Source organism: Rattus norvegicus, chromosome 14 (genome assembly GCF_036323735.1).
Source record: "Rattus norvegicus strain BN/NHsdMcwi chromosome 14, GRCr8, whole genome shotgun sequence".
Taxonomy (NCBI): domain Eukaryota; kingdom Metazoa; phylum Chordata; class Mammalia; order Rodentia; family Muridae; genus Rattus; species Rattus norvegicus.
The window spans coordinates 98,714,429-98,785,682 of record NC_086032.1 but is presented as its reverse complement, the minus strand read 5'-3'; the positions used below and the strand labels follow the sequence as shown (position 1 = coordinate 98,785,682).

Below are 71,254 nucleotides of genomic sequence, written 5' to 3'. Positions count from 1 at the left end.
TTGAACTCCGATTTAGCTTGGGTTTTGCTTCTGTTTTCTTAATAATGTTTTACTTTTATTATTTTATGTGGATTGGGTGTTTTGCCTGCATGTATGTCTGTGCACTACGTGCTTCCAGAAACCAAATGGGGGTGTTGGGTCCTCTAGAACCGGGGTTAAAGGCACTTATGAGACTCAATGTGGGAGCCAGGAATTGAACCCATGGCCTCTGAAAGTGCTTTTAACCACTGAGACATCTCTCCAGCCCTACTTGGGGTTTTTAGAAGCCCAGTCATCACAGTCAAAGCCAGTCTACGGCATGCGGTAGGGAGGGGCAGTAAGTATACAGAGAACTTTGAAGCTAGACTCAACAGGTGTCTGAGAAAGTGCAGAGGGGTCCTGAGTGCCTGGAGCCTGGGTCTGCTCTCAGCCAGGCAAATGATTTGCCTTACACAGTAGTGATATCGGAGGCTCTCTAACTAGAACACAGGGCATTCCCAAAGGTGAGCTGGGGCTGAGGCCAGAGTTACATGCTTGGCCTCTCAGACTAGCCTTCCAGATGCCAGAGGGAGGCTGGGGGTAGGGGAAGAGGGGAGGGCGGGCAGGTGAGGCTTTCACCTGAAACCTGAGGACAAGAACAATTGTGCCCTGTAACAGAGCCCATCTCTTTGTTCTGTCATTGAGTTAGATTTCTCTACAAACTGTAGAAGGGATGGCAAACAAACTGTAGAAGGAAGAGGATGTGACTCTTCCTTCTGAAAGCAGAGTTCTTCCAGAACTACCGCTAGCTTACAGAAGGAAGCTTCAGCCCAAGAAGTGACACAGGTGACCCAGGAATTAATAAATCCCGTGACAACACTAAATCATTTTGTTTCTTCCTGGCCTTCCTCCCTCCTTCCCTCCCTCTGCCTTGTGTGTGTGTGTGTAGGAGAGAGACAGAGACAGAGACAGAGACAGAGACAGAGACAGAGACAGGAAAGAGAGACAGAGAGAAGGGGGAGGGAGCGCAGAGAGGCATAGCTTTGGTCTCACTATTTGGACTAAGCTGTGGTCTGGAGCCTGTGATGTTGCTACTGTGCAGAATAAATAATTTTTCTTAGCAGGACCTCGGATCAGCCAACATCCAACTCAGAGATGCATGAAAATAACAGTCTATCATTACTTTTGTTCTCAGTCGGGGCTTGCCTGGGCTCAGCCTGCAGCTCGCCCTTGGCATGTCCTCACCCTGGCTCTGGCACTGGGTAGGTGGACTCTGGCAACTAAAGCAGGGCTCCCGGGCAGCCCCCTCCACCTGTGTGTGCTCACTCTACCTGGCCCTCCTGACGCACGTACGTCTTTGCCAGAGCTCAGGGATCCCTAGGTGCACATTGTGATGAGGGCAGAGACAGCCAGTTTTCACCTTCCTTTTGCCGGAGTCTCAAATTTCACAGCATTGTTCATTCTGTCCTCTCGGAACAGAAACTTCACCTCTTAATGATACAGTGGAAAGACTGGGAAGAGCATATGGAACTGGTGATAGTGATTTGGGGCCACCCCCTGCCACCTTCTTATTATAGTATAAGGTCTTTAACATGAGCGAAGAGTGGTGGCACACACCTGCAATCCCAGCACTTGAAATGCCAGAGGACTGCTGTGAGTCGAAGGCCAGCGTAGCAAGTGATACATAGGGAGACCTTGTTTCAAAGGAGCAAAAATCTCTCAGGAATGCGCCTGGATTTTCTAGAGTTGGCTTTTTGTTAAGATTAGGTTTTCAGGCATGAGTTTTTCAGGCGAGAAACCACTAATAAACCCGTAATAAAGTGCTTTTAGCAGGTGAGTCACTGGTGAGCAAGTGTTTGGTGCTGTGAATGATCTTCATGTAAACACAGAGAATCTGTTTCTCTCTTGGGGAATAGATGGCGGTCTTGGGGTTTTCAGCTCAAGGTCCACGTAAGGAACTTGGAAGTTTGGGGGACAGCCCTCATAGCAGCCACAGGAAACAGCATCCAAAGGCTGATCCCGGGACGGACTGGGGTGTAAATCCAATTAGCCACAGTAAAGTGCATCTTTTGTTCAAGTTTGAGTTCTGGTCCAGGAGTGGGGCCCGAGAACGGGATGAGAATATATCGGCAAGATTTCAGTAAAGCAGGGGGGCTGTAAACCCACAACTCTGGGGCACCCTGCCAATAGACTCTGCCCTCCACCATCTCAAAAGTCAGTCTTCCGACTGTCTGGAGATCACATAATGATCTTCTAAAGCCCTGCCCTACCACCTCTCCTTCCAAGCTCTGTAACTCAACCCAAGCCCCACGAGGCACAATCACCCAAGATATTGCACACACCAAGTTACAATTTGCCTAGTCATGCCTGCCCATTTTTGCCAAGTCATTGTATACAGTCTTTGGAGGAGTGGCTCATGGCCACCAGGGTAAGTAGCCGGGCAGTGGGAAGGGCCTGAGGGTGGGGCCTTGTCGACATTATTCAGCTCCAGAAACATCCAGATTCCTGCCTCTCATACAACCTGGCCTATCGCCAAAGGCCTTTAATTCCTCAGACTGGAGGAAACTTGCTGAGTCACCAACTCCCTGGATTTTAAGTCTCAGGGCTCAGGAACTGCCAACAGTCAAGTTTGCAATGCATCTGTGCTAATCAACGCATCTGTGCTAATCAGCAAACGCCAGAGGGCATCAGGAGGGGTAGCTAATGGCTATCCAGGCATCTGAGAGAGGAGGACCAGGGGGCAGAGGGATGTAATGCAAGCCAGCTGCATCTGTTTCCCACTGGATGGTGGGAAGGCCAGCCACATCCTATGTCGAAGTTTACTGGCATCCATGAACTAGCTCCAGGCTGGTTCTGATGCTGGCCGACTGCTGTTTGCAACCACAGTCACACGGCTGCACTGTCTGACGGGGAGAAATTAGTGAACTTCTTCAAAGCCCCATTTTCCTCACTCACAAAACTGTTTTATCTTTTAAACTGTATGTACATATGTTTGTATATATGTATGTGTGTATGTATGTTTGTATGCATGTGTGAGTATACTTGTTCATGTGCCTGCGCACATGTGTGAAAGCCAGAATTTGACACTGGTGTCTTCCCTGATGGCTTCCTGCTGTATGTACTGAAGCAGAGTCCTGTCCAGAACACGGAGCTTACTGAATCAGCCAGTCCATGCAGATAGCTTGTCCGATGCTCTTCTGTCTCCACCATCCACACCCTGGGATCATGAGCTGCCACCTGACCTGGCTTTTATGTGGGCTCTGGGAATCTGAACTCCCTCGTGCATACATATCTCCCTGACCCTGCAAAATTATCAGGTTTTCAATATTGTTTTAGATTTATCTTTAATTATTTTTATTATATATAATAAAATAATGTGTATATATATATAATAAAATTATATATATATATTGGATATTTTGCCAGTATATATAAATCTCTATGCCATATACGGTGTCTGCCGAATCCAGATAAGCACATGAGATCCCCTAGAACTTGAGTTATAGATAGTTGTGAGGTGCCATGTGGGAGCTGGGAATCGAACCCCAGTCTTCTGGAAGCCCCCTAAACCACTGAGCCATCTCTTCAGGCCCCAGCAAAAATATCTTAAAAGGTATGTACTATCTAACATTTCTGGGGAAGCTAAGCCATGTAGAAATTGCCTTCCACACTGTGAAGTCCTATATAAAAGCTAATCATGATTGGCTTTGATGAGTGAGCCCTACTAGAAGTTCCGTAGGGGTTTGCTCTCCCAGGGAACTCTTTTTAAGTGTCAACAGAAAATGACGGATGCGATCAGGTAAGAAAATAGCAGAGAAACACGGCTCAGCAGGTCCTCATTCAAATCCTCTAAATTCTAATGGACAGTCACAGGATAACAGTTGAATAGGTTTAAGAGATGGTTTGGTAGAGAGACTCCTTAGAGGGGCTGAGAACCAAAATATCAACAGTGAAACACAGAAACTTAATCGGAAAAAAAGCTCATTGGTGTAGTGTGCAGTTTCTACTATTCCTCTTTAAGTTCTGGGCAGACCTCGCTACCAGCCCTGCCCATATTCCCTTGGATCCGCAGATGAAGCACACGCACATTAACTTATTTTGGTATGCTTTAGCTAAATGGCTGGGCTCTCCTAAGCCTTCCTCCGCTAGTGCGTCCTTTTTTTCAGCTCAGCACCCCTAAATCTTCGCTCAGTTGCTCAGTCACCTTTAGTCCTAGCTCAGCACCCTAAGTCTGCCCTCAGCTTAGTCGAGCTTTTAATCTCCCACCTGCTACTCCAGGTCCAGTTAGGGAAGTGGCCAATGGCCACTCCACTGGAGATCTCACATGGTTGGGCTGGTGGCTCTCCCTCTGAAGCATGGTGAATCTCTTTCCTCCTCCTGTGTCTGCTAGCCTGCCTGTGGGAACCTGGAAGTTCTGTTTCTTCCTCCAAGCCGTTGCCTGATAGCATCTTTATTGATCAATCAAGAACCAATTGGGGAACAGGACCTTCAGAATTCAAGCACAGATTCCGGATAAAAACATCCTCTCCCTACACATTGGCATCCTGGAATTGCTAAGTGAAAATACAAGGTCTATTTAACCTCACACTAGGAATCACATACAATTACCAAAGAAGTGTGCTATTATTATTACTATTAATGTGCCTCACTGCTGTAGGATAGGATCTCACTAGGTGGCCCAGGTGGGCTTTGAACTTGAAATATTCATGTTTTAGCCTCCCGAGTGTGGGAATTATAGGTAATACCACCATGCCAAGCATTATTGACATTAATGGTACATTTTGTATCAAAGCACCAAAATAAGATTTCCTTTTTTTTCTTTTGTATTTCTGCAAAAAGTCCCTACCACCACACAGGCCTTTGTCTACCTGGGTCAGCAGCCAGTGTTTGGAAAAGTCTCCAGAGCACTGAGACTAAAACAAAGTGGGGACCAAACCTGGGCTTTGAGCCAGACTGAACCAGTTTCAGTGAGGTTCTCTAGAGGTATAGAACCAAGGGATGAATATATACGTGTGTGTGTGTGTGTGTGTGTGTGTGTGTGTGTGTGTGTGTGTGTGTGTGAAATTTAAAATAGCAGAACAGCAGAATCTCATCCAAGAGCTGAGAACCTGGTAGTTATTTGATCCTCGAGGTTGTCCCACAATAGCTGTCTCTCCCTGGGAAACAGTAATCTATAGTTATTCAGTCTACAAGGTGGGATGCTTCAGTAGAACCAATCTGGACCTGAGGTATGGGAGGTTCTTGAAGTGCTACTTTTATCTGGTGCGTGATGAAAATTTGGAAAGGGTGGTTCTGCTAGCATTGAAGTCATCATCATCATCATCATCATCATCATCATCATCATCATCATTGTCGGTGGCAGTGGCAGCGAGCAGGAAGACGAGTAGAAATGGGGCAAATCAACTTAGCGAACAGAGGGGGATATGAATTTCTTTCTGCCATATCCTTTGACATATGAAGGGCCCCCCACAATTGGGGCGGTCCTTGCCACATCAATCAAGTCAATTCAGGATCTTTAATTGGCATTCCCTACTCATGTGTTCTAATTTGTGGCCACTTGACATTAAAACCAACCATACTAATCACTGATATCCAGAGGTACAAACTCCCAACACTGCTGTGCCTCATTTCTTTCTCATTTGGGAAGCAGACGTGATATGAAATATAAAACAAGCAAACAAAATCAGTAAAATATTTATTCTTCTTAGAGACCTAAAAATAGCCAAGTGTGGTGGGGAACATCCATAATCCCAACACTTGGGAAGAAGGGGCAAAAGAATCAGGAATTCAAGACCAGCCCCAGCTACATAGGGAGTTCAAGACCAGCTTGGAATACATACGATCCTGTCTCAAAACAACATTTTTTAAATTAAAAAAAACAAACAAACCACCACATCTTAACATAAATATGAATTATTTACAAGTGTTTTGCCAATTTTCTTGTCATCTGAAATTTGTACTTTTACTGATACTAGCTACTTTTCTGTTGCTGTGCTAAAACTCTCTGGGGGCTGGAGAGACGGCTCAGTAGTTAAAGGAACTGGCTATATTCCCAGAAGACCTAGGTTCAACTCCCAGCACCCACATGAGAGCTCACAACCATCTATAACTCCAGTTCCAAGATACGTAGTGCTGTCTTCTTGTATCCACAGGCATTGCTTGTATGTGGCATATATTCAGGAAGGCAAAACACCCAAACAGAAGAAATAAACATAAATCAAATCTGGGAGTGGAGGCACATACCTTTAATCCCAGCGCTCAAGAGGCAAAAAGGCTGGTCTATCTCTGCAAGTTTGAGCCAGCCTGGTCTACAGAGCGAGTTCCAGGACAGCCAGGGCTACAAGAGAAACCTCGTCTTGACTATCCAAACCAACCAAACAAATAAATCCAAAACAAAAAATTTAAATTAAAAAACAAAACACTCTGACCAAAAGCAACTTAAGAAAGGCAAGACCTTTGCCACCCTCTGGTTTTTGTTTTTGTTTTTGTTTTGTTTTTTGTTTTTTTGTTTTTGTTTTTGTTTTTGTTTTTGTTTTTGTTTTGCCAACAGGAGGAAGAGAGAGCCAACGTCCTCAAGAGCCACCACATCTTTAGGAATAAGGGCCCAGAGAGGGAGGCACAGGAGCCCGCAGATGCAAACTGGACAGCCGATGGCAGCTTCCGGCTAGAGAGAATGATTCTTATGGGTTGGCAGGCCGCAGTGAGTGGGCAGTACGGAGCTCATTGCATGGAAAACTCATGCAAGCAGTGGTGAAGATGTGCTTGGATTTGATGCTGGTAAAGAGAATTGAAGGATCTGTTCTTGCTCAACACAATTGAAGCCCAAGACGCATCCCAGATCTCCACTTCTTACTCCTTCCCATGTCTCTCATTACAGATGTAGTCTCAGGACCACGGCCTTCTGGGCTCAACGTTAGTCCCATAAAATCTCTGCTAAACCATTTGAGCTCCGCGATATCTGCTTTCTGTTTGGCAAAGTGAGATGTGTCAGTGCACCTGGGACTCCTAAATGCCATTTTTGCTTGGACCGAAATCACATTCTTTTCCTGTTCTGTGACTGTTATTGCAAATCACCACTAACTTGGTGGCTACAACAGTCCTGGATGCCAGATATCTAAAATGAGCCTGACTGGTTGAAATTCAAGGTGTGGACAAAGATTGCACTTCCTCTGGAAGCCATGGGAGAGAATGGTTTCCCACCTTTGGTGGCATCCAATGGTGCTGGTTTCCGGTGGTGCTGTCATTTCTTGGTGTGTGGACCTTTTCCAGCTATGAATTCAGAAGCAACCACTGTGGCCTTTAAGTTGCAGAAAAAGGACCAAAGCCTCAGGGGTCACAAGGACGTGCTGTACTGAAGACTCCACTCTGGTGAGTACATATTCTCTGCAGGTTAAAGCAAGCTAACCAGTGATCTGAATCCATCGCCAATCTCTAGTCTACTTTGCAATAGAAGGGCTTGGGAGTCAAACATATTTGGGGGACTCTTATCTAGCCCATAATAGTTACACTTTAAGTGTAACACTTCTGAGCATGATTTATTACTTGTTTGTTTGTTTATTTATTTATTTTTGAGGCTTGGTTTCTCCGTGTAGTTCAGGCTGTCCTAGAACTCGCTCTGTAGACCAGGTTGGCCTTGAACTCAGAGATCTGCCTGCCTCTGCCTCCTGAGATTAAAAGCGTATACTTCCACCTCCTGGCCATCTTTTAGTTTTAAGACACAGCCAAACATGATGGTGTGTATCTTTAATTATAGCATTCGGGAACTGAGGCAGGAGAACCAAGAGTTCAAGGTCCTGCCTGATCCCCAGTTTATAAATTTTGGAAAGGAGAGCACAGGCCTCTTGTTTGGGAGGCCGAGGCAGTAGGATTGCGGGTCCTAAAGCAGCCTGGACTGCATTAAGAGTATAGTGATACAAAGCAGGGGGTCATGCCACTGAACCCTCATCAGACCAAGGATGCACTTGTTCCTTCAGATGTCTGTGGAATGGCTTGGATGCCCCCTGAACTGTGCTTGCCTGCCAACTTTCTGAGATGTTGGCTGGCCACTTGGACACTTTCTGGCTTGATATTTTCATCTAATTTTGTACTCAAATGTTAGGAAACCAGAGGACTTATCTTGGAATTTCATCCAAACTTAGAATGACAAATATTTACACAGTGCTCACTAAGTGCCAGGCACTGCTCCAAGCCCACTCCACATCACTCCAGGCCTTCCAAGAACCGTCCTTGGAGGGCTGCGTGGCTTCTCCGAGAGTGACATAAAAAAACACATTTGCTACCAAGCACGCAGGGCCATAACGTGTTGTCTTAGTTTCCGTCAGAAGGAAATGATGAAATAGAAATTGCTATTTAAAAAAAAAAAAAAAGTGGGCTTACTTATAGTTTGGCCCGAGTGTGGAAAGAAAACCCATTTTTCTCTTCCCTGGGTCTATGGTGGTCTTAGAGTTTATAGAAGGCTGTGAGATCAAGCAGACGATCTGCAGTTAGGTGTGAGATAGTTTAGAAAGTCCTTTCCTGGGCACAGGGCCTCGGGCTCTTTCACTGCTTTCCCTCTTAGCATCAGAGTCTCTTTAGAGTATCTCCTCTGTCCTCCACTCACTGTGGGATCTCTGCTTGTGCTGTTTCTGGCTGACAGCTCTGTGGAGCAATAAGTTTATGGGGGAGGGGGGTGTTTACTTACAAATGCATGAGTGTTGGGCAGCTGTGTTACAAAATCTTGCAAGAAAAAAGAAAAAAGAAATGGGATGCTAGTGTTTGTAAAAATTCTTCTTTTAAAACCAATGGAGAATGGGCTGGAGAGATGGCTCAGTGGCTAAGAGCACCGGCTGCTCTTCCAGAGGTCCTGAGTTCAATTCCCAGCACCATGTGGTGACTGACAAGCATCCATAAAGGGATCTGATTCCCTCTTCTGGTGTGCATGAAAACAGAACAATCCCTTACATAAAATAATCTTTAAAAAATGGTGTCTTAGTTAGGGTCTTACTGCTGTGAACAGACGCCATGACCAATGTGAGTTTTATAAAGGACATTTAACTGGGGCTGGCTTATAGGTTCAGAGGTTCAGTCAATTATCATCAAGGCAGGAGCATGGCAGCATCCAGGCAGGCATGGTGCAGGAGGAGCTGAGAGTTCTACATCTTCACCCAAAGGAAGCCAGGAACAGACTGAGCATCCTCAGACAACTAGGAGGAGGGTCTCCAAGCCCACCCCACAGTGACACACTTCCTCCAACAAGGCCACACCTTCTAACAGTGCCACTCCCTGGGCTAAGCATATGCAAACCATTGAAAATGGAAAACAACGTAACTGTCAGAAAGAATAGACTAGGTTACTTAAGTGTATAACAGAGAGTGCCAGTGAGGTGGCTCTGTGGGTGAAGGTATTTGCTGCCTATTACTGGTGAACCAACTCCACAAGTTGTCCTCTGCCCTGCCCGTGGGCACCATGACATTTGCACCCACACGCCCACACATCATGCACACTTGTGTTGTGCCTTGAAACCGCAAGATCACCATGGAGCTGATTCCGATGTAATCCACTCCTGGCCAATCCATCCATCTCTGTGCAGGGCCCTAGTCTACCTGCCGGGTCTCCAGGGTCTCTTTATTCAAGCTCAAGCTTGGGCTCCTCGCCAAACCTGACACAGCAGGAAGGTGGAGCTCTCAGCCTACTATAGAGGCAAGATGGGGGTATTTAACCTGCTAGTTCTGATTGGGGGGGCCATTATGGCCTTTAATAGAATTGGCTGGTATTGGGAGCCAAATCATAAACTTAACTTCTGTTTTTCTCCTGGTTGGTGGTTGCTAGGAAGTGAAGTGCCAGGAGCAGGCTTGTAACCTGCGGGTGCAGACTTGTTGGGGAATAACCTGGAAACTGGTGCTAGGTAATGGCCTGTTAGTTAACTTGAGTGTAACCTTAGGTCAGGTTCTCTAAGACGGAGTCTAAACCCAAAGATTTGGTCTCTCTCTTGCGTACACACATACTAGTAAGAGAAAAAATTTAAATGTGCACTAGTGAGATGACTCATCCAGAGGAATCATTATTGCAAACCAGCAAATATAAGTAAGCCCTTGTTTATTAATATAGGAAGATGTGGAAGATATATTACATGACAGGAATTGCAGAAGACCTGTGAGGGGCTGTCTGTCTAGGCATGGAAGAGTTACACAACTGTCCCAATAGGAGAAAAGATATTTTAAACAAGACACTTGTGCTAGCAGACTTTTGAAATAGTGGTTCCCAAATAATTAAAATTTCCCTAGGAATCTCATTTTGGGGGAAGGGAAAGGCAGAAGCCTGGTGCCAGAGAAAGAAGGAAAGAGAAGGAACAAGTCTTTCTGGGAGAGATTTCTGACAGTTCTAACAATTTATCAGACCACCTCGCTGGAGAGACTAGTCCTGAGACAGCTAAAGGTCCGTGACAGACAGGACCACACTTGGCCCGAACTACTTAGCAATGCACGCCTCTCACCCTCTCTTAACAGGATGCAGTTTAACTATCTTACGACCCTTATCCTCCCTCCCTCATTCATTCATTCATTCACTAACTCATTATTATGTGTCCTGTGTGTACAGGTATAATAATTGTGTGGCTGTGGATGGGTGTGTGACACATGTGTTTGTGAGTACCTGCCCACCACGACAAACGTTTAAAGGTCAGAGCACAACTTTGAGGAGTCTGCTCTCCTGCCACAGTGGGTTCTGGGGACTGAACTCAGGTCCTCAGGCTTGAGCCATCTCCTTAAACCTCATGCCAGTGCCCTAAAGATGATTTTGGTGGGTATAGGGGGTGAGTCAAGTGCTGGGTGAATGTGTATTGTCTGACATGGGCCAGCCATGTCAAGGTGCCCTGTAGAGAGAATCTCTTATAAGTAAGTAACACCTGTCAATAAAAAAGCTGAAGGCCAATGAGCTGACTCAGGAAAAAGGAGGTGGGACAATGGCAGGAAGAGAGAGGATTCTGGGAAATAGAAAGAGGTAAAAGAGAGATGCAGGAGAGACAGACCAAGAGATGGGTAGAGGAGATGGGTATAAAGCAGCAGGAAGGCAAACTTGGAGAGACGCTGACGAAGGGGTAACTAACCAAGTGGTATACATAAAATAGTTTAAATAGTTTAAACAAGTTATAAGCTACTCAAGGAATGGCCAAAGCTGATGGCCTAGCCATTTATTAATAAATATTTAGTCTCAGAGTCATCATTGTGGGAGCAGGACTGGGAAAGGAAAAATGGTCTCTTAATATTTTAACAACCCAAATACCTCAGACCCACAGGAAAGCTTGGGGGAGGTTTTCCCTGGGAGAGGCTCAGAGGCCAAGCCTTCTTCTGGTCTGAGTGCAAATGTCGACAGTGTGCAGTGAATGTCCACTGGAGCGCCCTCCCCAACCCTTCTTGTCCAGCTGCACGAAATAACCCCGCCTCCTTGTTCAGCTGTATGCAATAACCCCGCCTCCTCGTCCACCTATAATTAACATACTGAGCTTCTGGGGTGCTGTGGCTTCTGCACCCCGGTTATGTTGAGCCCTGGAGTCTTCCCCACAGCACAGGGTAAGGGGTCACTGGGCCTGTTTCTTTGTCCCTCTTCCCAATGAGGTTGCATTGTAAATCTCCATTCTCTGTTTCTAGATACTATTTGCCTTTTTAATAATTGGCAAATTGGTATGGGTAGGTGACTCTAGCTTGCTAGAGAAGCTATAACCGTAACATCCAACCCCCCTGGAGTATTCCATTTTAGGAACTGTAAAGCTCTATTCAAAAAGGAACAAAGCAACCAACCTAGGAAACGAGATTCGACTTCTCAAACACAGCAGCCAAACACACACACACACACACACACACACACACACACACACACACACACTATGATGATGATGGTGGTGGTGGTGGTGATGATGATGGTGATGAAATTGATTATTATTTATTAATTATTTTACAGTGAGAAAGGAGCATTGCCCGAAGCTATCCTGGACTATGTGGCTACCCAGCCAGATCACAAGACCCTGGTTCATAAGGAGAAAAGTGTGGTAATAGTTTGTGTGCCCGCCTCAACAATATCATGGGGGTGGTAGCCATATTTTGCACAATGATTAAATGAGCAGAAGATCACAGAGCACAGCTGTGATACAAAGGGAGCCAACACATCTCCCTGCTCACTTAAGACTGCTACAGCTTTCAAACCCAGTCCTGCCACAGCCCTGCTGGTCAGTAAACCACCACACCCTCTAGCTACACAAGCTGCTATGGTCACCGCTCTATCCATGTAGAGGGTGGGGCAGGAAGGTGTTACACAACACTGCCACACTGCCCAATCCCTCCCATGTCATAGAGCAGAGTCAACAATGCTCCTAACAGCCTTGCTAAGTGCTGAGAACTGGAGGGCGGACAGCCCAGGGTCCCAGCAAAGGGACTCACTGTTGATTCACTTCTCCCCAGAAGGATGGGGATTTGGAAGGTCTCTCTTGAACGCGAACAGGCTGAGGGCTACTGCAGAGCACTGTTAAGAGGAGGCCTCTCTGACAAAGGTAATAATCACCCCAAATGAGCGGTGACTTGAAGCTAAAGGACACTGCACGAACCATATTCCCCAAATAACAAATCGTATTCGAAATGCTTAATTTTTTTCCATCTCAGTCCATCAGACAAAGACATTCCATCAGGATGGCAGACAGGCCCATCAGAACAGTGACTGACAATCGAGAGGTGTTGAACAGCAACTCAGAGCTAATCCAAGAGGTAGAGTAGCAAGAGCCCAAGGGGCCCTGCATCCCAACAGGGTTGTCTTCTAAAACTATCATGGTAGGGACAGGGGCACTGGGTAAGCTTTCAGGATCCAAGGAGTGCTCTCCACAGAAAAGAACACTGGACACCATTAGCGTTTTTAAGCCTTAAATTCAACCTACAGAGTTTATTTCTTTATAGACCTAGTAATGTCTTTTGCTAAAATAAAACTTACTTCCACTTTATTTCTTTTTATTCTTGATAAGCTCAGATATTTGGTGGATTATGTTCCCAAAACATTCAACACATTTATAAGCTTGGTTGAATTCCTTTAGCAATTTCAAACCACGGTAGCAATATAACATAACCGAAGTCTTTAAAGAACTTCAAACACCGAAAGCAGATTTATAAATCTAGTGAGTAAAACTTCATGAATCTAGGAAAGCTGACTTACCAAGTTATGTAAGTAAATCTGGTTATCTTAATAATTTAAGGCATTATCTAAAAAAAAAAATAACCTAGGAACTGGGAAAATGGGTCAGTGGTTAAGATATGCAGACCTGGGTTCAGATCTCAGCTACCACATAACAAAGGAGGATGGTCTTTCACAAACTTGGGTCCCCAGAGTGTTGAGGAGCAGGCAGGAGAGTTGACAGGCTTGCCAGTGCCAGCTGCCAGTTTAGCAAGAGCCATGTGAACAAGGTGGAGAGTCACAGAGGATGCCCGGTATCCCTTCTCTGACTTCTGCACATACACACGGACACATTCTTGTGCATACATGTGTGTGTGTGTGTGTGTGTGTGTATCATAAAACATAGCTCTATATGAGAACACAAAGATTAAAATGTTATACATACATAGTTTGTTGATGATTTTTGGCTCATTACTTCATCCTAGAGATATGATTATTTGTGTAACCAAGGGAAACAGAATGATTATTTTAAGCTTGTCATGTCAACTGATTGATGAACTCTATTGAAATTCCTGGGGGCTCTGGCTTTGAACTTCCCATTACCTCTACATTTCTGGTCATTTCCGCCAGTCCTGCAGCTTTAAACTGGTGATTCAGTATCATGTATCTCCATATCCAGTAGGCGTTAGTGTTGTTCACCCATATTTCTGGTCCTTCTTTCCCAAACACCTAACAGGATAACCCTTTCTTGCCCTCTTGAAATGCACCTTGACTAAAGAAATGTGTTTTATTGCCAGTGCGAGACTCCACCTCTTTTCTTCCTCTTGCTGTAGCAAAGTCCAGGTGATCAAGCCTATTAGAGTGGAATCAGCACAGAGCGGGACCTACTATGATAAATAGTTAACCCAGCGAGTCCCAGGTGTAGCGTGTAGTTTTGTCTACACTGCTTTGCGTTCCCAGCTGGTCAAATGCATGTACCCACCCAGGAGCTATCTCAGATCCGCAGGTAAAAGACACATCACATTAGCTCATTTATAAACTGGCTTATTGGCTCTGTGGTCGGGCTCTTCTGGACCTTCCCTGACTAGCCTGCCCTTACCTTTCCTCCTAGCTCAACACCTCTAACTCTGCCTTCAACTTACTTGTCCAGTTGCCTCCTGTCAAGCACGTGGGCTGCTTTCCCTTCCCACCTATATTATGAAGATCTCTCCTGCAGCTCCGAGTCTGTTCTGACCCCCAGTACCCCAACACACACACACACACACACACACACACACACACACACACACACACACACACACCTACCTTGATTCTCTTCCTTTCTCCAGCCTGTGGAACCTGCAAGCCCCACCTCTTTCTTTCTGCCCAGCCATTAGCCACTGGCATCTTTATTGATAGATCAAAAGCCAATTGGGGGTGAGGACCTTCATCATCAGTCAACATATATTTCTGATCAAAGCATCAGAACTACCCCACCACCACCACACACACACACCCAATGAAAACCTTCTTTCTCCCTCTAGGGAGACTTCGTATGCTGGCTCACCATTTTCAGCAAAATGACTCGGTGGACAGTTCAGATCTAATAAATTCATACCTCAATTTCTATTCTCCTCTCCTACCCTCCAGAATCCCTACACCACCTAGCTTACCTGCATCAACGAGCTCTTGTATCCATCTCTCTGAGGGCCCATACTCCCAATCCTTACCTGTATCACTAGAATCCCTTTTACCTCCGATATCCAACCTTTTAGCAAGTCCCGGTGGCTCTATCTCACAAGTACATTCAAAAGCGAATTGTGTGTCACCGTGTCCTATGCTCCACTCTATGCTCCAGGCTCCTCTCTCCTTGATCACAATGGCACCTGACAGGTCTCTGTTTCTACTCTCATGCCTCCTGTACCGTAGGTCTTCAAGATCAACCAAGAAGACCCCCAAACTCCCAAGTAGCTCTCTGCTTCAGTCATAGAAAAAAAAATCAAGAGTTCTTACAAGATTTCTGAAGTCCTCTCCATATGTCTCCGATCACAGACATTTCACAAAATGCCCCCTACAATGCAGAACTCCCTATATGAAAAGTGGTTGCTGTACCGTAAGTAGACATGTTCCCATATGTTGAACAACATTGTTCTCTGAGATTAAAGCCTCCCTCCCCACTTAAAGGGAAGTTTAAGGCACAGAATGTTAAGGGGGAAATGAAGCAGTCCCTTCTGGGAAACTCATTAAGCTCAAGAGGTAAACAACACTGTGACTTCAGGAAGTCACTGAAATTGACCGAATTCACTAGGCTCCTCTCTCCCAACCATATATAACAGTAAGGACTGTGGAGAGACATTCTCAGACAAGCCGAGCTGTGTAGAAGAGGCTCAGACCAACTGAGCCACTAGACAAGAACACTTTCCAACCTGTTGAGCTGCCTACAGGCTGTTTAGTCTGCTTCAGGTTTCCAGCTCTCATGAGTTTCCACTCATGCTGGGACGGGGTGGGCTTTGGTGATGCAGCTGTCTTTGAGTCATTTCTGCTCCTATGGGTAACCTTCACCCATACTCTAAGTAACCCCAATAAAACATGCTCTGTGTTGATGATATCCATTCTTCTGTCTGTCATCAGCTCACTCTCTGGGGTGAGTAGACATTTGTTTATGTTCTCCGAGGAAAAGTATTACACTATACCATGCCAGTGAAACTTTACCTCAGAAATGCTATCAACCATAGCAACCTGGAGAGCGCCAGTTAAACTGACCAAGTAACGTCTCTGAGGTCCACTGCTCTGTGTGTGCTACAATCATGCTTCTCACAAGCTGCTCTTAACCAGTAGCTAAGCATGAAACTGCTAAATCTCACCTGTTCCTTTAGCTTCCTGAGCCCTTGACACCAGTGTGAGGCTTCCCAACAGCTGCCAGTGTCCCTTGTTTCTTCTTGCTTCCCTTCACTTGGGGGCAGACTCGCCCTGCCTTCTGACAGCTGGGCTCGCCTACAGCACCGTACTCATTTTCTGTCACAGAGGTATTTGTCCCAGTAAATTTTTATGCACATTCTGTGGCGGGTACCTTCTTGTTGTGTAACCAAAATACTTGACAGAAACAAGTGAAGAAAGAAGAGAGTTACTTTTTTTATTTTTTTAGAGTTAAAAAATGTGTGTGGAAGGGGTGGTGGTGGGGGGAGTGTATGTATCACGTGTGTGCAGGTGCCCCTAGAGGCCAGAAGTGGGCATCAGATTCCCTTCGAGCTGGAGTTGCAGGTAGATGTGAGCTGCCCAATATGGGTACTGGGAACCACAGCTGCTGGTCCTCTGAAAGAGCGGCAAGCTCTCCTAACTGCTGAGCCATCTCTCTGGCACTGGGAAAGATTTATTTTTGACTAATGATTTCAGGTTTCACCCCATCACTTTGGGGAGGCATGGCGAGGTAGCTCAGATCAGTTCTTGGCAAGTGTGGTAGAGGCTGTTCACACCACAGCATCCAGGGAGGCATAAAGCGAGCGAAACCAGAGGCAGGAGAATCCTTCAAAAGCCTGCTTGTAGGCCATGTTTCCACCAGGTAGGCATCACCTCAAATGATCCGTAGTCAGGGGAGGTAAGAGGAGCAGGCTGTGCTTGCCCCCATATCTGGGGGTAGATGGACAGACATCTGGCCTAGGAGGATCCACACTATAATGACTGGGGAACTCATGTGAGCAGGTGGGACCAGGCCTGGTCTCACGGCATTGGCGGGAGCTCAGGGTGCAGGCCACGTATAAACCTATTGGAGACTGCTGCCTCTCTCCCAAGTGAACTCATGGTCAGAAAGAAATCCTGTGGCTGGAACCAGATTCAAAACTGGATGTAGGAAAAATCGTAACTCTCCACATCATGCCACGTTGAGTCATCTTTTCATAGAGTCTGAATTTACCAAAAGACTCTGAATCACACACCATTTTAAACCAGCAAGGATTTCCATCATGTTCGCTCATAAGTTAAAGGCAGTTTTTTTACCTCTGTAGTGACCCGGAGCCTGGCTTCCCACAGACAGCAGAGAGTCTATATTTCATTGGTATGTCGAAATTATTCCTTGACTCTTCAAACCCATTCCACACCAGATTTAGGACACTCTTGTTTTAAAAATAGATTCAAACGGACTCAGTCCCTCCCTGATAACGTCGCTAATTTTCAGGCTAACATTCCTTAGTAAGTGGGAGGTACACCATCTGTGTTTCAGGTTGGTAGCCAGGAATTGTTCTGTCTGCACCCACCTGTGGCTGTGAGAGTTGATGACAAGCCCAGGTTTCACACCCCACCTAGCAGAGGATTGGTGGAAAGACAGTCAGAAGCAGCAGTGACCGCTCTAAGGCTTTGTAATATCACAGCATCAAGCCTGAAGCCTACCACTGCACACTTTGTTTGTGGTGGTAGTGGGTGGTGGGTTTGATTTTTGTTGTATCTTTGTGTAGCCTTGGCTGTCCTAGAAGAAGCTCTGTAGATCAGGCTGGCCTCGAACTTACGGAGATCTACTTGCCTCTGCCTCCCCAGTTTTGGGAAGCTACCATGAGCAGGCTCACTTGTTCTTTCTTATAAACAGCTACTTCATAAGTTTGAGGGTTTTTAACGTATAGACAGGTTTCCAAGACAAAGCAGTGGCCGTCTACACACTTGTAAGCTAGTTTCGTGAATTTTAACACCTCGTCTCTCCAACCCAGCTCTCTACACGTACCAGTCCTTGCTAAACATCTGGGACTGGTGTGTGCATGTGCGGTGAACTTCACCCTCAAAGACCTCTCCAGCTTCTCAAGAACAAGGACACTGCTCTGCTATCCGGAGCACTGACGGCACTTCTGAGACCCTCATTTGAATTCCGCATCTGGTCCATAAAGTTTCCTAATTGTGTCGTGGTTATGCTTCGGTTCCCCTTCAGTCTAGATTCCACTGCCTTTGGAACTTATTTATTTATCTCATTCGTCTATTAAATGAAAGAATATAAACCTATAGATGCAAATAATTGCAGGGCTATGCATTCCTAACTGATAGCACAGGATCAAGGCGGCCAAAATCCCCACATAAATGGGATAGATCTCTCAGCCCTGCCCTCATAGAGAAGCTATGGAGAATTGATAGTTTTGGGGAAAGATTTATTCTTTGTAGGGGGTGTGGCCAGTGATTCCCATGTTCCAGTAGCTCCTCTTACACCATGTATATATGGGCAGCACAACTGGATTTAATGATTGTTTTAAAAAGAGACGTGAGGTTCTTTGTGGGACGTGTTAGGGGGTACACGAAGGAAGTTAGAGGAAATGAGGAGTATATATAATCATATTTCATTGTAGACATGTATGAAATTCTCAAAGATAAAGAAAAATTAAATTTACTTACTGATTGTGTGTATTGCTATGGTCTGTGCACGTATGTATGTATGCACAGATGTATGTATGCACAGATGTATGTATGCATGTATGTCTGTGTGTACAAGTATAATTGCTTATAAAGGGTTGATGATACTTCAGCCTGGTATTTACAGCCATCGCAGCTCCATCACAGTGTGCACAGCCCACCTGATCCCAGCCCTTCTGTCGCTTGCTTGTTTTCTCTTCGTTCCTTCCATGTCCTTAGTCGGGTCAAGTCTCAGCCAAGCAGGACAAGGTCAGCGGCCGGTGCTCTAACCTGCCAAGTCATCTCTCCAGCCCCAAGCAGGGAAAAATGAGAAGAAAACGTATAAGAAGATGGTTGGGTCCTACCGCAGATTCATACAGATATCGATAACATTCGTTTTCCATGTTGTTTTAAACAGGATCTCATATAGCTTAGGCTGGCCACCCTAGGCTTGCAGTATGGCTCATGCTAGCCTTGAATTCCTGATTCTCCTGCCTCCATCTTCCAAGTGCTGGCAATACCGGTATGGAGTACCAAACCTCTTTTGTTCATTTGTAATCTGTCCTTTTCAAATTCTGCAGTCAAGTCGGGCGGGGACCACAGGTTGTAGCTGGTTAAAGGTATCCACATATATCTCCCCCTACTAGACTTTAATCTATTTCAATGAATTGTTGTGCCAACATTCGAATCAGATCTTTGATTCTCTCTAATTGAAATTCTCTTCTTTTCTACGCTATCTCCCCAAGCCTCTCCCCTTGTAGCCTATCACTTAGAAAGAAGGACTTGATTAACAGGCACTGTTCAGCTAGTCCTAAATCTTATCTGGGGCTTTACTGTAATTCCAAGTTGTTAACTCATAACCTTTTTACATACTTCTTCATTAAAAAATGGAGTGTGGAGGGAGGGAAGGATCCTCCGTTGAGATTTAGACTCCTCGGCTGTTCCAGCCTCGGGAATATGCGTGTTAGTCAACCACTAGAACATTCTTCACCACCACTCCCTGTAGGTAGGAGATCGAGGCAAAGTCTTCACCCACAGGCCAGGCAAGCTTGGAATTCTCAATATACAGGTTGTACTCCCTTTTCTTACCATCCCAAGACCTGTTCTCACAGATCTGAGCCATTATGCCCTACACCGATTATAGGGTGTGTGTGTGTGTGTGTGTGTGTGTGTGTGTGCGCGTGCGTGTGTGTGTGTGTGTGTGTGTGTGTGTGTGTGTGTTGGCTTTGTTGTTCTGGATTTTGGCTTGACTTGTGGCTTTGAGACAGGGTCTCACTTTGTAGAGAAGGCTAGCCTAGAACTTGTAAGTCCAGTTAGCCTTGAACTTAGTATCTAGCCTAGCCTGCTGTTGAACATTCCTCCTGCCTCAGAATCCTGAATGCTGGGATTCCAGGCATGAGCCACTGTGCTTGGCTTTTACCTCCCTCCCTCCCTCCAACAACTCGATGGGCCTTGCAGCGTGATCTGCTCTTAGTACCTCTATAAACATCTAACATATTAAATGGGATCTCTAATTCAAAACTGTTCCCCACAGATCCCAGAAACCAGATTACTTACATTCCCGTCGGCTAGCTCATCTCTCTAATGTTTCGACTTCGACAATCTTCTCAAAGAAGAAGCAAGCTTCAACTGACATACTTTGGGTGTTTCCTAAAACTAGGGGCAAGTCCTCTGTTTCTGTCTCATCCTGCCTCTCGTTCCATCCTGGCTAAATTCTTAGCCTCTGAGTCACGCTTTTTAAAAAACAACTGCATATAAACGTGAGCTCATGCAATGTTTGCGTGTTTTTCTTATTTCATTTAACACGATGTCCTCGTGTTAAATCACAGGACATGTGACTTAGGTTCCATTAGATTTAGCTTTTGAAGCGATCCCCTCTATCCATTCACCCACTAATGAACACCTAATTTGATTTTTATCTTGTGGGTGTTGTGACTAGGAGCGCAGAGGTGCGGTGGTGACATGGCTTGGCAAATAAGGGCACCTGCCACTGGCAATCCAAGATTCCCCCTGGCATCCTCACGAGAGAAGGAAAGAACAGACTTTCACAAGTCATTTGGTATCCACAGAAGCATCATAGCACTCCAGTGCCCACACACATAATCAATAAATGTAAAATATTAAACACCAATATCTTTTCCACATGCTGAGTTTACTTCCTTTGACTCACCTAGAGTTCCTGGATCCAATGAATGGCTTTTGATTTTTTTCCTAAGGACCTGCCATTCTAATTTGCATTTTCTGTAATGCCATACTAATCTGCATACCCTCCAACAAGTACAAGGTTCCCTTCTCCACACATCCTCGTCAGCACTTGCTTTCCAGCTCTTTCTTCCTGACTAGCCATCCTATTCTTCCTCTTCATTCTAGACATTAGTCTAGACTCCATAGCAAGACTCTCAGGAAGGGATGAGGGGCTGGAGAGATGGTTCAGCAGTTAAAAGCAATTGCAATGTAATCATGAGAACTACAGTTCAGATCCTAGCCCCATGTCTAACAAACTGGAGGCCTACACTCTCCTAGAATTTCAACTCTAAGGGGGATGGAGGCAGAAAGAAAACCGGAAGCTTGTTGGCCCCAGGTTCAGGAGGAGCATACACAAAGCCCTAGGTTCAGCGTGCACGTGCATGCACACATACACACACTCACTCGCGCACACACACTCGAGCACACACACACGCAAGTCCAGCAAGTGTGTGGTATAGTCAGGAGGATTAGGAATTCAAGGCCATCTGTAGTTATACAGAGAGTTCCAGACCCACTCCAAATACATGAAACTCTGCTTCAAAACAAACAAGACAGAATTTCAAAGCCTTGATAAGGAGGTTAGAAAGATGATTCTGGGGGTTGGGGATTTAGCTCAGTGGTAGAGCGCTTGCCTAGGAAGCGCAAGGCCCTGGGTTCGGTCCCCAGCTCCAAAAAAAAAGAAAAAGGAAAAAAAAAAAAGAAAGATGATTCTGTGGGGAGAGTTCCAATCCCAGCACTTGCTCAGAAAGTTAGGTGTGGCCAAGCACGAGTATAACCCCAGCGCTGTGGTGCAGAGTCAGGAGGATCACCGTGAGCTCCAGGTTCAGTGAAAGGTTGTCTCAAAGGAGTGAGGCAGAGAATGATAAAGCGGAAAGTCCAATGCCCTCCTCTGGTCAGGCATGGACACCAGAAAACAAATACACAGAAACTGTAATTGTTTAACGCCTAGACTTAGAAGCATGGAAATAAACAAGGTACAGCGACATGTTCCTGTAATTGGAAAGTAGAGGTGTTGTGGTAAATAATATTAATTGGGGGTTTCCACCCTGCCTTGGGTCATTCAGTTCCCAGATAAAAGACACACACCGTTATACTTATGATGAGCATTTAAAGCACCAGAGCAGGGCAGATGTCAACCCTTTACACTATTGTGACTAGTCCCCTGTCACTAACCCCGAGATATGACTAGCCATGTTCCTAGGCTACTCTTACTTGAACTGGCCAGCCCTCAAGGCCATGTTTTCATGAGTCACCTACCCTTCAGTGCCCTCTCTTCTCTCCACCTTCTCTCCTCCCTCTTCTGGTCCTGCCTCAGTTCCAGAGCCCAGGAACTGAAACCTCACCTACCCCTCTTCTGCCCAGCTGTAGGCTGTAAGCATCTTTATTGACCAATCAGGGATAACTTTGGTGGGGGGGGACAAGATTACACAGCATCACTTTGGTGTACAGGAGGATCTCCTCGTCCCAGAGGCAACCAGGGCCAGCATTTAGCATCACAACACACAGCAACAAACCAAACTCAACACAAAGGCAGGGATTCTGAGTTCAAGACACACAGGAAGAAACTGTTCAAGCACTAGAATGGGGTCAACAGTATAGCTAGTGGAAGTAGAGGAGAGAAAGGTCGCTGCAAAGAAGTCGTGGGGCTCAACAACGGATCAGAGGAGAGAAGACTTACACTTGAAGGTTCACAGAGACAGATCATGATAACCGTAACAGAAACGGGAGCAGGCTGGAGGGAGACAATCACAAATCTGGTTCTGAATGTGCTGAGCTGAGCTGCCGCAGGATGTCTGGGTGTGGCTGTAAAGCAGGCGATTCGAAACCCATTTCTGGGGCATGCCTTGAGTCTTTTGAGGCAGCCTAAGCAAAAGGAGGAAGAGCTACCTGGAAACGAGAAGTACGGGTCCATAGAAATCAGTCATCCATGCACAGAGAGGCAAACCATGTTCTGGGGAACAAGATAAAAATACGTATAGGTCCTCGTCTGATGCACACACCTCCCTCCCGCAAATAAGCTACTTCAACGAGCATTACAGGACAGCTAAATGGCTTCGTGTTAAGGAGCACTTTGGTGTCTCAACAATTGGACGATTTGTCTTGCAGCTCCTCAACAGGGCACATTGATTTGCACAGGTCTGACTTGTTAGGGTATGCTTCAAAATTACCTTACTTCACATTGTCTTCCTCTATAACTCAGCCACACCTAAGGCTTTCTCGGAGGTCTGAGGAGGTAGTTCTTTTCAAAAGCAGAACGGGGAAAATATAAAAATAAATAACACAATAAATGACTACCAAGGTTTCCCTTTTATCTGCTGTGGTCAAAGAAGATAGTAAATAAATGGCATTTTTTTAAAAATCCAGTCTTTCGGACTGGCCAAACACTTGGCTGAACTGTTCCTGTGCCAAGTCTGGAACCCCGGAAGGGGTGGTTAAAATTCCGCGTGTGTTTCAGCTGAGGTTACGTGGCAGACACGCCACCGAAAGTGGTGGCGTCAGAGCTCTGCTTCTCTGGGAGAGTTTTACGTCCTCAGTCTGCACACACCAGGCTGCTGCCCAGAAGCCAAGGGACCCGCCCCAGAGCGCGCTAGTGCACGCAGTGGCGCACCCTTGGCACTGGACACAGTGTCACCCGGACTCCTCGGTCACCTAAGGGTAAAGCTCTGCTAGAGTCCTGTGCGTGCGAGCAATGAGACTTTCCCCATCCACCTTACTCCTTTGTCTCTGCACCACGAAAGCCTACAGGGCCCTTAGAAGAAAGGATTTCCCGCAGGATGGAGAGTGGACTGTTCCGGGCTCCCTAGCGAAGGTCGGGCACCGACCTCCCAGGGCCCCTCTCCTCCACCAGCAGGGGTGAAGAACGCCGCGGCGTTCCAGACGTTACCCTCCCTCTCACCCCGAGGCCTGGACAGCACCTAGAGGCCCCTCCGCCCGCGTCGGGAGCCGCTTCCGTTAGCTAGGACGGGAAGCTGCCAGGAGACAGGATTGGCCGATGGCCTCACGCCCCGCGGTCTCGGAAGAGCCCCGCCTGCCTGTCTCTCACTCCCTTTACGGTGCCTCCGGAGAGGGCGGGGTCTGCGAAAGTCGGGGCGGTGGGGAACGGAGCTTCAGGGCTCTAATTGGTCATAATCTCGGAGGCGGGCCTACATGGGCAGGGCGGGCTCCGGCCCCGCCCTCCTCCCTAAGCTGCAGCCTCCAGCGCGCCTCCAGCGTTGCATCATCCAGCCAGCAGCGGCTCTGAAGGAAGGCTGGGCGCGGCACGGTCTACTCAGTCTTGCCTCCAGCCTCCAGCCCACGTCTCTCTATCTTTTTTTGGAAACTGTTCCTGTAGGGACTAGCAGAGCTCGGGAGCCGCAGCTGGCACAGGCCACTGTCTCCGCCTGATCCATTCATTGGAAACCGGTCTTTTCTCCGAGTCCAAGTTCCTCACGTGCTGCTGCTTAGAGCGGCGGGCAGCGACATGGAGGAGACCAACGGATACCTCGACGGCGCCCAGGCTCAGCCTGCGGCCCGTCCCCGAACGCCCGAGACGGGGACGAGCAAAGCGCAGCGCTGTGCTAGCTTTTTTCGGCGCAACGCGCTGGTGCTGCTCACCGTGTCGGGGGTGTTGGCGGGCGCCGGCATGGGCGCGGCGCTTCGCGGGCTGCAGCTCACCCGCACGCAAATCACTTACCTGGCCTTCCCGGGCGAGATGCTGCTCCGTATGCTGCGCATGATCATCCTACCGCTGGTGGTTTGCAGTCTGGTGTCGGGCGCCGCCTCCCTGGACGCCAGCTCCCTCGGGCGTCTGGGTGGCATCGCTGTTGCTTACTTCGGCCTCACCACGCTGAGTGCCTCTGCGCTCGCTGTTGCTCTGGCGTTCATCATCAAGCCAGGAGTGGGCGCGCAGACCCTTCATTCCAGCAGCCTGGGGCTGGAGAACTCAGAACCTCCTCCAGTCTCCAAAGAGACAGTGGACTCTTTCCTGGATTTACTCAGGTAATGCTCTCCCCTCCACCAAAGGTATGGCGGGAGACGCCACGTGCACTCATATCACCTAGAGTTAGTTCAGCTATATTAGCCTTTAACACTAAATACCAAAATTACGTCTGGGCTACGTGCTGACCACACCTTTAAAGACTGGAGGCCACAGCTCGAAAGCTGGAACTGATTTTCCGTTAGGTGGGGATGTTAAGAGTGTGTTAAGAGTATGCCTTCTCACTTGACACTTTTCTCCTTACCCTGGGCTGCTGTTTTTTTTTTTTTTCGGTTTGTTTGTTTGTTTTGTTTTTTAAATTGTTCCCATGACGTGAAAATCTTCATTTTCTCCCCTACATCAGCCCAAAGCTTCTGGAACATTGAGTGACTTTTGCCTGGGGAGCTATCCAGCTTGTAGTCTGAGGCTTTCTCTGATTCAGTCTTTGGGCTGTGAAGGAAGTTGTCAATTTTCTGCCAGAATTAAGGATGTGTCCAAGAATAATAAATAGTTATGAGGAGCCCGCTGCCCAGCTCCATGACTGCCTCTCAGGCCTGGGACGGGTGGCAGACATTCTTGGTCAGGACACTGCCTAGCCTTGTTTCTTTATAGAAAGGCGTGAGATCCAGAGGGTTGAGAGGCACATCTTCACTTCTCTTTGCTTGTTTTTTCACTCGGGAGTTGTATTTCATCCCCTGAGATGAATTAGAGTGTAGTTTTTCAAAGCTTCACCTATTTCTACACTAATCCAAAGTTCACAGATGGGGAAACAGCAGTCTGCAGGCGTTTACTAATCTAACCAGGTTTGTCTGAACCAGGAGTCCAGCTGGCTCGCCTTCCCGCATTCTGAGCCGGAGTGGTATGTTTTGTCTTGAGTCACTGGGCAAAGCTCCTCGTTACTGAGGTGGTGAAAACCAGAGAACCCTGGGAGAGTGACTTGTCTTTCTCCTGTCTCCATTTCTTCATGTGGAAAATGTGACAGCTTTCTGCCACTTTAAAGAGTTTGTTTGTCTAAAACAAAACTAAAAGCCCGAGACATGGCATTTGGGGGGAAAATCTGCTGAAAAAGACCAAGAGCTCCTGCCAACAGAGCAAGTGGAGGTCGCCTCTGGGGACGTCGGTGGGACCGTGGGCTTCAGTGCCTGCCTGGCAGCTTGGCAGTCCAAGAGTTTTAAGGTTTGAGAAATAACTGTAGATGTGTTCAGAGAAAGAGAAACCTACTGAAGCCCAGAGCACCTTGGCTTGTTAGGTTAGCTCCCTCAGGGAGAAAAAACAAATATGGGGTTTCAGGGCTCTTTGTGGAGCCATCTGTGGCCCAGATGGGAGTGCGGTGTTCGTGTGTGCCTCTCTGTTGGTAACTCGGGAACCTTAATGGTGTTCCTCCATCTCTGAAAAAGGAACTGATTGGTAATTGGGGGTGCGGGAGGAGTGAGAACCACTTAACTTTAGTAAGTAAGAAGGGACTTACTACTTGCTGTTTTATGGCCGTGCTTTTAGACCCAAGCCCCCTCAGCTCCTGCTTTCAAAGTGAATGGTGACCCCAGTGTCTTGGCTCAAGGGTCGGTATAAGTATAACTCCTCAGCGACTAGGGCAACCCTTGTATCTCCCCAAAAGAGTTTCCCCTGCTCTGTTAGGATGCGGTAGCATTTTCTAATGCTTCTACCAGCTAGCTGCACTTGACCTAGCAGCTCGTGATAAGGGCAGGGAATACGGTCCTGCTTCCAACCCAGGAAACGTAGACAAAGAATAGGAATGAGAGTGTTTGGACACTTAGGAGGCAGGGCTAGCGCATCTCCTGTTTTTTTGTTTTTTTGTTTTCTTTCTTTTTTCTTCCGGAGCTGGGGACCGAACCCAGGGCCTTGCGCTTCCTAGGCAAGCGCTCTACCACTGAGCTAAATCCCCAACCCCACATCTCCTGTTTGAGACCAGCCTGAGCTACTGGTGAAATCTTAACCAAGGGCAGGGTTTATGCTTTAATAGTAAAGGGCTTGTCTGGCATGCTTCAGGCCCTAAGTTTGACCCTCATGGCGAGAGGCGGATTAGGAGATTGATAGGCCTTCTGCCCCACGGTTCAAGGTGGCTTGTCTTGCTCATCCCCCAAGACAAAATGTATCATAATGGTATTATGTCACTGGTCTACTGTCTCAGAAATGTTCGCTGAGAGCCAAAAGAGGAACAAGAAGAGGAACTACCGTAAGCCAGATGGGTGTCCGCTCCCTCCAGCCGGGCATTTGAATGAATCACTTAAGCAAAGGAAAGTATGTCTGTATCTGTTCAGAGCAGCTTAGGACAGGAAACAGGCCCAAGCCACCTGGAAATGCTCTCTGGGTCAAGGGAGTCTCTAGGTCAATTGTTCTCTTTTCTGCTTTTCATTTTTCTTAAAAATGAAATTTTACATTCTGGCCCTGGCTGTCCGAACTAGCTCAGGCTGGCCTCAAGCTTGAAAGTGCACACATACACAATATCATAAGCAGCACCAGCTGTGCAAGCCCAGTCCTTCCCCAGCTTCTATCCTTACAGGGGGTATCGAGATCTGAAAGGAGAAGTCTTTGTCAACTAGCTCTGAGACAATAAACACCGGAGTGGACAAATGCCTGGCAGGTATACATGCTATGCCTTATCCTGTTCTGGGGTTTTTTGAAGTTCCTGCAGACTTAGTAAAGAATGTTTGAACTTAAATAAAAGGAAACACTTCTGAAGAAACGACAACAACAAAAGAGCAGAAGTTCACTATTTTATATTCTTATATAGGACGGGGAAACACGCACCACCCTTGACAATAGATCAGAAGGACAAACAGCACCAGATGTGTACAGAAGAAAGGTTTTTTGAAGTTTTTCACACTGAGCTGTTGGGTCTGTGCAGTACAGCCAAGCGCTCGTTTGCCAGTTCAGATAAGCCTCACACCTGTTTGCCTGTTTAAGTCACGTATACAAGTGACACATTGCTACACGGACAAGGTGTGTCCACTCACTACACTGAGAGGGTGTGTCCATTCACTCACTGCACTGAGAGGGTGTGTCCATTCACTCACTGCACTGAGAGGGCGTGTCCATTCACTCACTGCACTGAGAGGGTGTGTCCATTCACTCACTGCACTGAGAGGGTGTGTCCATTCACTCACTGCACTGAGAGGGTGTGTCCATTCACTCACTGCACTGAGAGGGTGTGTCCATTCACTCACTGCACTGAGAGGGTGTGTCCATTCACTCACTGCACTGAGAGGGTGTGTCCATTCACTCACTGCACTGAGAGGGTGTGTCCATTCACTCACTACACTGAGAGGGTGTGTCCATTCACTCACTGCACTGAGAGGGCGTGTCCATTCACTCACTACAGTGAGAGGGAGTGTTCTTTCACTCTTTCCATGTTTGGCCTGAGGGACTGAATCTCTGGATTGAGCAGCACATTCAGTATTTTTGTGTTTTCACTTTGGCCCATAGGAAGAGACACTTTTTATACTACGGCATCTACAGATATACACTCCTCAGGCCTGCGTTTGCAAATCACAGCAAGTTCCCAAAAAGCGTTTTAAGTGCGGCACGCAATCACTTCTAAAATGCTGGTAAAGCCAGTAAGTTGACTTGTGGCCAGCTCACGTGTGAGACACTTTGGCCTAATGCATGAATGGTGTTCTGTAACTCAGGTGAATTAGGATCAAACAACAGGAAGGAGGGATGGGTGTAAAGCTGGACAAGATGAAGAGTCACGTCCCAGGGTTAGAACACATGACACGGCTGGGAATGATGGCGCATGCCTGTGACCCCAGCCCTCGGAAGGCAGAGGCAGGAGGACTGGCTGGGGGAAACTGCATCTCAGGAAAACAAGAAACACTTTATGCAGAAGGACTATTTGGTATTTCGGCTCTCAGAACAGCATGTGTGTACTGTGCAGTAGGGATGTGCACAAGTCAGGTGTCGTTCTTCAAATGAAGTTAGGGTAGTTAAAGGAGGACTGCCTAGGATGCAAAGCCCTGGGTTGACCCCCGCACTGCATCAAAGATATAGAGAAGCACTTGCCTGTGATCTTTGCACTTGAGAAGACCAAAAGTTCTAGGCCATCCTTGGCTACATAGTCGGAGGCTAGCCTAGGATACATGAGACCCCGTGTCAAAATAGAATAATAATAAATTTACTTTAAAAAATATGTAAAACTCTTCACTTCCTCAGTTGTAATGTTAGCTGCTTGTCAGTGTCTAGTCTAGGTGTTTCTAGGCTGTTGGCTTCTTTGAGGATCTAAAATAAGGGCTTACTGTGATTTGTAAACTAGTAAGGAAACTTTATTCAAAAGCGAAGTGATAGTAGCAGTCAGAAAGGAAATGTGCTGTCAAGAATGACAGGGGGCCACACAAGTGAGGTTAGATATATACACTCCCCACACAGCAAGGCCCCCAGCTACTGTCTGAGTAATCCTGTGGTGGGATTCAAGAGAAAGAAGGGGTACCGAAAAGATAGCGACTCGGGGCTCAGGGGATTCAACACCTTCTTCTGGCCTCTTTAAGCACTAGGCACACATATGGTGCACACACAGACAGACAGAGAAAAACTCATGCACGTAAAACAATAAATACAAGGAGGAGTTCTATAATGTGTCTCATGTAATCATATGTATTCCCAGTTAAACATAGATGTAAGATGCTAAACGGTTTTACCCTGAGTTCGTGCAGAGGACAGTTTGTCTTCACGCTAGTACACACAGCCTAGTTTCAGAGAGATTGGGCCTCTTACCCTCCTACCAGTTATATCGAGAATGCATTTGAATAGACCCTGTTTATGCTTGGTGTTCATTGAGGGGAGGAGAAACTTGATCCATTGTTTGTAGTGGAATGTGCCGCAGCTTGACGCAAGTGGAGAAGGACTTAGGTTGCTAACAGATTGCTGGGCGTGTCGTTCAGAGGAGTGTGTGTGTGTGTGTGTGTGTGTGTGTGTGTGTGTGTGTGTGTGTATACAGGATGAGCAGGCGAAGGGCTTAGGTTGTCAAGTGCATCCGTACAAGTGTGCACAGCCTAAAGCAAGTGGAGTCCCAGGTTGCAAAGCTGTGCTTGCCCCTGAAGGTGCGCAAGTCACAGCCTCCCTGGGGCATTGCACATACAAATACTTCTCTAGGGCAGGGCTTGCCCAGGTGAAGTGCAAAGGGAAGCAGATGGACTTCATGGCTCTGGGCCTCGGGAAGGTGAAAAATCACCTCCAGAATCTTTTCGAGCCCAATGTCCTCTGCGTTGGAAGCTGAGTAAGGAGACGTGCTTACCGACAAAGCTTTAAAGGAACAAAACCTCTGGCCTGGCAAGCAACAGTTGCCTGGCTGCAGGAGTGCTCGGGCTAAGAGAAGCATCTGTGTTGGAAAATTGAGAATTGTGCTCTCCCCCCCCCCCACCCCCGCAGCCCTGGTGCTGGGAGCCAGCCAGGGGGAGGCCCTCCAACCCCTGGTATGCAGCGCCCAGGGCACTGAATGAAAGGAGTCTTAGGTGAGCCCTGTGATGGTTAACTTAATTGGATTAAGAAAAACCTCGGAAATTAGTGAGGCGTGCTCCTGAGTGTGGCTGTTAAGTGAGTCTCCATAGATGAGGATCGTGAGGCTTCTGACTTAAGGAACGGTTTAATTCACCGAGGGAGTCGAAATCTGAATGGGCTGTTAGGGGCACTAGGAGTGCGGACACTGCAGTGTTCTGAGGAATTGTATCTCCTCCAGCTTCCCTGTCTGCTGCGATTCCCCCGTGCTACGGTTCACTGAACCTTACAAACCTTGGAGTCAGTCAACAACCCCTCCCTTCATGTTCTCTCGTGTGTTTTAAACACAGCTGCAAGGAAGCTAGCACACCTCCGAGGACTTGGGATCTGGGTTGTGAGCGAAGTCGGTCGTCCTGCCGTGTGTGTGTGTGTGTGTGTGTGTGTGTGACTTCGTTGAAGGTGGGGTCCAATGTAGCCCAGGATGACTTTGAAATCCCAATCCTCCTACCGTACCTCCCAAGTACTAGAGTTGCAAGGCTTTCTTTTTCCTTTATCTTTTACTTATTTATTTTTTGACCGTTTAAACAGCTTTAAGGTAGGGTTCACGCTCAGTGAAAGGCGCCCATGGTGAGCCCACAGTTTAGCCAACTTTGAGACTCGAGCGCTCGTAACTACTACCGAAGTCAGTACACTGGGTTACTGTCCAAGCCGTGTCTTTTCTCAGTGTTTCCCATCCTTCATTGGAGCCTTGGACAGCTGGCTTTTTCTTCCCTCCCTCCCTCCCTCCCTCCCTCCCTCCCTTTCTTTTTATTTCTTCTTTTTCCTTTAGCCATTGGTTTGATCTACTGGAGTGTCATCTCCTGGTGATTATTGAACATGCATTTACTTTGACTTCTTTTGCTCAGGACAGTGCTACTGGGATGCTCTGTGCTGCTCTTGTTTTCTTTTATTGCCAACGGATGCCGCACCGTATTGGTTTATCACAGTCTACTTATCCATCTGCAATGGGCACGGTACTTGGGGGTACTTGGCGGATAAGGCTGTCATGCATACAGATCCTCCTGGAGATAACATAATTTTTGTTTCTCTTGGGCACACATCTGGGCATAGAAGTGCTGAATCATGGTGAATGTGATTTAGCTTTGTCTTGGACTGCCAAAGTACACTATATTCTTTTGAACTTTACCTTTTTTTTTTTTCCTCCCCCTTGGGCAGGAGTTGGTTTTTACCTGTAGTATTGTTTATAGCCCTTTGTTTTTAGTTGAATCTCACTGATGGTATTAAAATGAACTCTGTTAGGATCCATTCTGCATAAGATGGTACAAGGTTGGGGCTCATGGTTAAGAGATTAGGCAGGACAGGAAAGGATTTCAACCAAGGGTCTAGTAAGAGGGTCTATTTCTAACCTGTGAGTGGAAGACTCCTCATACCCACCCAGGAAGCAGCTAACCCTGAAGGATGTGAAGCATTTGCAGGGCAAATTATTTCCTGTGGGGAAGGTTTTCCTAGTCAGGGTTACATTGCTGGGATGAGACACCATGGCCTAAGCAGCTTAGGGAGCAAAGGGTTCATTTGGCCATGCTTCAAATCACCGTTATCTTCGAAGGAATTCAGGACAGGGACTCAAACAGTGTAGGAATCTAGGGGCAGAAACCAATGCAGAGGCTGTGGAAGAGCTTGCTGGATCACCAGCCCAGGGCTGGCACCACCCACCGTGGGCTGGGCCCTCCCCCATCAAGCTCTAATTGAGAAAATGCTCTGCAGCTAGATAGATTGAGATTCCTTTCAGATGACTCTAGCTCAGTGGTTTACCACCCTCCCAATGCTGTGACCCTTCTTTCGTGTCGTGGTGACCCCCAACCAGACAGTCATGCTGCTTCATAATTGTAGTTTTGCCACGGTTATGAACTGTAATGTAAATATCTGTGCTTCCCGATGGCTTTAGGCAACCCCCACCCGTGAACGTGTTACTCCATCCCCAAAGGGGTCTCCATCCACATGTCGAGAACTGCTGGTCTAGTTTGGGTCAAGTTGACATAAATCTAGTCAGACAGAAGGTGACGGTTCTCTAACTTGGCAGTCACCACAGCTTCCCTGTCCTCACAGAAGGAGAACCCTCTGGCCAACCAGGTCCGGGAACCGAGAATTAGCAAGTGGTAGGTGAAGACGGGAAGGTTGGCACAGGCTCTCTTGCTGCTCCCGAGGAGACGAGCAAACAGGAGATGCTAGACCTGGAGATGGGATAGGACGTTGTTTTGTAATGGAAGGAACGTAAATGTTTTTCTTTTCACAGCTAGACCAAAGACTACCCAATATAAGTTGCTAGTTTATCTTCCAAAAATTAAAAGGCGGGGGAGGTATGAAACCCAGGCCAGTCTTAAATGTACTCTATAGCCAAAGACAACTTTGAACTTCCTATCCTCTGCCCACTCCCTAGGGGCTCAGCTACTGTTTAAATGGGTGCTGGGGACCAAGCCTAGTTCACAATACTATCAACTGAGCCTCATCCCCAGTCCACAGCTGCTTGTTTAAAGAAAATATGCCCATGATAAGAACTCACGATTCTCAATAGTCCAGCTAAGAATCCCCGTTCTCCTGCTCTCGTGCAGGTGTACACTTGAGTGTTGTTCTTAAGGATGCCAAAACCAATTCAGGTATCATAGACCAGTAAGTGTGGGTTCACAGCACTCATGCTGGCTGGCACAGTGAGAGCTCTGAGTGAGTTCTGGATTTGATCTCCATCTCGTTCATACTGTTGGCTTGGGCGTTAACTGTCTAGTAACAAATGACTGCAGGACAGCAGCTTAAACTCCCACGCAGGAATAATCCCAGAGATCCGTGGGATGGGAATCTTGGCATTCAGCTTCTATCTGTCAAGGGCAGCAGTCAAGGAATCGACTAGCTCTCATCTGAAAGCTCGTCAGGTGGAGACTTTCTTGGCAGTCCCGTGGCTATTGGCAGAATTTAGCTTGCCGAGGTTTTGACTTGGAGCCATGGTTCCTACTCTGCTGTTGACTGGAGGTCACCCTCAGTTCCTCATCAAGTGGGGCTTTCCGGAATAGTTGCTCCCTTTCCAAGTGTGTAAGCCCAGAAAGACTGACAGGAGAGCATCCTACCTGAAGAGGAAGCTACAATTATAGGTGACCAAGCCACAGAAGCTCCTCTGTATTGTTACCATAGAAGAGGTTTTGTAATATAAAGGTTACAGGGAAATAATACTCATATTATGTGGTGACATGTCTTTTACGAAAAGGAGCATTAAATAAAGGGAAAGTAAACCATAAAGAAGAGGCAACTTCCTCATCTCCACCTGTCTCTTGTGGACCCACTCACCACTTCTGCTCCCTTGTATCTATTTTGAGCAATTCATAGATCCCTATCACCTCAAGGAAAGGGAATTATGAACGCCACAAGGCTATCTCAGATTGCCCAGCACTGGTTACCACCACTGCTCATCTCAGAACCCCAACACCATTGTGTGTGTGTGTATGCGTGGGTGTGCATGTGTGTGTGCATGTGTGTGTATGTGTGTGTATGTGTGTGTATGTGTGTGTGTATGCGTGGGTGTGTGTGTGCATGCGTGTATGTGCATGTGTGTGTGCATGTGTGTGTATGTGTGTGTATGTGTGTGTATGTGTGTGTGTATGCGTGGGTGTGTGTGTGCATGCGTGTATGTGCATGTGTGTGTGCATGTGTGTATGTGTATGCGTGGGTGTGTGTGTATGTGTGTGTGTATGTGTGTGTAGGTTTGCTTGCTGACTGAGCAGCCTGTCTTAACTCCTTTTCCTGATATTGTAATAAAATACCCTAACAAAAAAAGCAACTTTCAGGAGAAGAGGTTTATTTTGGCTCATGGTTCAAGGTATGGTCCGTCAAGGTGAGAGGAGCTCGAAGCGGCTGGGCGCGTTGCAGCCACATCAGAAAACAGAGTGGCAAAGGAGTGTGTTAACCTCACTTTCTCTTTCTAGTCACCCGGGGTATGTATGCCCAGGGAATGGTTCTACCCACCTCTAGGCTGTGTCTCTCTACCTCTGTTAGCCAAATTAAGATAATCCCTGAAAGGAACTGCCAGAAGCTCCTCTCTCAGTGCTCCCAAACCCTCCTAGTTCATAATTAATTCAGCAGCTCAACTTGCCTTCAGGGGCAGGAATTGATGGACAGTCCAGCCCAGGAATCCGTGTAAAGGATGACCCTGAGCCTTTCATTCTTCCAGACTCGTTGTTCCTGCTGGAAGTATATGGCTGGAATATGGTATTTTATAAATCAAGGACAGCTTCTACACAGAGCCTTGCTCCAAAGAAGATATTCCCAGCACTTGGGAGGAAGAGGCAGGTGGATCTCTGTGAGTTCAAGGTCAGCCTAGTCTATATAGTGAGTTGTCTCAGAAGAATAAGAAGAGGAAGAGGAGGAGGAAGAGGAGGAGGAAGAGGAGGAGGAAGAATAAGAAGAAGAGGAGGAGGAGGGAGAGGAGGAGGAGGAGAAAGGAAGAAAGAAGAAGAAAAGAAGAAGAAGAAGAAGAAGAAGAAGAAGAAGAAGAAGAAGAAGAAGAAGAAGAAGAAGAAGAAGAAGAAGAAGAAGAAGAAGAAGAAGAAGAAGACAGCAATAAAGATTGCAGGAATAGATAGATTTTGGACTCAGTCAGTTTCTTTGAGTCCAGTTTATTTGTTCGTTTGCTTGCTTGGGGTGTGTGTGTGTGTGTGTGTGTGTGTGTGTGTGTGGTATGCTTACATGTGCAGTACATCCCAGCGATCTAAGCTAGGCATCTTCTTCAATCATACTCTATTTTTGTTTGTGTGTGTGTTTGTTTGTTTGTTATGAGACAGGGTCCCTCTGTGTTGCCCTGGAAATCAATATGTAGTCTGGGTTGACCTCCAACTCACAGAGATCCACCTGCCTCTGCCTCTCAATGGCTGAGCACTACCACTCCTGGCTCCTTCAGTCTCAGGACTCCCAACAGTGAGATCTCAGATTCACATTCCTGCTTCTGGCTTTTATGTAGTCCCTGGGATTGGTCCTCATGATTGAGCCAAAAGCACATTACTAACTGAGCCATTTTTCCTAACCCCTATTGCCTTTAAAAAAAAACAACATGCTTTTATCCAAATATAAAATCAATTCCTATACATGTATTTCAAGACATCACAATGACTTTATTAATATGAAATATAAAGGGAAAATATTACAATAAAATGTGTTTATTTTATGTGTATTAATGTTTTGCTTATGTGTATTGATGTGTCTGTGCACCACATGTGTGAGTTACAGAAGGTTGTGAACCTTCATGTGGGGGCTGAGAATTAAATATGGTCCCCTGGAAGAGCAACCAGTGTTCTTAACTGCTAAGCCATCTCTCCAGCCTTGTAAAAATGTGCTTTAATATAGAAACGCAGGACTCTGTGGATGGACAGTTGTTAAAGTGAATGCTGTATATCCTGGGGACCAAAGTTTGGTTCTCAGCAGTCATGGAACAAACAAGGCATCCTACATAAGTCTTTGACCACAGCTCTGAGGAGGAGGGGGGAGGAGGGGGGGGAGAGGGAGGAGGAGAAGGAGAGGAGATAGGATTGCTGGGATTTGCTTGCTCCCAGGGCAGTGGGAAACTATCTTACAAAAATAAGGTGGTGGATGATTGAGATCACCTGACTTCCATGAACATCTGGCTTCATGTATAACCATACAGTGTCCATTTGTACAAACATGTGACAGAGCATGTACACATGCATGCATGTACACACACACACACACAAACACACACACACACACAAATAAATAAATAAATCAGTCTTTAAAACATAAATTCTCTAAAAGAGGTTGGATCCTTATTTCTGGTTTAGAATTGCTGCTGACTAAACATGGTGGCGCCCAGGGAGAGAAGGAGAAAGCCACCGCTCAGGAGCTAGCTGAATGCAGACTGACACTTTAGTGTAAAAGGGAGGACTTCAAGGTTATAAGTTACAACTTCTTAGCAAGATGAGTAATTCTTGTAAACTTTCAAAACAAACTATTATCCCGTAATTTACAAAGTAGCCATCCATGTTCCAGGAAGGTGGAGTCAAGGTGTGAAAAGTAAACCAGTCTCTTGGTTGGAGTTCGTCCAGGCTCGGTCAGGCATGTATAAATGAGGCTACTGTCATGATGAACACTGGGGGCTCCACAGGCTTTGAGAAAGTTAGTTGTATAGGATTTTTTTTGAACTTGCAAGGACCCTGGTACCCTCCCTTCCAAGATCCCCCAATTCTATAAATGGATCTCAATTACTGTAAGAACAATCAGGTTCATTGGTTGAATAGGCACGGTGATGCACACCTATGATTCCAGCATGGAGCTGTGGGAGGAAGGTGGGAGGTTTAAAGTCAGCTGGGACTGCACAGTAAGACCTTGCTTCAGCATTAACTAAGTGAAAATCCTGAAGCTGGAGAAGTGGCTCAACCATTGGAGTGCTGACCACTCGTGCAGAGGACTCCCATTCCCAGTGCCCACATCAGATGACTCATCTGCAGCTACAACCTACAGGATCAGCACCCTTGTTTACCTCCACTGGTGTGTCTGTACACTTGTATGCACTCATGCATGCGGGAGCGTGCACACACACACACACACACACACGCACGCTCACACACACGCACACACGCTCGCACAATTAAATAATAAAGTAAATCTCAAAAACAAACAAGCACAACAGAACTAGTGGTGCATAGAAGGACCCACAGTTCAACATCATCCCTTCTGCGCGGTGAGTTTCAAGGCTGTGTAAATGTTTAGCATGAGCCGGGGTATCTCTCCAGGCTAGGACACTTGCCTACTATACGCAGAGCCCCAGGTTATAGAACCACAGTATTTAAAACACACACACACACACACACACACACACACACACACACACACACACACAAACAACAAAAACCTACGACCCTGACAAAACGCTCGCTTTCTTTTCCCACAGAAACCTGTTCCCTTCCAATCTTGTGGTTGCCGCATTCTCTACGGTAAGGTTTGATACTTTGTCGATTACATGAAACTGTAGAAACTAATGCACCAGAGTTTGGTAAAGTACAGGAAGGAGGGATTCTAGGGTCTAGGGCAATCCCTCCCCAAATCCTTCATGAATGAGACTTCTTGGGAGAAATGACCCTGAGATCATGATCAGGCCTTGAAGCAGGAGGGAAGCAGAAAATGGTCTGCATATGTTAGGGTCAATGGTGGGGCCACAGAGGGAAGGAGAGGCTTCCCTTTGAAACCTGGAGAGGAGCTTCATTAAGAGTGAGAATAAGAGGGTTGGGGAGGTCCTCCGTGAGGAAGATGGATGTGCCGGAGCAATCCAGAGGGATCTTGTTATAAACAAAACTCAGTAACATCGCGGTCAGTTTTTATAGAAGCATACTTGAACCAACGACCACAAAAACCCTTTAGGATGTAGAAAGGGAGCTCTCACATCCTTTTACATCATTTAGAAAATGCCTTCAAACCATTATTTGGAGACTGTCTGAAGCATAGAATTTCAGAAATCATGCTTTTATTCTGACTGTAAAGGTGGTATGTCTATTTTACTGAAGGTGGGGAGGGGTGACATCACATCTAAGGTGAAGCAGAGGGAACAACACAAAGAACTTCCGGGTACTTGTTACAGACGGGTTGGGTGGGCGTGGTCTCCCAGCCACCCCAGTCACAGGACAGTTGAATATGTCTGCCTCTCTGAAACTTTGATAAAGCAAAGAGAAGCCAAGGCTCTTGAAGTGTGGGCTCAAGCAGGCGCTCAGGCCTATACCTCTCCGCGGGTGTCTCTGACAGTTACGTAGCCACATGACCTCCGTAGCAGGGAGAGGGATTTGGTGCACGCCATGCAAAGGTGTGCATCTACTCAAATAACAGTAGGACCAAGGCCTGGGAGACTTGGCCTGAAGACAATGCCTCGCCTCGTGTCCCTTTCTCTGGCGGTGGGCAGCTCAAGCCGGATTAGAAACAGATGCCAAAGAGCATCCACCCTCGGGTCATTCTGGAACACAGTAGAGCATAATAGGTAAACGAAAAATGTGATGAACTTCGTCTTTCTGGAATTGTGCCAAAGTTCTTAATATGAAACCCGGCCTGCTGGAGGATCAAACTGTCAGCGGGAAATAGCGTACGTCTTCTTTACCCTGTTGCCCAAGGCACAGATAGAAATCCTCACTTCCCTCGGTCCCTAAATAACCCAGAAGCGTAAGAAGGCCTCGCTGCCTGTGTGTTAATGTAACTTAGGCAGGATTCAGAGGTCAGCGTCAGGCCAGCCAAGGGAAGCTTGCCCAACACACTCACTGTGAGTAGTCAGCGGCAGTAGATGGGGAACTTGCCATGTATGTCCTTAGTGTCTCTGGTGGGCCTTTATACCTGGTCCCTAATGACTGGTTTCCTTTCTCCTTATTAGTCTGCAACCAGTTACACAGTGGTCGTCCATAACTCCAGCTTGGGGAACGTGACCAAAGAGAAGGTAAGGCTCTTCCCAAGATCGCTTATGGAAATGTGTGGAAAGCAAACCAGCTTCCTTAATGGAGGACAGCCACGACGTGTCTGTAACTTACTGGGATTGGAAATTGGGGGGTCTCAATGGAATACTTAAAACCTCCAGGGTGTGTTTACTCCTTACACCACCGCCACCAAACACCAGAGTCGAGAGCACGGGGATCTCCAGAGTTCTTTAAGCTGCCAGTTCATAACACCCCTTCTAGCTAAAATGCAGTGGAAACGTGTCTCAGCATAACCTACACATGGAACTTTAAAAACTTAACACTTACATGGGAGAAATAAAAAATAACCCCAAGCATTTCACCATGCAAGTAGACAATTTAGAAGATACAACAAAGGTTCTGTATATTCGCATATACTTGGAATTAATAAACTTGGCCTTAAAAACAGTGAGGCCTGGTATTGATAGAGCACAGTTGAGCCTGAGGCAGGAGAATCATTGTGAGTTCTAGGATAGCCTAGGCTATATAAGAAGATTCTCCTTCAAAAATTAAGGAATAAAGTAAAGCCACAGTGAGCTGAGCATGGTGGGATGTGCCTGTAGTTTCAGCCACTTGAGCTGAGACAAGAGGATCACGTGAACCCAGGAACGAAGGCCAGCTAGGGCAATGTGGGGAGACCCCATGGCTGTAAATCTAAGAAAGGTGTGTCTGCTGGAGAGCAGTAGGGAAGCTGAGACACGAGTTTCAAGTCAGCTTGACGCTAGGGCTACAGAGCGGACGTGCCTGTTTCAGAATAACAGAAGAGGTAAGACAGAATTCAGGCTAATGTTGTTGGTACATTTTTTTTGCACATTGGTGTGTGTGTGGTGGGGGGGGGTGCTAAGTAAATACTTACATATTTGTCTGTATAATAACACAGAATGCCACAGCTGAATCTTCAGGTTGCCGTGTGGTACCAGTGATCTGAGTCTTGGTACTTTGTCTTGTCAACACACTTTTCTTTTTTAAAGAATTTTTTATTTATGTTATGTATATGAATACACTGTAGCCGTCTTTAGACACACCTGAAGAGGGCATTGTATCCCATTACAGATGGCTGTGAGCCACCATGTGGTTGCTGGGATTTGAACTCAGGATGTCTAAAAGAGCAGTCAGTGCTCTTAACTGCTGAGCCATCTCTCCAGTCCCTCAAATATAATATGAATGCCTATGTGTCTATGAACTACATGCATGCAGTTGCCTATGGAGGCCAGGAGAGGGCACTGGGTCTCCTGAAGCTAGAATTTCAGGCTGTCATGTGGGTACTAGGACTTGAACCCAGGCCCTCTGGAAGAAAAGCCAATATTCTTGGTAAAGTTAGAAGAAAATGGTGTTTCCCTCGACTTTAGACCAACCTTGGAAAGTTCGAGTTCTTTGTGTGTATAAAACAGAATCAAGCCAGGAGTAATGGCGCATGCCTTTTAATTCCAGCTCTTGGGAGGCACAGGAAGGTGGGTCTCTGTGAGCTTAAGGTCAGCCTGGTCTACAGAGTAATAAGTTCCAGGACAGTCAGGGAAGCATAGTGAAATCCTGTCTCAAAACAATGAAGCAGAGTCGTGACTTACGAACCTCGGGACAGCCTGATCCCCACTGCAGATGGCTTGAAGCGGTGTGCGCAGGGTCTACTGGGACTGTCTGAAGGCTCACGCAATGCAAGCGTCCCAGGATCTACCTGTCTCTGTAATACCTTCAAGTTTGGTCTAACCTGGCCTTTCTGACTGTTCTGATTTCCCCAGTGGAAGTGCTAGTGACCCACAGGTATCCCCCAGCCGATGTCCCTGCTCTCCCAGGTAAATTCAAGAACATTAGCTCTTCCACAGAGGAGCGGTGTGGCCCTGCCAATTCCAGGATTCTTTTTTTAAAGACACAAGTAGAATCATCCTTGGGAATGCCACTGGCAGAATTAACCCAGAGAACCCAGCCTAAGGACACATGAGAGGCTTCAGCCCTAACCTGTGGCTCTCCGCCATGCCTGCTCTGGTCTCCTGGGATCATTTGCCACGGGTACAAACCTAGCCTTTTATTGAATCATTAATTCAGTAAACAGTGACAGTTGGCAGCCACTGGGTGCCACACTCAGGTGACGCTCCCCTAGACAGAGCCCCGCCCTTTTCTTAGCCCCTGGTCTACTCGGCACTCCCTACCGAGGATGAGCTTAAAATATCTGCAAGTGGACACTAAGAGAGCTTTCCTCCCCAAAACAAACAACAGAACCTCTGGGGATATCACTCCATTGGTAGAACTGCCTTCCACGCAGAAGCTCTGGGTTCATCCCCAGACCCTCTAAAACCAAGCACGGTGGTACACACCTGTAATTCTGACACCCAGGATGTAGAAGCAGCTGAATCAGTGAAGGTCGTCTTATTAAGTTCAAGACCAGCCTGGGCTACCAGAGACACTGCTTCCCCAAAACAACAACAAAAAAAAAAAAAAAAAAAAAACCAACAATTTGATTTCCTAGGAATACTCTTAAGTACTTCATGCATATAGCATATAACATACTCGAACTTCCTAACCACTACATGTCAGCTGCTGCTTTTATCCTCGTTCTGAAGAATACCTTCAGAACCAATGCACAGAGAGACTGAGTTACTCACCTCAACTCAACTCAGACTCCATAGCTGGGCTTCCTCACCCGTCGCCACTCCTGGAAATGTTCCTGGTAGATGTTTATTAGTGTAAACAAAGCGGGCTTTTCCAGGGGTGTCTTCCCGTACCCCCGAATTACCATTAGACCTGAGGTGTATCTTAATGACCAATCAGAAGAAAATGACACCACTACCCATCGGTTTTTACGACATGTTTGCTTGGTCACCAGCGAGTTTCACGGAGTCACACCTTTCACTCGGATGTGCCTGGAAATTAGTGAACTCTATTGAGAGTGTATTTGCAGTCAATTTAAGGGTCTGTTTATCAGATACTGGGCCACAGCCTGGCTTTCCTGACACTGGAAGGGATGAGGGACCTGGGAACTATGTAATCCAGTAATTCTTTACTGCCCTGGGCTCACAGGAAAGAGGAGTGCTTCTGACCTCTGTCCAGCCTACTCACCTTGTCATACAAGGGCTGAAGGGTTCAAAACACTACCAGCCTTTTTTTTTTTTAAGCAGAAAACATTATATTAAAAAATTAGTCTAGGATCTGGTGGCTTGACTATCAGATCAAGTCGTAGGCTGCTGGGTTCTGATGACTCCAGTGGGATCCATGGGATCCACGGCGAAGGAGAGCTGACTTTATCCTCTCTGACGTCCACGTGTGTGTGTGTGCGCATCGACACGTGGGTGCTGTGCCATGTGTGTGCACACAGCTGTGCACGTCGTAAGTAAATAAATGCAGTTTTTAAAAACCAGCAGTTGAGAGCTGAATCCCGAGGCTCAGAGAAGGCAGTTAATCCCAGAGCTGGAACTACTCTCTGGAGTTTTTACCATCTTGCAAGCTTCTGTATATCACTCTGTGAAGGTTTTTCTTCTTGTCATTTAGAATCATGTTATTTACTCTAATTATTTACTCTAAATTATTCTAACTTATTTAGAATGATTTTAGTGTGTGTCTGTGTGTCTGTGTGTCTGTGTGTCTGTGTCTGTGTTGGGTTTTATGCCTGAGAACAGCCACCCGAGGAGACCAGAAGAGGGTATTAGACCCCCCCCAGAGGTGGACTTACAAATGGGTGTGAGCTGTCTCTCCTAGATACTGAGAACTGAATTCTAGTCCTCAGTAAATGCTCATTAAGAGCCTGGGCCATCTCCCCAGCCCCTGTTTGTTTGTGAGATGGAGTCTCAGTGGCCTTGAACTAGAATCTTGCTGCCTCAGCCTCCAAAGGATTGAGTTCCACCACTACCAGATCATGCCCTCGCAGTGATGTTTTGACAGGACGAGATGCTGTTTACTCTGAATGGCCAAGGAAGTCAATTGCTGGGGACACAAAGGCTATGTTATGTCTACACCTCTCTCTCTCTTCTCTCTTCTCTCTTCTCTCTTCTCTCTTCTCTCTTCTCTCTTCTCTCTTCTCTCTCCTTCTCTCTCTCTCTCTCCCTCTCTCCTTCCCTCACTCCCTCCTTCCCTCTGTCCGTCCCTCCCTCCCTCTGGTTATGACTTTTAGTTTTTCACATTAGAGTTTCACTGTGTTCCTGACTTTCCTGGAAACTGATGTTCCAGGAAATGTTCTGTAGACCAGGCTGGCCTCATAGTCACAGAGATTGGCCTGCCTCTGCCTTCCCTAGACACCCAGCTGTCTACACATCTTCAGTGGGTGGTTTACTAAAGACCCTTGGGGAAAGCCCACACGACTCCTGAGACTTGCCAGCCGGGAGGTCAGTATAAGATCCGAACGGCAAAAGGTGTTCTGACTCGGGAGATGACAGTTATGGCCTTGGGTCTCTGAAGGAACGTCTAGTGGCCAGATTTTCTGGTCTTGGTTTGTTCTTTTGAGACGACGTCTTACTTTATAGCCCAGGCTAGCCTCAAAACGCCAATGCTCCTCTCTCCAAACCTCGGATTACAGGTGTGAGCAGTCACTCCTGGCTAATAACTGTGTACTCTCCAACTCTGCCTCCTGCTGTTTTCTGCTCCTTGGTGTGTAACTCACCGAAGATTAGAGAGAGCATGAGCATGTGATTATTCTGCAGTGTTTCAGACACAGCGCAGACCCACTCTAACGTCACATTCCTCTGGCGTTGAACTTGACTCCGTCTGTCTCTTCTGGTCTACAGATCCCCGTCGTCACTGATGTGAAAGGGATGAACATCTTAGGACTGGTCCTTTTTGCCCTGATGTTAGGAGTGGCTCTAAAGAAGCTAGGCCCCGAGGGAGACGAGCTCATCCGATTCTTCAATTCCTTCAATGAGGCAACAATGGTGTTGGTGTCGTGGATCATGTGGTGAGTGCCATTCTGCCATCTCTTCTCTCTGGCCCCTGGCGTCTAGGAAAAATGTCAGTACTCCAGGTTACCCCGTGGAACACCTGGCCACGTGCCTGGAGTGCGCTGGTGAAGCCTAGCCTGTCGTGGTACCAATGGTTGGACCAGAGTGATGGCTCAGTGGACAGGAAGCCTAACGACCTGAGCTTGATCTCTGGAAGCCACAGTGGGAGGAGAGAACTGATGCACAAAAGTTGGCTTGCAACCTTCCCATGCACACACACACACACACACACACACACACACACACACACACACTAATGACGATGATAATGCTTTAAATCTTTAAAGAAGGGATGCAGTAGTTCCCCTTCTTGTCTGGGTCACCTAGAGATCCAGGAGCACACACTGTTGGGACCAATGTTGGGGTTTAAATCTCGGCTCCCGCCTGGACAAAGCACACCGAACCAACATGGTTCCACGTAGAGAGGTTTAATGAGAGAAGAGGAAAGGCCGGCCATGAGCACATGGAGGGAAGGAGGTGGGGTGGGTAGAGAGAAGAGACAGGGAAGAGGGGAAAAGCAGGGAAGAGAACAAAAAGCAAGAGGGAGAGGAGGGGGGCAAGCAACCCCCTTTGTAGTCAGGCACAGCTGGCTGTTGCCAGGCAACTGTGGGGCGGAGCCTACCTGGCTGTTCCCAGGTAGCTGTGGGGGTGGAGCTTAGGCAGAATACCAACAACCACGATCCACTTATGAGTTCACATGTTAGCTCCTGACTGCTTAGGTAAAACTTGAAATGGTCTTTTATGAAAGTTTTTAATTTGTAAGTTTTTCTTTGTGCCAAATTAATGAAAGTACAGCTGCTCAATGGAAATCATTAGCTTGAGTCCTGGCTAAAAAACAATGTGACCATCTCCTTTAGAGCAACCTCAGATCTTAAAAGCCTTTCCTGGCATTCTGCCTGACTTGGTTAGGGTTTCTATTGCTGTGGTAAAAACATCATGACCTTAAACAGCACGGGGAGGAAGAGGTTAGTTTAGCTTAAAGTTTCATATCATATCCCAACAGGGCCCGGAACTCAAGCAGGGCAGGCCCAGGAGCCAGGAGCTGATGCAGAGGCCATGGAGGGATGCCACTTACTGGCTTGTACTAAGGGCCTGCACAGCCTGCTTTCTTATAGCACCCAGGACCATCTCAGGGTGGTGTCGGGCAAGGTCAGCTGGGCCCTCTCATATCAATCATTAATCAAGAAAATATATGACCTCACAGGCTGATCAAGTGGGGGCGTTTTCTCAATAATGGTCTCTCTTCCCAAGGACTGAGCCAGCCTGGGACAAGGTGACATAAGAACTAGCTAGCAGCACATCACCTAGGCAGAGCCCTGGAATTTACCCAGTTGTTATCCAAGCTAATGCTGTCCGTTTGTTATTATCCAAACTAACGATATCCAATCGTTGTTAATAGCTAGTTTATGAAGCTGGGCATGGTGGTGCATGCCTTTAATCCCAGCACTCGGGAGGCAGAGTTCAAGGTATGAGTTCAAGGATAGCCTGCTCTACAAAGAGAGTTCTAGTGTCGGCGCCTGCACCGACACGGTACGGAGAATCAGGTGAAAGCCTGTGGGATGAAAGAAACACACACACACAGGTTATTCGTGTCAAGCCAGAAGAGGAAGAGAGCCTCTGGTTTCTTTATTGACCAAACTATATATCCACAGAACACCACTTAGCAGGTATCTGTCAAGCACAGTGGGGAACCCTGGCTGAGACTTCGGTAACAAAGGACCGACTATGTGGCCTGAATAAATTAGGGAAATAACCAGGAAGGCCAGCCTAATTCTGACTCAGGTGAGAAGTACCTGGCCAGAGTGTTCCCAGTTGGGGACAAAAGGCTTCCACATGCAAGGGCAGGGGTCAGCAGGGGTCAAACCTTGCTGGAGACCCAGAAGGGTCTTGTTCAGGCTGACAACATTCTGTGAATGTAAACTTCTTGTGCCATAAATTACAGGGAGGGGCTTTTGATCCTACAATCTAAGACTAAGGCCACACAGTGACAAAGCAACCAGGCCCAAATCTAATATGGCTCCCACATTCTAGGACAGCCAGGGCTGCACAGAGAGACCCTGTCTGGAGAAATCAAACAGACAAACTAGTTTATTCCTTCACATACAAAGTATCTCTTATTGTCAACTACCAATTATCCCAGCATTTTTTTCTCTCTGCTGATTTAGGTACCAACTGGACTGGTTATAGGAAAAATTTGAAACCGACAAGCCAAATCCAGACCAGTGGTGTTTCTTTTGCTCAGAGTTTAAAAAAAAAAAAAAAAAATCACATATACCAGCTCTCACTGCATACACACCTCTTTACTTGACTGTTGTTATTCTGGGGAGAGAACTGATGTTTGGTTTGGTTTGGTTTGGTTTGGTTTGGTTTGGTTTGGCTTGGCTTGGTTCAGTGAGGCAGCATCTCATGTAGCCCAGGCTGGCCTTGAACTTGCTATGCAGCCGAGGATGACCTAGAACTCTGCACCCCGTGTCTGGATCTCCCAAGCACTGGCAGACCAGCTTTACCTCATCCCACAGCCCATAGTGTCCTTATGACTGAAAACAGTGTGTTTACACTCTTAGAGTGTGGGCTGGTGTGCAAGCAGGCAGTTCACGGCAGGGACGGCTACTACGAGCAGGACACAGCCTAAGGGGTGCCTACCCCAGGGATAATCGAGTAATGGCGAGTTGGTTATTCAGTTGATGGCAGTGAGAACAGGCCTCTAGGGCTGGCCTTCAAAGTTGTGACAATGAAACCGTCTTCCTGACGTCTCCAAAAGTCTCCCCTGGGTGGCCATTGGTGCAGGAGCAGGGTTGGTGGCTTCCCTCTAGACTGCTGGTGGGAACTGGAATTGGCACCGCCACTTCAGCACTGTTTCTTATTTAAAATGTGCACACCTTCAGATCAGCAGGGCCCCCACTTGATGTCCTGACCCAGAGAGCACAGGCACATGGGCACACACAGACAGGTGTGTTTCCAAAGACTTAGGAGGACACCCAGGCACTTCCACTGAGGACATACAAACCACAAGGACGTGAAGCTACACAAATCTGTAATCCCACCCACCTCCCCGGAAGGGGGAAGTCAGCAGCAGATCAGGAGATCAAGAACAGCCTTGGCTACTTGTGACCATGCCTCAAACCCAACAACAACAACACAGTAGTGTGCTGAGGATAGAAACAGCCCAAATGTCTATCTGTGGTAGGTGGGTGGATGTATGTTCTGCTTTTGGGTGGCTACAACTGCTGTTACCCCAGGCCGGCTGGGGCGGAGGGGGGCAGAGCTGCTGTACTGGAGTAGAGCTGTCTGGGGTGATGGAGACGCTTCTGGGCTGGGTGGTGGGAATGGCTGTCCAGCAGTTCAAATGTACTCCATGGCGATCAACTCTACACATAATGAACCTTTCAATGCTAAACTTCATGTGTGTCCCATCACCATTTTTTTAAAAGGTGAATTTCTCAACACTGATACAAAAAGATCTGGGAAGCATGGTGTGGAATGGGAGACAGCTCAGATGTAAATGCTCTCCTGCCTCTAGGTACCCAGGAATGTCTAGGTGCAAGGGGTGCTTGTCTGAGGAGGAATCTGGCTTGAGGATGGTGCCGGAAGAGCAGTGTTCTAGTCCTCAGGAGGGGGTGTGTTCTTATCTGAAGATGACACTTAAAATTCCTAATCCTGTTTAGAACGTCTCCAGAAAGAAAACGCAGTCTCACTGGCCACCTCCACCGGGATGCTCCGGGGCTGATGTGTGAGACTTCATGTTCCTCACACTTCTGCTCCCTATGAAGTTTGAACTAGGAGGTATTATTAGCTATAAATCAAAATTTATAGTTGAAGAATTGTTACTAGATTGATATGAAATTTACCACAACTGACTTTTGTTCTTCGTAGTTTCCATAATTTATTCCTTTTCTCCCTTTAAAAAGAAAAAAAAATCTTCCTCTTCTGGCAGTGTTCCCAGAATATCATTGTTAATGAATTTTTCCCACGGGATCATGTCTTCCAAGCCACAAAGAATGTAAAACTTCACGGAAGCCCCGGGCCGTGTTCACTTCGTATCTCGGCAGTCCTGTGGGATTCTTGTATTTCTGAGTTCTCAGGACAAGTCTGAGCAAAGTTAAAAGTCGAGCTCATAATGGCACACACACATGGCCTTTCACTTTTCGTCCTTTGCCCTTTGCCATGTGGTTGGTGGCAGTCCATCAGTTAGGAACAATGCATGCCCAGGTATAATGGCACCCAGTCCCGCTCAGGAAACCCAGACAGGAGGATCGCAAGTTACATGCTAACCTGGACTGTATAGTGAGACCGTGTGTAAACGGAAGGACAGGGGAGGAAGAAGGATAGGAAGGAGAAAAGCTAAAAGAAAGGCATGCATACACCAGAGGGAAGACGTCTATGTGGGAGCGCTCACCCTGTGGGAGCGCTCGCCCAGAGGATCGTCTCAATTATTCTCAGTCACACAAACTGTTTATTAAAAAAAGACTCAGTCCACCCCATCTGTTTTTGTTTTTAGAGTTACTCCGTGGGAGGCTCAGTATCTCCCAGCCTCATCACCTCCCTGATGAGTATCTGTTTATTCGCAGGTACGTACCTATCGGCATCATGTTCCTGATCGGAAGCAAGATTGTGGAAATGCAGGACCTCATCGTGCTCGTGACTAGCCTCGGGAAATACATCTTCGCCTCTATACTGGGCCATGTTATCCATGGAGGAATTGTTCTGCCTCTTGTCTATTTTGCTTTTACGAGGAAAAACCCGTTCACGTTCCTCCTGGGCCTCCTCACCCCGTTTGCGACGGCTTTTGCGACCTGTTCCAGGTGAGTGGGCTTGGGAACCAACCGAACGGGTACGGAGCCGGGTGAGCCCAGTGATTCTCTTGGGAACACTGGGGCAAGCTGTGGCCCTGAGGGGTTCCGCGTGAATAATGTAACAAGTGAATCCTGGATCCTGGGACTTGACAGTCACACTGGAAACTTGGCAAGAGGTCGGGCTGGCCGCCTTCATTTTGAGGGAAGGCGGCCAGACGCTGGCGGGGACGCCCCACCCGTAGGTCCCAGGGTCTGCGCCCAGTGGTGTTCACCTGGCTGGGGACCGTTTCCATGCTTGGTTGTTTTGCCCATCTCTAGCTCAGCAACCCTTCCGTCTATGATGAAGTGCATCGAGGAAAACAATGGCGTGGACAAGAGGATCAGCAGGTTCATCCTTCCCATCGGGGCCACAGTCAACATGGATGGGGCCGCCATCTTCCAGTGTGTGGCTGCAGTGTTCATCGCCCAGCTCAACAACGTGGACCTGAACGCGGGACAGATTTTCACCATTCTGTGAGCCCGATACTCTTTCCTACCTTGCTAGGCCTGGCTTAAAACTTGGATGTGTGTGTGTTCGCGATCTCCTTTGGCGGAGGTGGGGTGGGGTGGGAGGGGAAGGGGGTGGGAGGGGGAGGGAAGACACCAATCCCAGCATCGCTCGGGTGTCTCGTTTATAAAGGTGGGTTGGTGAGAATTCATCATAGTCGCCTCTCCGTTTCCTGAGGCTGTCTTAGTTTTCTTGCCGCTGGGACAAAATACCTGACGGAAAGCAACTTAAGCAATACACATCTGGAACGATAAAGGCACAAAAAGATGAGTGCAGGTGTTCGGCTGGCTTTGTCCTTTTTCCGTTTTCATACAGTCTAGAGCTCTAGCTATGGTATGATGCTCCCTACACTTACGGGGAGTCTTCCCATCCCAGTTAACCCTCTTTGGAAACGTCCCCACAGACACATGCAAAAGCCATGCCTCTTGCACTTTCCCAATAAAATCAGACGACAATCCGAGTCATCTGTCACAGGGCTCAGGTTCCAGGACCATCTTTCCCCAGCAGACAATAGGTAGTTGGAATAGTTGGGTTTTGCATTGCTGTGACAAAATGTTTGGCAGAAACAGCTTAAAAGATGAAAAGTTTATTGGAGCTCATAGTTCAGAGGAATTTTGGTCCATCGAGGTCGATAATGTCTTGTTTACGTGGTGATAGGCAGGAAGCTGAGGATGCAGGACAGGGCAGGGCAGGGCAGGGGGCAGGGATAATCTCCAAGGCCCATTCCTAGTGAGCTATGGCCAAGCCCCACCTCCCAAAGACTCTACAGCCTTCAAAGTCCAGCTGCCAGCTCACAACTGAGTGTTAAAAGCAGCCTGAAGGGGGTTGGGGATTTAGCTCAGCGGTAGAGCACTTGCCTAGCAAGCTCAAGGCCCTGGGTTCGGTCCCCAGCTCCGAAAAAAAGAAAAGAAAAGAAAAAGAAAAAAAGCACCCTGAAGGGGATAGTTCAGGTTCAACCGTGTCAGTAATGCCTTGTATATAATTTGCACACATTTTCCTCAATACTTCAAATCATTTCTAGATTACTTATGTACTTAATATGATGTAAGTGCGATGGGAGTCTTTGCTATACTGTATCATTAAGGCAATAAGAAAAAAAACGGTCTTCAGTCGTTACCGTTTGTTTTCGGTATTTTTTGGGTCATCGATTGGCTTACTTTGTGAGCACAGAACTGGAGGGTGTGAGGTCTGAGTGCACTTGAAGGAGGTGTCACCTGTCAAGTGTATGGTTGTTATTTTTAAGTCATGGCTGCAATGCTCTGTCATTCCCTGGGCCCCCCTCCATGCTCTGTGTTCAAGGCTGCCTTTGCTCTGCCGTGCCCTAGGGTGACCGCCACCGCATCCAGTGTTGGAGCAGCGGGTGTGCCGGCTGGAGGGGTCCTCACCATTGCCATCATCCTAGAGGCCATTGGACTGCCCACGAACGACCTCTCTCTGATCCTGGCTGTGGACTGGATTGTGTAAGTAGCTGACACTGAAGACCCTAGAGTAAAGAGAGTCTGTTGGTGTCCACTAGACCTGGCGCATGCAGAGACGCTTAAAACCACCCTCGCTTTGGACGGCATCTGTAGGTAAGCCAGCAGAGCCCGATTTCTAACTCTGAGGAGTCAACAGTATAGCGGACGAGAGAGAGGCCATGAACATTCACAGATGCGAGCCGACCTTCCGGGACTTGCTTGTAGCATTCAGCGGGTTAAGGGGCTGAGCGAATGAGGGCAGAGTGGAGCGTCAGTGACTGGAGCGGTGGTTGTTCCTGGCCTGGAAATAGCTGAGGAATTGTTGCTATGCAGGGAGAGCATGCACACACCCTGGGCTTGGACTCAGGAGAAGTTAGGCGAGGAGGTGACCCGGCTGCCATCCCTGCAGCTCCTTACAGACACAAGAGTGTCTGGAGATTGATCACCGGAGCCTTCTGACACCCCATGCAGGCCAAATTCACCACATTGGGCATTTTGATTCGTGATACTTCTAGCTGTGATCCACTCGTCTATTGGGACTCTGTGCTTTCAATGTTCTATAAGAAAGTCGACTAAGACAGTGGTTTGGGAATAGCAGAGTTCAGGGTAAGAAAACAAGCATTTAGCCCAGGCTTTTCCAGGTATCTTGCTACCATAGTAGAAGCCTTACTAGTCATGGAGGAGATTAAATGAGTCATCATTCTGTACAGTGCAGAGAACAGGGGACACATGGGACAGCAGTCAGCAAACATTAGTGAGGAGGACAGTCCTGCTTTGCTGGTCACAGCCAGGCAGAGAGACACTGGCTTTGGGTGCCTGATACAAGTCTGTGATGCTGGGCTGAAGCCTGAGGGCTCTTCCCAGAAATGGGTTAAAGTGTCTGATAGAGACTATTAAGCTTCCCCCATGCTAGACAGACCCAGAGCCAGTCTGGGATCATCTGTCTCCTCCTCCTTCCAGCTGTCTCTTGTGCCCAGAGAACATCTCAGAGGTGCTCAGCCTGTGAGGGAAATAGCACCCCTGCTGGCTGCCCAGTAGAGGCCTGTGGGCACACAAGCCACTCGCAGAGGGCTCCAGCTCTCCAGTGCCCTTGGGGAGGGTTGCACCATTTCCCCCTGTCTTCAAAACGACTACAGGACCTTCTCTGAGTTCCAGTGACTAGGGTGGATGTTGAGCTAACCTGTGCTAAGTAGGCTGTGGGAAAGGCAGGGCTGTTTTCTTGTGACATGCTTGCCCACAGCCACGGTACCCAGGACCAGGGTTACGTCTCCTCTTTCCACCCCAAAAATGTGAAAGTTAATTTCCTGGGCCTCCCTTTTACTCAAAGAACTAGCCATTTTTATAATGTATAATACAAGAAAGGGCTTTAGAATATATTAAGTGGGAATGAGGCAAAACATAAAATGTGAGACTTTAAGTAAAGGGTCCATTCCTTGAGTTGCATTTAACCCACTCTTCTCCAGGGTGAATGTTAGCTCGGTGCGTTCCTTTGGTGTCCTGCACGGAACTGATTTGCAAACAAAGTAAAGGAAACTTGCATTCGCTCAGGGCCTCCAAGGGCCTCCAAATTGCTCACTGCAGTCTGGCTGGCACCTGGCTCGAACTTGACCACAGTTGCTCCAGCACCGTATCGGGGTCACTGGCTGCAGGTTTTTAGTCTGCAGTATCAGGATTTGAACCCAGGGCCTCGCCGCTGCTGAGCTCTAGTCCCAGCTTCTCTGTGGGGCCCTCACTAGGCTACCCTCCAGCCCATCACCCACTGAGTAGCTCAGATTGCAGAACTGAGTAACCAGGCCTGGGTTTTGTTGGTTTGGTTGCTTTTTGAGACAGTTTCTCTGTGTAGTTTCGACTGACCTGGAATCCTTTATGTAGACGAGGCTAGTCTGGAACTCAGAGATCTGCCTGCCTCTGCCTCCCAGTCCAACTTTAAAAACCAGATTGCGTATCAACTCCCAGAAGTGTCTAAGGTGAATTGTTTACTGCCTTCAGCTGCTCTCTCGCCAACGGTTTCTACAATGAGCACCTGTTCCTTTCCGGAGCAAACGCTGCTTAGAGGAAATGAATTTAGCACAGATCTGTTGGAGGTTAAGCCCTCCAGTGTCACAGCCACATCCAGCAGGGCTCCTGACTAGGGAGCTGAGGAAATGAGGAACAGGACAGACGCTGAAGAAAGAACACAGGGAGGCTGGGGTTGGACGGAGAAGCCACAGCGCCCAGGAAGTTCAGGGAGGCAGGGTTATGGTGTACAACCGAATCAGGGACGCAGCCTTTATGGTATACGGCTAAATATGGAGGCACGCTCACCTCAGAAGGAACGGTCTCTGTAAGGCAACAGTCTTCAGGTGGTAAATGTGTCACACTGTCAGGACCCCACACAGAGTAAGGGAAGGAAGGCTTTGCTGTCCTTTCTGAACCTTGCTCACCTGGCTTCCCCACCCCCATGGGTCTGAGGTAATGGGGTCCTTATGGTCCCATGCCAGAAATACCCATTTACTCATAACTACGGTCACTCCCAACAAGTCAGCTTCCCCTGTGGCCACCAACCTGCCTGTGACAGCGCCCTCCACTGATGACTCTGGGTATAGCATCAGTCCTTTTCCTTTCTGTTTCCACCAGGGACAGGACCACCACTGTGGTGAACGTGGAAGGGGATGCCCTGGGAGCTGGGATCCTCAACCACCTGAATCAGAGGACAGTGAAGAAGGGTGAGCAGGAGCTGCAAGAAGTGAAGGTGGAAGCCATTCCCAATTCCAAGTCTGAGGAGGAGACGTCGCCCCTGGTGACACACCAGAACCGGGCAGGCCCTGTAGCCGTTGCTCCTGAACTCGAATCCAAGGAGTCAGTGCTGTGATTGGGCTGGGTCTTGGGCCATCCTGCTAGTACCAGCGACCTACCCTGGTAGCCTGCCCCACTGACGTGGGCATGGCCCTCACAGACTTTTCGTCTCCCAAGGAATGCGTTGGCCCAATCACTAATCTGAGAGTGACCTCTCAGCACAGTCATGGAGCTCCCAAGCCAGGACTGCTTACCGAGGACTAGAACACTCTGACCTTTGTCTTGATCCATGTCTCAATGGAGCTGTGGATTCACCTTGACTCTGTTTGTGAACCCCCTTGAGCTGCCAGACCTCAGGGATCCCAGGTTCATGGAGGCCTGGGATAAAGGTCCGGGTTGGGGTGGGGGTGCGGATGGATTCTTCAGTGTCTCCCGGGAGCTCTGCATCTGGTGCTTTCTGGGCGAGCCAGAAGGGTTTACAGCTGTCAATCACACTGTCTCCATAGCAGCAGACACTGAAGGACCTCCCAGGGACCTAGACTGAGCTGGAATCAGCTGGGCTCACTCTTGCGTTAACGGAGCGTGCTCCACTTGTGCCGGAGGCCTCTAAGGGAGCAGAGGTAAAACGAGTTAGAGACCCTCCGTGTGATGTTAGCACAGCTGGTGTCTCAGCTTGAGTAAAACGTAAGAGGTCAGAGGCAGACTGGGGACCACCCTAAAGAGGATGGGACAGGCTTGCTCCCATTCTACACAGAGGCGCTTCTCTGCTCCAGCCAACACTTCCCCTCCATTTCCATTGGGATTCAGCACCTACAGTAGTAGGACCTCCTCCTCCAGGAGGGGTGATGTGGTCACAGCCTTGCCGGCTCATTGGTCAGTCTGTATTACTACGGTTTGACTAGGCCCCTCCTAAAATACAGCCAAGCTACGAAATCATATACACCCCCCAATAAACCCACGCACTGATCAAGGCTCTGGTCCCAGGCACCTGTCTGGTTTCCACAGTAAATTACTTGGCTTATGTGCAGCCTATGGTTAGTCCTGGGTCCCATGTAACCTGCCTCTTACGTACTTCCGTTGGGACCTGACAAGGCCAAGGATAGATCTGTGGGAATTATTGTTTTGCTCCTTGGAAGCCAAATTCTAACACCTGTAAGTGCCCAGTTTACCTGAGCGACGGCTTTCTCCATGAAGACCGCCTGTTGGCCCGAGCGGCTCTCCTGAACTGTCATCCTCATACTTCAGAGCTCGAGTTCCGAAGGGTTGTGAAGACATTCAACATTGTTACTGTCAAACACAGTTTCTGCCAACCCCACCCGTAACAGGAGATTTAGTCCCTAAGTCACTGGCTTCACTCTCTTGCTTCCTCTGCTGGGATATCACCGGACCCACACATACTTGAGACAGGTCATTTTAAAATGGCGCCTGTGCCTGAGTGAAGGGGTGGGCCAGGAGCAGAGTCCACACAGCCAGGGTGAAAGCCCAGATCATTAAACCAACTGAGCCACTCCAGTCTCCGGTGGGGCCAGGAACGACCAGGAACTGAGCAGGGAGTGGCAAACCTTGTTGCCAACACTGTTTTTTTTTTAAAGGGGAATCAATCACATTGATTATAAGTGAGCATTTGGTATGTTTTTTAAGTTTCAGTGTATCTTTTCCTCTGTATTTACATATACTTTGTGTGTGCGCGTGTATGTGTGTGTGCACACGTGCACTCGTACACGTGTGCACACACACATGAATGCTTTTAGCTCCAAGCAAGTCTGAGTTTGGATAAAGGGGAACTAAAGTACAAATTACATCTTTGGCATCCATTCTAAAGAGTCTTATTAAGTACAGATTGGAGCTGGACAGTGAAGCCCACCGGCTGGACACCCACATCTCAGTCTGGACCCACGGTAAAGAGTGCTGCTGTGGACGGAGGAAGGCGCTTCTGTGCGACATTGGGATTTCCCTCTTGGAGGCCACAAGAGGAGGCTGTTCCATGCCTCCCTGAATTTTGGCTCTCAGAGAGGTGGATGGAGTTTTGTTAACAGGGAAGACACCACCACAACCGTCTGAAACGTCTCCTTGGTATTTTTCTAACATGTTCATCTCTCGATGTTTGTGTGTGTGTGTGTGTGTGTGTGTGTGTGTGTGTGACATTTGCCTTAAAACGTAGCACAGCCATTAAAAATGAGTACCGTATTTTTTACTTTCACCTGCCCGAGTCCTGTTTTGTATTTAATGGAGCTCTCCCGATTCTAGGGGATGACCTAGGGCATCTGAATACAGCCTTCCTTTCCCTTTTCAGCCAGCCCGAGACCCTGGGGTAAGAAGGATGGCTTCCTCAGAAGGGAAATGTCTCTCATAACTGGTGTCGTCCTTCTGCCTGTGGCAGCCTGTCTATAGCTCATGGCCATAATGTCTGTGTTGGTTTCTCACTCCCTGTGATTAGGGCTCTGACATCCTGCCATCTGGCAGGAGTTAGGCTTTGCCACAAACCCTCAGCCTTGAGTGTTGTCGGAACAACTAGGTTGACAGGAGTTAATTAAGCATCCATGGTTAGCCAGGCACGGGAGCAGGAACAAGCCCCATACCGTAACTGGGCAAGTCCCTATTACCTCCAGGCAAGCGGGTGCCCATGCTTGTACTTGGGTCACCGCCATGCCCAAGTCACACTCTTACATAATCCTGTCTTCCCTTTTTGAGAAAGACGCTTTTGGTTTTGGAGACAGGGCATTACTGTGTAACCTAAGTTGGCCTTGAGCTGGTGAAACTCCTGCCTTCAGCTCCCCAAGGACTGGGATGACAGGCGTGCAGCACCTTACATCGCCCTGCTTTCAATGACTTCACATTCCTGCACTACAGGGAGCTCCAGAAGCTCACACAGGAAGCTTTGGTTTCCAGACCCCGGGGCTCTAGGGAAACAACAGATTCCTGGATTCCCGTTCTGACTTGTATAACACCAGCTCTTCATATAGTGTGGAAATCGGCTTTAATTCCTGTTAGGAGCAAAATGGATGAAAGGGTTTCCCTGGATCAAAGGCCCGATGGCAGCTGGGACAACCATGTAGACTCCTCCCTGGAACTTTTTGAGGTGTTCGGGGGTTGAAATTAGGACCTGGTGAGTCAGCTTCCCAAGGTAGTCAGAGCAAGAGCAGTGTCCATTGGCTTAAGCCAAGTCTGCCCCAGTGTTGGGCAGGTCTGTTAGAACTCGCCTGATCAAAGGAAATTTCTGTTAACCCCCATGAATGATCCAAACCACACAGCCAGGAGGCTCACCAACAGTCAGTTCTTGATTCTGCCGTTTGCTTCTCTGTGACCAGGGTGCAGTCCCTGGTCTCCCATGCCTCAGGGTCCTCAGACAGAAAGGTGGATCATAGCCGTCGCAGTGACAGGCCATCGGCAAGAGCAGGTGACTCCCATGACAGGTAGTCTTCAGGAAGGTGACTGGCACGTTGAATGCACTGTGCGCACGCTGGTTTTCACATCAAATAGTAGCTGGGAATGTTCCTCATCGGATGGTGTCCCTTTGTGGCTAGGTCCATGTTTTGCAAACGTTTTTGTGAGGAGACCAACACCTATTTATCCAAATAGGGCACCAACGACACACCACGCACCAAAGAGTCCACTTGAGTCTAGCTTGGGAAACAATGGGTTTAATTAGGGTTGCATAAAGAATCATGGGCAGCTTATGGGCAACTACGTCATTGAAGAAAATAGAAATACCTCTCCCCCTCATGAGTCTTAGCTGCCTGTAAATCTTGGAGCACGTCTCATGTGTGACACACACACACACACACACACACACACACACACACACCCTGGGGGAAATTAATGGGCCCAACCTTGTACAGGTCTCCTTTAGGCAACCAGAGCTGCTGACACAAGGGCCAAGTCACGCCTAGGAGACTGTTCTACAACACTCACCCTTTTGTCCAACTTACATTCCTCGTTCCCCGATGTCCCATTTATGGCTCAACATTCAACAGTCACTTCTTCTCAGGACTCTGATGACGTATGAGTCTCTTCGGTAACTGCTACCCTTCCTAAAAGGAAGCTTCTCTGACTAGAGGTGAGAGCAATGTAGTCTATGGACATAAGCATAAATATTTAAAGGCATCTTGACAGATATATCCAGTTAGCAAAACAGCAGCAGTAGCTTCCTCACCAGAGCTCATGACCTCTTAGCCCCGGGCTTCTGACCAGATGTGAAATCCTTTGTGCAGAATGGGCCTGAAATCCAACCAGAGAGCAGCTGGGTACACTCAAAGCAGTCCATCATTGAACCAGTGGGCCCACCTCGCCTGGAATTTTGGTGGTATATATAGCTCCCAGGCTCCACAGCTGAGTAGGACTGTTGACAGCTCTCCCCCAGAGCCTACGTAGTGCCTTCGAGCACTGTGGAAGTTGGCTAGTAAGGGGGAAGCTCATGGCTCTGTCCCTGCTTCACTGTCCTGTGTCCTACACAAAGCATGGAGCACCCATGGGGCTTCTTTACCTTGGTGAACAAGCAGCAGCAGAGAAGGCAGCCTGTGCTGCTCAGGGGGTCCTGGAACTCCTTGACCAACAACTAGGGAGTCAGGCTGCACCAGCACTGGGACTTTTATCTAACAGCCGTCAGGTTTCTAGAGGCCTCTTTTTCAATATCACAGGGCACTTCCTTTCAGACTTTCTAACTATAATCCTGATGTTGACAGGCATCAGCTGTTACAGACAAAAGAAGAAAAAAGAAAGAGAAACCCTTACCCTCTTCCTACCCATTACTGAGGGACTTTCCTGTCCTATCCTGGTGTGCCCCAACTCAAGGCTCAGGCCCAGGCTCCATTTGTGCTGGAGAATTCAGAAAGGACGATCTCAGGAATCTCCTAGAATCTTTCAAGTCAGATTCTCGAACTTGAAGTATGTGTCATAGGTAATTTCAGCCTTTTTTGGTTCTTATTAACACAGCACTTCAGACTAGGGGAGTTAAAAAGAAAATGTTCATGGGTCTGGATGTCCAAAGTTGAAGGCTTGAATCTAGTGGTGACCTCACCACCTGAAGCAGAACATGGTAACATAGCAGCTACAGCCCGTCCCTTCTGGTCTCTCTGCTGATGCAGCCACCAGGAGTCAACAATGAAGGCTTTGATACTAATCACTTTCAATAGGACATGCCTCTAAAAGTCATGGAGATGATTGGATCATCAGGCTCTTACCTCACCACTGGCATTAAATTTCAACAGGTTCAAGTGGCTTTTACACATACACTTTCACAGGACTCATAATACAGCTGTGTCCCAACACTGCCTGTAGAGAAAGAGAAACTAGGAGTGGCTCAGGAGTCATCTGTCTTCGAAACTAGTTTCAGAGACGTCCTCAGCTTAGTGGAGAACCGCTATCTCAATATGTCATTTCTTGGAAGGCTAGGCTATAATTCATATGCTTTAAAATTCATCCCCATGCTCTAGAGGCTAGAGAAGTGGCTCAGCCTTTTTAGAGCATGACTGCTCTTACAGAAGACTCCAGTTCATCTCCTAGCACCTTTATTGATCAATTTACAACCACCTGCAACTCCAACGTATGCATTTACACATGCACATACGCAGAGAAATAGATACACATGCATATAATTTTTTAAAAAAATCTTCAAAGTATAAGCGTGTGTGAGTGTGTGTCTGTGTGTTTTTGTGTGTGCTCGCATGTGTGTGTGGGCACACACGCCTGCACGATTCGGTATTTTCCGGTATTTTAGGAACATGCAGAAAACGTGACAACAGTGATGTGGTTACAAAAGATTCTCACCCTCATCCCAACAACGAAGCTGCTTCCTGTCTCTATGGATGTGTCTATCCTGACATCTCATATGGCTGGGATGGTAATATCTTTTTCTCTTATAGAGAAATTCCAGGTAAAGATGACTGATGTTAAATGTGACCCCTGCCCAGCTCCCACTCTCCTCATACACTTACAAGAGATGATCCCTAAAACAACAAATTCAGCTTGGAGTATGCAGACTCATTCTACATCTGCTCAGCAAGGTCTTTTCCATCGGGGACCGAGTTGGGGAAAGATTAGAGGAGCCTTCTGACCTGCCCGTCATAACCGATGTTGAGCTGTAAACCACTCGCTAAGTTAAATGGGGTTAACCCCAGGGATAACCCTGGGAAGGTATTCTGCTAATTCTGGTCTGGCTGCTACACTGTGTAGGACCATCAAGGTATAATTCAAGTGTGTGCTGTGTGAGTGACTCTCCCTGCAGTTGTGAAGTGCACAGCCTTCATAGTTGTACATGACAGCCCTGGACAATAAGGGTGAGTGACAGTTTAAAGATTTACCCACACTCTGTCGTTGTTTTGTTTTGTTTTGTTTTGTTTTGTTTTGTTTTTTATAAGATAAGCTTCCTCTACATATTCCTAGCTGTCCTGGAACTCACTCTGTAGACCAGGCTGGCCTCAAACTCAGAGATCCACCTGCCTCTGCCTCCCGAGCTTTGGGATTAAAGGCCAGATCCAATTACCTGGCTTGACTCACACTCTTTTTTTTGAAAAAATTTTATATTTATTTATTTATGTATATGAGTACACTGTAGCTGTCTTTAGACACACCAGAGAGGGTATTGGACCCCACTATAGATGGTTGTAGGCAACCATGTGGTTGCTGGGAATTGAACTCAAGACCTCTGGAAGAGCAGTCAGTGCTCTTAACCACTGAGCCATCTCTCCAGCCAAGATTCACACTCTTAACATGAATATGTTTCATCCTGTTTAACAAAAGTAAAACAAAACGGGTTTTTGTTTGGTTGAGTTTTTTGGGGGTTTTGCTTTTTTTCCTTTTAACAGGTGTGGGTAATGAGTCTTAAAGGCAGTAGGATTGTGGTCAAGAGGAGTCTCCTTAACCATATTTACCACTCACATGGGTTTTTCTGTTTCCTCTGTGATGCCCATTTAGCAAGGGTGTGGGTGTGGGGGACGCAAGCTGGCAGTTTGGTGGAGCTGAGCCAGGTCAGGCGGACACTGGCCGAGGTGGCCGAGGAGTGGTTGGCTGGTGAGAGAGCGATCTCGGAGCTCTGGCTTGGCAAAGCTAGACAGGATAAGGGGTAGAGTGTGGGCTAGCAAGAGCATGGTCCTGAAAGGGTGAAGAGCACATTTTAAAATTATACTACATTGACTAAAAACTTCTTTAACAACACTTAACTGGGGTTTTTCCATACATTCTCTTAGGATATAAAAATTTATCCTTGAGCTGAGACCAGAGGCTAGTTGGTAGAGTGCTTACCAAACATGAACAAAGTCCATCCTACCTCATAAACTAGACATGTACCATACTCCTGTTTCCCCAGCACCAGAGGCCAAGGTCATCCCCAACAGCAGTGAGTTTGAGACCTGCCTTTTGAAAGATCCTGCCTCGAAAACTATCATATTCGTCTTCTTTTCTTTGCTCTGCTGTATAAAAGTTGGCACACAGGGGAAACCCATTAACTTTACAAGGATTGCAAATCAATTAGGGTTTTCAGCAAAATGTTTGAAAAGGATGGATTCTCACTGTGTTTCCTGAATTGGTACCAAACTCCTGGATGCAACAGTCCTCCGACCTCAGCTTTCTAAGTAGGTAAGTCTAGAGATACACACTACAGCCCCTGACCTTCAGAAGCCGTGTTTGATGTGTGTGAATGGGCATGTTTGTCTATGTACCACATGTGTGCCTGGTGCTTGAAGAAGCCAGGAGAGGGCGTTGGATCCCCGGGAATTGATCCATGTCCTCTGGAAGAGTATCCAGTACTCTTAACCACTGTTACGTCCAGTTCACAAGAACCCGAGGAGACTGCCAGAGATCATGATTCCGAAGCAAGCACACAAGACCCTTTTATTCGTGTGTCAGTGAAATCTCTTCACGTAGACCCATTCTCCTGGTCAAAACTTTTGTGGTCCTGGAACCGGGCCTGCTTCATGGAGGGCACACAGTTTAGGCCAAACATACTTATGAGCGCACTGGGTTGCTCTGACCCAAGTTATTAACTTATCATTTTCTAATTTGGTAACAGCTGCCGACTGTAAGTTAGGTACAATGGGGGCAGGGACACCGTACACAATCTCAAAAGGGGTTCATCTCATCTGGTAAGAATTCCTTACCTGATATGGAGCAAAGGGAAGGAGCATCACCCAGTCTCCAGCAGTCTCTGAGGTCAATTTAATTAAGGTCTCTTTAATGTTCTGTTCATCCTTTCTACCTGTCCCAAACTTTGGGGTCAGTATGTACAATGTAATTTCCAACCTGCCCCAATAAACCTTGTGACATCCTGGCTTATCTTGGACACATATGTTGATCTGACCCTCTCATATGAGGGAATCTATACCTGAGTGAGACATCCTTCAGCAACTTCTTGGTCACTACCTTTGCAGTCTCTGTCTTCGTTGGGAATGCTTCCATCCATCCACAGAAGGTGTTGAAGAACACCAGCACGTGCTTGCAGCCTACTCCTCTGGTTTGAGTTTTGTAAAATGAACTTCCCAGTAGACCCTCTGTCTCAGACCTCACAACCGAGAGCCTAGATGTTTGGCAGTGTCGTGGGTGTTGGTTAGATGGCAAACTGCAGTTTGACACTATTCCTCAATAGTATTCTGCATGTCCCTGAAAGTCACCTTAGATCGTCTCACCGCATCGGCCAGCCGACGTGAGTGACTCTATGGATTTCCCTGAGGATGGCTTTTGCTGAGGAAGTGGGTAATATTAGCTTACCTTCAGCCGTTTGCCACCAGCCTTCTGAGCGTTGGCTCATGGGCTGATTCTTAGCCCATTTGATCTCTCCCTTCACACAGACAGGGCATTCCGGCAAGCTGGGATTGGGTGGCTCAGGCAGGACAGTAGCCAACATGGAGGCAGTCGTGTCTTCCAGGGCTACCTCCTTAGCGGATCGCTGGCTAAGTTGTTACCTCTAACCACTGGTGTCCTTCCTCTTCAATGGCCTGGACAGTGTGTGATGGCCACCCTCTTTTGGCAACCGGAGAACTTCAAGTAGCTGTAGGGTTTTATCATTATTTTTGATAGTTTTCCACTCTGCAGTTAGGAGCCCTCTCTCCTGGTAAATAGCTCCATGCGCATGAGCAGTTGCGAGTGCGTGCGGGCTGTCCGTATAAGTGTTAGCGGCCAGTCCTCTTCGCGTGCTGAAGGCCTGGGTTAGCGCTATCAGTTCGGCCCTTTGAGCTGAAGTACCTGGGGGAAGAGGCTGAGCCCAGATTACCTCCGTTTCCATGGTTACCGCTGCTCCCGACTTCCTCTGACCTTCGAGGATGAAGCCGCTTCCATCTACAGATGGGCCAGATCAGGGTCAGGAAGAAGAGTCGCAGGTTTCAAGGCTGGACAGGTGACTCCCTCCATCTTCTTCCTCTGTGACCACAGTCTTAACCTTTGGCTTTCTCTTTTGGGCACTCTTCAGCCCAGTGCCCTTCCTCCTAGCAATAGGCGCATTGGTTCTTACCTAAGATTGGTCGATGATCTCCCATTGGCTCTTTCCCATCAGCGATCGGGAGCTGGCACTTCCTCTCGCTCTCTGGTCTGGAATACTATTGGCCCGAAGGGCCTTGACCAGATCTCTGTTCAATATCTTTTCAGTCTCAATCTTCTCATCTTTAGTTTCCCTGCTATGATACACCTTCTCTGCCACCTCTGTGAAGTCCCTCGATGACTTTTCCTAATCTTCCTAACTTCTGGAGCTTCCTTCTAATGTCTGGTGTCAACTGATTTACAAATACTGACGCTACTGTGTTAGAGTTCTCTGCTCCTCAGGGTCTAGGTGCCTGTAACAGCAGAAAGCATCCACAACCTGCCTGAGAAACACTGCTGGGTCTTCTTTACTCTTGTGCCCAACATCACAAACTTCAGCCAAATTTGTGTCACTGAGCGGCTGCCCTGAGACCTGCCATTAGAGTCCATTGATAGACTCGAAGACACTCCCTACCTTCACCCATATGGTAGTCCCAAGCCAGTCTCCTGAGGGGAAATCCATCATCTGGGTCAGCAGGGTTCCTGGTTGGAGTACCATTAGGGTCTCCAAAATGGTACGTTCCTCTTCCTCGGTAGTAAAAAGGATCTGCAAAAGTTGCTGACAATCATCCCAAGTGGGCTGATGGGCGAAAAGGATGTTGTTTGACAGACCGATGAGCTCTCTAGGGTTGTCAGAGAATCTGGCCTTTTCTGTCTTCTAATTATAAAGATCAGCAGTAACGAAAGGCCAGTAATGGTGAGGTTGATTCCCTTGTTGATCGACTGGCCGCATCGCCCTTGGGGTAAAACAGTGGAATCTGCCTTTGGCTCTACAGCCTCAGGAGGCACAGCACACCTGCTTCCAGTTGTAGTCCTGAAGCTGATGCCACCGGATCTGAAGGCTGCACTGGGGTTTCCTCCCGAGGAAGTGCAGGTGGCACACTGGGGGAAGTGCAGGCTCTGAGACGTGGGTATAAGGTGGGGAAGGAGAACAGCTTCAGGTGTGCTGTCCTAAAAGAGAGGGTAAAGAGGTGTGGGAGGCTTGGGGAATTCCCTTTTCGTTCTCCTGCCACCATGGCCGACATCGTTCGTGTTGGTGAGGAAACGTTAGCAAGGGGGAAGAGAAAAGACTTAACCCAAGGCAGCAGGTTGGTAAGCAAATCTTTCCAAACTACTACATAGTGGACCTGATCCTTTTGTCCCTAGGCCCTTTGAAACACTCTGTCTTCTAGTGCTACCACTAGAAGGCAGAGGTGGAAGGTCCCCTCTGATGAGCAGCCAACTTCAAAAGTTGGCCACTCTGAGCTGCAGGTTGGGAACTCTGGGCCTAACTTCCTTAAAATGAGCTAAAATAATATCGAGAGGGTGAGAATCATTCTGCCCCATAACGTCTGTAAAATCTGGTACAGAAAGAAACCAAATGCCACAAGGAGGAACACAGTAGATAGACAGACAGACAGACAGACAGACAGACAGACACACACACACACACACACACACACACACACACACACACACACACAAAGTAGCCGTGTCACGACTGGAACCAGAAGCAAATCCAAACACTCTGACTCACAGACTCCCACCTCAGAAACCAGAGGTGACACGGGGAGGAAAGTAACCTGTGGCAAGGCTTCTCTTCCACTACCAGCCCCACCACCACCACCACCACCACCACCACAGGTGAGCGATATACTCTCGAGATCACTCAAGATCAGAAACATCTTCCTGACCCTGCCTCCCCTCCGGAGCCATGCACAACCAGCACAACCGCTCCCAGTCAAACTTTGCCAGTTATACAGACCCCTCGAGGTTTTCCCAAAACTGAAAGCAAGAACAGGCACAGACAATACAGAGAGACTGACACTCACCAGAGGGCACTAGACTCTCCGGGTGGCAGATCCTGGGGAATGTGCTGGGGAACCCCAAACGAGCCCCCCCAGAATGTTATGTCCGATTCGTGAGAACTCCAGGAGACCGCCAGAGATCATGACGCCTACGCAAGCTTCCAAGAGTCCTTTATTTGAGTTTAAACTTGGGACGCAACCTTCTGTGCTCATCGAATTAGGAATGCAACACCAGGGCTAGGAGCTCAGGGTTTATATATAGGAAATGCATTATCTGGGGCGTTTGAGCCTTGGTGTTACATGATTGGGTGAGGGGTAAAGGAATGTTATCCTTCAAAACAGATAACGTTTGTTCAGGAGGGTGTGGGGCAGAGGGAGCGAGTGCTGGCTGTTAAGCTTGGCGCTGGGGCTAACGCTAAACTCAGGGCTAGGGCTAACAGGGGGATGAGTGTTGAACTTGGCACTAGGGCTAGCAAGGGGGTGAGTGAGGGCTGCTTTTTGTTTCTTCACAGCTAAGCCATCTCTCTAGCCCCATTCAAAAACTTTGTAAAAAAAATGTTTTTACAGAGGTAAAATTCATATACCATACCATTATGATACAAAACTAAATTGCTTTTTAAGATGCTCAGATTGTGCAAATAACATCATAACTTTTAGAACATTTTATCATTTTTGAAACAGCCTCATACCTACCAGAAGTTGTCTTAGATTCAGTCCTTTGAGAGCCCCACAGCCCTAGACTGTCAGTGTCCAGTTTTGTTTCTATAGTTTGTTCTCCTCTGAATAAAAACCTCAAATGAATGAAATGATGCAACATTTTGTCTGAATATTGCTGGGTAAGGAGGTAATTGTGGGATACTAGAAACAAATATCTACTTCAGGGAGGGAACCAGTGACAGACCCAAGTATGGACACCAGCAATGTCCGTCCAACTTGACCAACCAGTGAGTTTTATTGGGGATAGTTGCAGGAATATAGATGAGAACAGCTACTTACAGAAGCAGATATGATTCAAAAAAAAAAAAAAAGGAAAAGATTTATCAACAATGTGTACCCTAGTATGATTGACAGCTCACAAAAGCTGAGAACCTGGAGCTTACTGTAACTTGCCTGCAGCTCAGAGTTCACTTTCCTGGTTCGTCAGTTGGTCTGAGCCTCCTCAAGCAACTCACTTTGTCTGTGGTTCTCCCAGTCAGCTCAGATGATTTCTGCTTCTTTCAGGCTGCTGCGCTTTTCTTTTTTTTTTTTTTTTTTTTTTTTTTTGGTTCTTTTTTTCGGAGCTGGGGACTGAACCCAGGGCCTTGCGCTTCCTAGGTAAGCGGTCTACCACTGAGCTAAATCCCCAGCCCCATGCTGCGCTTTTCTGAGAGGGACTCTCAGCTGACTTTACTGTTTTCATACTCCTGGGAAGGGAGGGGCCTAGTGAATTTGGTCAGTTTCAGGGACTTCCTGAAGCTATTTTACTTCCTTGCATGATGGAATGCTTCACCTCCCCTTAGAACACATTGTTTTACCTCCCTATAAACATCATGTCTGAAAACCTCCCATTTCGCTTGCTGTCTTGAGAAGTAACACACACACACCCCCCACCAGAGGGAACTGCTGCTCAGAAGATGGAGACTCTCGCTCAGCCTTCTGAAGAGCCGTCAGACCATTTCCACAGTGGCTTTACCATTTTTCCATCCTACCAGCTGTTATGCGGGGCTCTGGTTCCTTCACACCCTTGTCAACATGCTTAGCCCGTGGAATGGTGTGTGCAGATATGTGCATAGGAACAGGTTCGCTTGCCTATGTGAGCCAGAGGTCACAGTCAGGCGCCCTCCTCTTTTCTCTCTGCCTTTTTAAAAGACAGTCTCTCACTGAAGCCTGGCTGGCTGGCTGGCTGGTCAGCAAGTCCCAGGGATCCTCCTGTCTCTGCCTTCCAGCACTGGGCTTACAGACAAGCACCTCACATTTGGCCATTTCATGTGGGTTCTATGGATCTGAACTCAGGTGTTCACACTTACAACAGCAGACACTACCCACTGAGCCATCCCCCTGCCTCTGCTGGGCACCTTCCATGTGCCCACTGGCCATTTGTTCTTTGGTTATCCATTTATCGTCATCATCATTATCATCACCACCGTCATCATCACCCTCAGCATGATCATTATTATTAATGTATTTGTGTTGTGAAGGATGTAAATTTCTATTTAACTATGTTCTATAAAAATTACACATTTTAAGATTTAAGAAGGGTCCTTTTTTTTTTTTTCAAGTTCTATAAAAACAGGTTGTAAGTTTGCAGTTTCACAATAGCAGCAAGAGCTGAGCAAGTCTTTGAAATGAGCTTATTCCTGGAAAACTTGTGTTTCTGATTCTGAAGTCGAAGGTGGTTATTTCTGTTGTTTTTGTTTTCGTAGGTTTGCTGCTGTTTTTTTGGTGGTTCAGGGACCCGAGCTTAGCGCCTCACGTGTGCTATGTAAGCATTCGACCAATGAACTACGTTTGCAGCCCCAAATGTGTTTTTAATACTTGTCAGGACTGATAAGCGTCACGTCAGACTGGATCATTACCATTCGCTTACACACTCGGATGTCTCTGTTCACTGGCAGGCATTGCCTGGAGAGACTTCAGCCTCCGGAAAAAGACCCGGCTCCCTCTGCCATGGCTCAGCCCTGAAGCTTACTGTATAACATAATAAATGTCTGCAAAGAGAAGAGAAGGAATGAGCAATGGTTGGAGAATCGGGTCCCCCAGGACAACAAGATGCTATTCCCAGGCAGCTTAAGAAATGCATGGGCGGGGGCTGGGGACTTAGCTCAGTGGTAGAGCGCTTACCTAGGAAGCGCAAGGCCCTGGGTTCGGTCCCCAGCTCCGAAAAAAAGAACCAAAAAAAAAAAAAAAAAAAAAAAGAAATGCATGGGCAGGGTTGGGGATTTAGCTCAGCGGTAGAGCGCTTACCTAGGAAGCGCAAGGCCCTGGGTTCTGTCCCCAGCTCCGAAAAAAAGAAAAAAAAAAAGAAAAAAAAAGATAAAAAGAAATGCATGGGCAAGTTTCCTATCAGCAATTTCGTTCTCAGACAAATGAAACTTTTTCTATAAGAACAGGCACCAAGCCCCTTGCTTGGCATTCCCGAGTCTTAAGACGGCCACATACACACTCACAGTTTGAAGGGCTCTGCAAGGGAGCAACCCTCTCTAACTACACACGAACGACTCTTTGTGCTAGTACAAGGTCATGTGACAGCCTCAACCACAATCAGTTGCTGTCTGAGAAGATGTACAGGGTACCATGTCCCAAGCGACTTTGGCTTTCCTAGTGAGCATTAAACCTTGCCTGTTAGCCTTGCCCGGTGTTCAGTTGTCAGCACCACATAAACCCATGCACGGTGCTGTGGCCTGTGACGTCAGCAAGGGTCTAGACATGAGAGGATCAGAAAACATTTAAGAGTCTTTCTCGGGGCTGGGAATTTAGCTCAGTGGTTAGAGTGCTTACCTAGGAAGCGCAAGGCCCTGGGTTCGGTCCCCAGCTCCGAAAAAAAAGAACCAAAAAAAAAAAAAAAAAAAAAAGTCTTTCTCACTGTGAAGTGAGCTCAGTGCTAGCCTGTGCTATATGAGACCGCATAACAAAAAATAAAAAGAAGTCAGTAATATCCAGGAGTTTGCTGCTGCTGCTGCTGCTGCTGCTGCTTGTTATTTTCAAGACAGTATTTTTCTTTGTAGCTCTGGCTCTCCTGGAACTCACTTTGTAAACCAGGCTGGCCTCGACCTCAAAGATCTGCCTGCCTCTGCCTCCCAAACACTAGGATCAAAGGTGTGCGCCACCACTGCCTGATCAAAAGTAAGTAATTTCTGAAAATTAAAATGAGTTAAAGGCATAAGCTTGTTATGCGCAATATGTCAGATGTACACCTATTTGTAGAGATTTAGGAAAGAAAAACAACAGACAACTAAGATCTTCATCAGATCCCAAATCCAACCGGCTTCTGAGAGTCAGAGCCGGAATCAAGCGCATGTCCACGGTCAGTAAACCTGTGGCTGGATAGAAATGCTAGAATTTTCCCCTAGGCGCATAGCATCCCTTTATAAATACTGAACGTTGGGGCTGGAGAGATGGCTCAGTGGTTAAGAGCACTGACTGCTCTTCCAGAGGTCCTGAGTTCAAGTCCCAGCAACCACATGGTGGCTCACAACCATCTATAGTGGGATCCAATACCCTCTTCTGGTGTGTCTAAAGACAGCTACAGTATATATATGATGATATGATGATGTTTCTATGTGATGGTTTCTATATACTTGCCCATGGAGTGGCACTATTAGAAAGTGTGACCCTGTTTGAGTAGGTGTAACCTTGTTGAAATGGGCATGTCACTGCGGGTGTGGGCTTTAAGACCCTCATCCTAGCTGCCTGGAAGTCAGTATTCTGCTAGCAGCCTTCAGATGAAGCTCCTCCTGCACCAGGCCTGCCTGGATGCTGCCATGGTCCCGCCTTGATGATAATGGACTGAACCTCTGACCCTGTAAGTCAGTCCCAATTAAATGTTGTCCTTATGAGAGTTGCCTTGGTCATGGTGTCTGTTCACAGCAGTAAAACCCTAACTAAGACAAAGTAAATAAAGTGGTATTGCTCTGTTGAATATGTTTTATTTCCTGCCAGACAGTGAGGCAGGGACCCTGTGCCCTACAGCCACTTGTGCAGTCACCATGTGTCCTTAGGAAAGTCACTTAATCTCCCTGCCCTCAGTTTAGATGTCTGGTCTCTTAGTTCTTAATTTCCTCTAATCCTTTGCTGATAGGATATGAAACCAAAGGAAGGAAGGAAGAATGGAGGGAGGGAAGGGGGAAGGAAAGAAGGAAACAAGAACAACCAGGAAACCAAGCACTGTGGTGTACACCTCTGATCTCAACACTCAGCAGGCAGAGGCAGGCAGATCTCTGTGAGTTCCCGGCCAACCTGGTCTACAGAGTGAGTTCCAGGATGTTAGGATTAAGCAGCAGGAGTACCTTGGCAGATCAGGGTCAAAGTGTGGCACCAAGACCACACCACACATTTCATGAATGAGATTTATTGGGGAAGGGCTGGGGATTTAGCTCAGTGGTAGAGCGCTTGCCTAGGAAGCAGAAGGCCCTGGGTTCAGTCCCCAGCTCCGAAAAAAAGACCAAAAAAGAAAAGAGATTTATTGGGGAAGAAGGAGCAAAAGGATGACTCAAAGCAGGAACATGAGAGAAAAACAGAGAGAGTCAGACAGACAGGGAGAGTGAGCTGCGATGATGGGGACCTTTTAAAGGCTATGCCTGTTGCATATGGAGAACATGCTACTTGTGGCAACAGTGGAAATGTGTCACATTTGGTAGCAGCGGGAGATGACATGGCTCTTGACACTGAGACCCTGAAGATGGGCTGGGCAAGAACCTGATTTTTAACAAAGATCACCCAAGGCAGCAGAGTCAGAGACTGTCTCAAGAAGAAAAGAGACAAGGGAGGAGGAGGAAAGAAAAGAAATAAGAAACAAAGAGAAAGGAAAGAAAGACTTTACTTTTGTGTGTGTGTGTGTGAGAGAGAGAGAGAGAGAGAGGGAGGGAGAGAGGGAGAGGGAGAGAGAGAGAGAGGGGGAGAGAGAGAGAGAGAGGGAGAGAGAGAGGGAGAGAGAGGGAGAGAGAGAGAGAGGGAGAGAGAGAGAGAGGGAGAGAGAGAGGGAGAGAGAGAGAGAGGGAGAGAGAGAGAGGGGAGAGATTTGGGAAGGAGGGTATGTGCACACATGTGCAGGTGCCCACAGAAGCTACAAGTGGGCATTGGCTGAAGCTGAAGTTGTATGCACTTGTGAGTCTCCCAGTGTGGATAATGAGAACTGAACTCTGGCCCTCTGGAAGAGCAGCAAACACTCCTTCCATTCCCTACCACCATCTCCCAAATCGTGTGTGTGTGTGTGTGTGTGTGTGTGTGTGTGTGTGTGAGAGAGAGAGAGAGAGAGAGAGAGAGAGAGAGAGAGAGAGAGAGAGGTCTTACCATGTATCCCAGGCTGACCCAGAATTCACGGTCCTCTCGCCTCAGCCTTCCAAGAACTAGGCTTTCGCACCCGCCACATGGCATTTTTCTTTCCAGTGGTTCCCATTCTAGGCTGCATGTTAGACTCTGCCGGGAGCATCTCCAGGCCATGTCGCACCCTGTGACAAGTGAGCCTCATTGTCAGCGTTATTGGGTTTAGCTTCCACGAGGAGATTGGTGAGCCTCAGATCTGGCACACAAGGGCATTTCCAGAGATGATTGACTGATGGAGATGGCTCTACCCTGGGTATAGGTGGCAACATTCATGGTTGAGGCCAGAACAGAATGGGAAAAACAGAAAGCGTGGCCAACGTCCCTCCCTCTGCACTCTTTCCACTGTAAAGTGAGCCTCTCTGTCCTGCTCTACCATAGTCTCCTCACCATGAGGGCTAAAATCAACTGAAATCACGAAGAAAACACTTGTGTTCTCTCGGGCACTTGTCATGGGTGCAGTATTTGTTTACGTTTTTGTTGCTGTGGTGAAATGCCGTGGCCAAACCCAATTCATACCCAATTCATAGAAGAGATTATTCTGGCGAGGAAGGTGTGGGGCAGGTTGAGAGCCACACATAGGTAGGAGAGAAAGAGAGAGAGAGAGAGAGAGAGAGAGAGAGAGAGAGAGAGAGACAGAGACAGAGACAGAGACAGAGACAGAGACAGAGAGACAGAGAGAGACAGAGAGAGAGAGACAGAGACACAGAGAGAGATGGAGGGTGGATATAAAACCCCCAAGCTTGCCCCCCGGCCATACACTTCCTCCAGCAAAGCTCTACCTATTCAAGGTCCCATAACCTCCCCTAAACAGTGCCATCAACTGGGGACCAAGTATTCAAATACACGGACCTAAGGGGGACATTTCTCCTTCAAACTACCACTCACAGCAACAGTA

General features: G+C 47.5%; 1 protein-coding gene and 1 long non-coding RNA gene across 3 annotated transcripts; one reads left to right on the top strand and one right to left on the bottom strand.

The window, feature by feature from the left end:
• Positions 1-18,171: 18,171 nt before the first annotated feature.
• Positions 18,172-23,523, bottom strand: LOC108352807 (uncharacterized). The gene is made up of 4 exons (XR_010057745.1): positions 23,388-23,523; positions 22,842-22,912; positions 22,352-22,560; positions 18,172-18,731 (listed from the first exon to the last, which is right to left on the bottom strand). It is a non-coding gene; the product is annotated as an uncharacterized LOC108352807 (long non-coding RNA).
• A 487-nt stretch (positions 23,524-24,010) lies between these two features.
• Slc1a4 (solute carrier family 1 member 4) lies at positions 24,011-67,037 on the top strand. Of its 2 annotated transcripts, XM_063273236.1 has the most exons (9): positions 24,011-24,651; positions 37,020-37,062; positions 38,478-38,540; positions 43,266-43,432; positions 48,044-48,277; positions 48,587-48,781; positions 50,141-50,275; positions 52,889-62,372; positions 66,741-67,037. In XM_063273236.1, exons 1-8 carry the CDS (start codon positions 24,134-24,136, stop codon positions 53,121-53,123), a joined length of 1,590 nt encoding a protein of 529 aa, XP_063129306.1. In that variant the 5' UTR covers positions 24,011-24,133; the 3' UTR covers positions 53,124-62,372; positions 66,741-67,037. The 2 variants fall into 2 exon arrangements, with proteins under 2 accessions (XP_063129306.1, NP_942058.1); NM_198763.1 differs by lacking the exon at positions 66,741-67,037 and having other exon boundaries at positions 24,121-24,651; positions 52,889-53,516.
• The last annotated feature ends 4,217 nt before the right edge of the window (positions 67,038-71,254 follow it).

Coding starts and splice junctions, on each gene's coding strand:
- Slc1a4 (XM_063273236.1), top strand. CDS start 24,134: ATGGAGGAGACCAACGGATACCTCGACGGCGCCCAGGCTCAGCCTGCG. Junction 38,541..43,265: donor GGAACGTGACCAAAGAGAAG/GTAAGGCTCTTC, acceptor TCTGGTCTACAG/ATCCCCGTCGTCACTGATGT. Junction 48,782..50,140: donor GGACAGATTTTCACCATTCT/GTGAGCCCGATA, acceptor GCCGTGCCCTAG/GGTGACCGCCACCGCATCCA.